This window comes from Glycine soja, chromosome 17 (genome assembly GCF_004193775.1).
Source record: "Glycine soja cultivar W05 chromosome 17, ASM419377v2, whole genome shotgun sequence".
Lineage (NCBI taxonomy): Eukaryota > Viridiplantae > Streptophyta > Magnoliopsida > Fabales > Fabaceae > Glycine > Glycine soja.
The window spans coordinates 23,935,432-24,007,520 of NC_041018.1; the positions used below are offsets into that span (position 1 = coordinate 23,935,432).

Consider the following 72,089-nt stretch of genomic DNA (forward strand, 5'->3'; position numbering starts at 1 on the left):
TTTTACTTGTACGTTTGATTCAACTATATAAAATGTCTTCCTGAATGGGGTAGGGCCACACCTTCAATGCAAAAAAGTGAGTTTAGCATGCATCACAGATAACTTATTCATTGTCATGAATAGCAAAGACGAAACATGGATCGAAGTTGGATGAAAGCAAAACGCATCAGTGATGAGTATGAGAACGGGGTGGAACAATTTCTACAGTTTACACAACTTAATGCTGAAAGTTTGAGGGGCAATTATTTTTGCCCATGTGTTAAATGTCTTAATGGTAGACGACAGTTAGTTGATGAAATCCGATCACATCTGATATGTTACGGCATCATTCCGAATTACACAAAATGGATATGGCATGGGGAATCGGCCGACATTCCAACTGTTTCTCAGTCTCAGGCGGTTCACGAAGACAGCGGAGAGTGTATAGAGGAAATGATCCGTGATCTTGGACAAGAGACTTTTGAGCAAGCGCATGCACCTCTGTATGATACAATAGAACGTGATTCCAACACGCCATTGTATCAGGGGTGCACATCTTTCACGCGGTTGTCAGCTGTGTTAGCTTTGGTAAACTTGAAGGCAAGATTTGGGTGGAGTGATAAAAGCTTCACTGAATTGCTGGTCTTATTGAAGAACATGCTTCCTGAACAAAACACTTTGCCGAAAAATCACTACGAGGCCAAAAAGATTTTGTGTCCAGTGGGAATGGAGTACAAGAAGATCCATGCATGCCCTAATGATTGCATATTGTATAGAAATGAGTATGCAGAACTACGACAATGCCCCACGTGTGGGGTATCACGATACAAAGTGCAACATGATGAATTAACTGATGATGCAGGAACCAAAAATTGTCGTCCTGCCAAGGTGTGCTGGTATCTTCCAATAATACCAAGGTTTAAGCGATTTTTTGCTAATGCACATGATGCAAAAAACCTTTCATGGCATTCGGATGACCGAAAATCTGATTGATTACTGTGACATCCTGCCGATTCGCCACAGTGGAAGACAATTGATCGTTTGTATCCAGAGTTTGGGGATGAGCCAAGGAACCTAAGGCTTGCTCTTGCTTCTGATGGAATGAATCCTTATGGTAGCTTAAGCAGCAACCACAGTTCGTGGCCTGTTTTACTGATGATTTACAACCTTCCCCCATGGTTGTGCATTTTGCGTAAATACATTATCCTGTGTATGATGATCGCGGGTCCAAGGCAGCCAGGGAATGATATTGATGTGTATCTTACGCCATTAATCGAAGACTTGAAACAATTGTGGGAAGAATGGGTAGATGTGTGGGATGCAAATGTGCAGCAGACGTTCAGGTTACACACAATGGTGTTTTGTACTATATGATTTTCCAGCATATGGAAATTTAAGTGGATACAGTGTGAAAGGGCATCATGCATGTCCTATCTGTGAGAAAAACACAAGCTTCATCCAACTCAAGCATGGAAAGAAGACAGTATATACCAGACACCGAAGATTTCTAAAAGCTTTTCACCCTTATCGACGATTGAAAAAAGTTTTTAATGGAAGTTAGGAGAATGAAGGCCCCCCGGAAGCATTAACTGGAAACCAAGTTCATGATCGCGTAAAGGACATTGTAACCGTGTTTGGCAAGTCCCAGAAGAAGACATCAACTCCCAACAACATGTGGAAGAAACGCTCAATATTCTTTGATCTTCCATACTGGTCTGATCTATATGTGCGTCACTGTCTAGATGTTATGCATGTGGAGAAAAATGTGTGTGATAGTTTAATTGGTACTCTTCTTAACATTAAAGGGAAGACAAAGGATGGTTTGAAATGTCGTCAGGACTTGGTTGACATGGGAATACGAGAGCAGTTGCATCCCATATCACAAGGTCGGCGAACATATTTACCCCCAGCATGCCACACACTGTCAACAACAGAGAAGAAAAGTTTTTGTCAATGTCTGTGGAATGTCAAAGTTCCACAAGGATACTCTTCATATATCAAGAGCCTTGTCGCCCTCAATGATCTTAAGTTGGTTGGCTTGAAGTCTCATGATTGCCATGTCTTAATGCAACAATTATTGCCTGTTGCGATTCGCGGCATCTTGCCTGACAAAGTTAGAGTTGCCATAACCCGTTTGTGCTTTCTTTTTAATGCCATATGTAGTAAAGTCATTAATCCTCATCAATTGGATGACTTGGAGAATGAGGCTGCCATTGTCATTTGTCAGTTAGAGATGTATTTCCCACCATCATTTTTTGACATCATGGTTCACCTAATTGTTCATCTTGTGAGGGAAATTCGGTTGTGTGGTCCAGTTTTTTTGCGGTGGATGTATCCAATTGAACGCTACATGAAAGTGTTGAAGGGATATACCAAAAATCAATACCGACCAGAAGCTTCCATTGTAGAAAGGTATGTTGCTGAAGAAGCTATTGAGTTTTGTTCACAGTACATGGAAACAGTTGAAGCTGTGGGGGTACTGAAAATTCGTCATGACCGGACACTAGGAGGTCATGGGACACGAGGCTTCAATGTTGTTACCATGAGTCGACAAGATGTGTCACAAGCGCATTTGTATATCTTGAATAACACATAGGAGGTCGTTCCATACATACAAACTCATAAACAATATCTGACATCTATTAACCCAAAATTGAACATGATGAAATTGTTGCAAGAGCATAATAGAACTTTCATGAACTGGTTTAAAGAAACAATTATGAGTGATGGCAATGCTTCCAAAACATTAAGATTGTTGGCTATTGGTCCGAATCTAAATATGTCCCTACTTGGCAGGGGTATGACATAAACAATTATTCGTTCTATACAAAGTCACAAGATGATAAAAGTAGTGTGCAGAATAGTGGGGTGATTGTGGAGGCTCATTCTGAGCACTTTTCTAGAGCATCTGATAACAACCCAATTGAAGCCTCAATGCCTTATTTCGAAGTTATTGAAGAAATCTGGGAGCTTGATTATAATCAATTTAGAGTGTCAGTATTTAAATGTAAATGGGTTAATGGAAATACCGGTGTTCATAGAGATGAAATGGGATTCACTTTAGTAGACCTTAACAAGGTAGGTTACAAGGAGGAACCATTCATTATGGCAGAACAAGCTAGACAAGTGTTTTACATCCAAGATCCAAATAATTGTAGATTATCAGTGGTTCTACAAGGAAGGCCAATTGGTGTTAGGGAACAAATTCATGATGCATCCCTTGACATTTGTGAGACTCCTCGTTTTTGCACAAAAATGCCTTCAATATGTGAACAAGCAGAGGTGGATGACGTACATGCGATTCGTCATGATCATGCTGAAGGTTTATGGGAGAACATTGCTCCTTAACCGCCTTGTATCAATGTAATGTTACAATATTATTTTATTTGTTATTGAGTTATATGTAACGTTCATATTTATTTTGTGTTGCGTACATGCTATTTTTAATCCTACCAAATTAATCTAAATTTGTTTCATTTGGACAGCGTCATGGTGACAGCGCCAAGGTCCCCTCCGCAGTCAGATGGTAATTCGGAGCCACAACCTAAGAAGACACGACAAAGCACACGTCTTAGAAGGCTGACTTTAAGAAGTTTAGATCATCCTAGACCAATAGTTAATGTGCATCCTGCAACTGGAAGAGCATCAGGCCCAGAGAAGCAAAAGTTCCACAGTTTTTTAGGGGTTGTAGCTCAAGAAAATATCCCAATTGTCTACAGCAATTGGAAAAATGTGCCAGAAACTCTTAAGGACATGGTATGGGGGGACATTTTGGTAAGTCACGTTAACAGTTTTATGTATTGAAACATTGAGTTTATTTTCAAAAAAATGTTTACATGCACTAAAATTGACATGATGAATATGTAATGCAGGCTAAATTTGATATCCCAGAAGCTGAAAATGCCAAGAAAAAAGTAATGTCCACGGTGGGCACTAGATGAAGGCAATTTAAGTCTTCGCTAACCACTAAATTTGTCTATGCTGACACACAAGCCGGACAAGAAGAAAATCCTTCAGTAAAATATGGTATGAATAAACAAACTTGGGACGAATTTGTTGCAAGTCGCAAGACCCCGGATTGGCAGGTAACATGTTTGTTCAATTTAGTTTAAATTTCATTAGAAATGTACATTTTTAACAATTAAATAAATGCAAATAATATATTGTCAATGACAGGAAATTCGGAAAAAGGCAAAGGAGAGTAAAAAATACAATGACTGCCCCCACGTACTATCTCGTGGGGGTTATGACTTGCTTGAGAAAAAATTGTTAGATGAGAAAACAAAGCAAAGTCAACAGCAGACACTTTTGACTGAGAATCCATTGTTTGATCTGGAGGAGCCGCCATCTCCCATTAAAAGGCACGTGAAGTGGAAAATGGCTAGAACCAAACGATATGGCCAGATGACATCAAAGGCAGCAAAAGAAATTTTGGATAGAATTGTGAGTTGCAGCATGATTATAATCAATTTGGAACTAATTTTTGTTTGTTTTATAATTACTACCTCATTAACTCTTTCAATATGTTGTGCTTGTTTTAGGACTCGTTAGAAGAGCAGACGACACAGGGTAGTTTTGTTCCCCATGGTTGGGATGACATCTTGAATACGGCCATTGGCAAACTGGAACATCCAGGTCAAGTTCGTGCAGCGGGATCTGGTATGACCCTTACTCAATTTTATGGTAGGGCAACACATACATCGAGTAGTTCCTCAGCAACACTAATGCAGCAATAGTGGGTTGACATTATTGGAAACATAAAGGAACAAGTAAGGAATGAATATGAAGAACAACACAAGAGGAGTCTGGAGGAATTTAAGAAGGAGTTGTCCAATCAGATCTTCATTCAGTTGAGTCAGATGGGATCATAATACTCTCCCCTTATTGAGGTGGATTTACAGGCATTGGCTGCACGTCTTAGCACTAAAGGAAGTAATGTAGAAACTGCTGATGTTGACCCATCAGGCAACAAAAATGTGAGCTTAAAACCCACTATGGGGTTATACGTGCAACGACAACATACTACAGTGTTGGTGGCCTTGGGGAAAATATGTGAGGGGGGATCTGCCATTCACAATGTCACTTATGTTGATGATGTTGTAAGGGTGAGTGTTGACAAAGTTATAGAAGGTGACGCCGAAGTGCCCTTCCCGACATCAAAGATTCAATATGTTAGGCAGGCTCTTCAAACATTCATTGGATGACCAACAAATCTTGTGAAAAAAGTGCCACATGAGGTAAATTTGGTGTTATTATATTTGCTGCATCACATGTTTACATGAATATATGTTAGTTTGTGACATTATGTAAATTTTTGTTTTCATTACACATTTAGGAGTTCGATACTAGTCCAAGGAAACTTCCTGAAACAAATGAAAGGGGGACGAATGATTTTGACCATGATCCGTTGCGTCAACTGATTAAAAGCCTATATTTCATGTACGACACACCTGTTGAGTTGAAGTGGGATGGCAGCAAATTTGGGCTTTCAAATGTTGATGCTTCATTCTTCTTGACATTCTCTTATGTAAATGAAATAGTAGCTGGATACAAATGTTTGAACATATCTATACTACAGTTATGGATGCTGTAAGTAAATTTAATATGATTCATTGATAAGTAGTATTTTGTATGCTATGTATCAGTATCAATTTTTATGTATATTTTATCAAAGTAGGTTTTTGGATGAGTGGAGCTCAACTTTGGGTCATGCTTCCGTGTATGGATTCCTTGAGCCACAATCGATACACAATGCAAAGGATCGACGTGCTGAATGTGAGCATTACTTACAAGCATGGCTCAAGGAATCGCAATGAGAGGTGTACCTAGGAGCTTACTTAAATCAGTAAGTACTATTAATTCAAATGGTTATAAATAATGTTGAAGTTCTACGTACCTAATACTTGTTTCTTGTAGGGGCCATTGGCAACTGGTAGTACTGTGTCCTGCGACCAATGTTGTTGCATGGTTTTGTTCGTTACGTAAGAAGCCTGATACTTATATCAAAACTGCAATTAACAAGTAAAGTTTTGTATTGTCCCTCATATCATGTAGTGTAATGAAGTCAGCAAACACAACTGCGGATGGTACAAATAATCCAGCAACTCCTAAGTGGATTGAAGTCAAGGTTAGTGATGCAATTAATCATTATTTTCCAGTATTGATCTTCAAATGATAACCTCAATACAATTGTTAGATCAAATTATTATTTATATTGAATGTAGAGCCATGTTCAAAGTGGAGGGTATGAGTGTGGCTACTACGTGATGCATTGGATGTGGAACATCGTTAGTGGGGGTTTAAAGAATGATTGGAGCATGGTATGTTCGGTTTAACATCTTCAAATTACTATTTTAGTAGTATTTTCATTCATTTTACATCTTCATTAAATACACCCTTTGTATTCTTCATATTTTGTAGTGGTTTCTTGATGGAACGACGTTAGACAACGAAACAATTACAACGATTCGCCAAAAATGGGCAGTATATTTTCTTAAAGTTCAAAGCAATCAATGTACAAAGTCTTAGTTGACATAGGAATTTTTTTGTTATTGTGAACATTACTGAGACAAATGTCACTATATTGGCTTGTATTTATTTGGAAATATATTTATGAAACTTTGTGTTTTGTTGTCTCTACAAAATTGTTAGACTGAGAGAATGGAACTTCTTCTTTTAATTTCTTGTCATTAATGGCAAATGGAACGATATCAAGCAAGGGAAGACCCTTAGGTTTTCAATAATTACATTTTTGCTATACCGCTTATTCTTTTTTTTAATAAGACAGCAGACATAAAATTCACAAATTTCTAACTCCTGTACATACTTATTCTTTTTATAACTGTAAAGAAGCAATGCTTCTTATTGGCAATGAGATTTCTTTGCCTCTATCAGATTTAGAGTGAATGATGGGGAGGACAGCTACACAACTCTTCCAAGAATAGACCCTTCTGTGAGCCAAAGGATCCCGACACAGCATGGTAATTTTACATTTTTTATTTATTTGTGAATGAGTTTAATTTTTCCTTGTTGAGGCTTTTGCTTTGTAGGCAGAATAGCTGGCCCTAGGCAAACGACTCCAAAATAAGTGATTCACCAAATTTGTTATATCATCCTCTTTTCTGTTTTATATGATGTAGGAGGTTTAACAGTTTATATTTATTTATATATTTTTCTACTTTTGTTGTCTGTTCATAATGTTAGTAATTTACCATTCAATTTTACAACCTGAAAGTTATTTTTCTTTATTTGAGCACAAGCATCTGCCCTTTGTTGCTATTCTATTTTGATTGTTCTTTTTAATTTTTATGAGAATCAGTTCAGTTGTTTTTTCTATGAATCTTTTTACTCATGGACACTTGTTCCAGGCTATTATTGTCTCATGTTGTGGCTCCTTCCACAGTGCTCTTTCTTGACATATTGCAAGGTGCCTTCATCTACCAGTTACAATTGCATGCCACAATACGCTACTTTATTTTTCCTATTTGTGAATGTACTTTCTTGTTGGATATTAGGTGTCCTCAATTCCCTGAAACCATAATAGCATTTGGTAATAACTGCAAGAGACAGGGGATTGCTTGCCATCATCCAAAGTTGATTGTTTTGCAAAGAAAAGATAGTATTCAAATTGTTATTACATCGGCTAATTTGGTGGAAAAGCAGGTGTTCTATGAACCAAACTTCTAGTTATTAACATTTAGTTTTGGAGGCCACTTCACTCGATTAAGTTAACTTATATGATACTTCAGTTCAGTATAAAAACATTGTAACTCTTAGCATTATACTTGTAAAATGGTTATCTGTAAGACATCAACTGCAATTGCCTTAGTGTCCCTAATATAAACTTTGAAGCCTATAATAGCAACATTTGTATCATCAGGTTATATTTATGTAAATTAGCATTTCTATAGGTACCTTAAGTCATGCTTATAGTAGGTTTACAACTATTATATGATTCAATGTTTGTATGTCATTAACATGGCAAAACTGTTGATCAATTTTCATGGTTATGTAGTGGAATAGTGTGACTAACACTATATGGTGACAAGATTTCCCTCATGCCACTTATGTTGATTTTGCATCACTTTTCCCAAAAATTGGCAATGCTGACATTCATCAAGGTTCAAACTGTGACTTCACTGCTCAGTTGGCTAGGTTTATGGCATCTCTTGTTATTGATGTACCCAGCCAGGCTCACTGGATTACTCAGCTTACGAAATATGACTTTGGAGGTCAACAGGACATCTTGTTACTTCAGTACCTGGAATTCACTTTTATAGAACTTCTGTTCTGTCAGAATATTTTGAGGCTTCTCCTGTGAGTACTCAAGTATGTCATGCAGAGATATTGTTGTTTGCAGTGCTGGGGTTGGCTTCCCTTGCCACTGCCTCTGTATTTATTTTTGGATATAAACTAACATACTTTTGTGCTTTTAAATTTAATATTTGCAAACTGTATCAAGTGTTGTTAAATAGTGGCTATGGTCCTGCCATGGTGGATTTTTTGCCAACTGCCGTAGGCAATTTGTGAAGGAAGTCTGGCCATGGTGACACCATAAGGCGCAATGGCATGTTTATGTGGTGGAATTTCAGCCTTTTGCCATGTTCCGCAGCCATCCGTTATTGATAACTGATGTATTCACCTAGCTTGGGTTAGAATAATATACCCCGAAACCTGACTTGTGGTTAAGGTATGCTAGTAGAATATCTTAGCTTTCATGTTAAATTCCAACAATAATATCGTCAGCCATGTAATCATTTGGTGGCTTAAGTGAAGCCACTTCTCCTCTGTTTCTGGATTCTTTGACAGCTATTTATACTCTTCTAGAGGCTAATTCCTGTGCATTTTTTTTATCGGGTTTGAAGTTTCTTGGTTCAGTTGTGGCATATGTGGTTGGTTTGAGCCATCTTTTCCGCACTATGGCAGACTCAAATAGTGCAAGACTAAAAGAATTCTTTCCTCGGAAAGTCTTGTAAGAATGTTTATCGGAAGTTGGAGATTGTTTTAAGAAGAAATCCAATTATTTCTGTTGATGAAAATGCTGTTAGTGTTCTTGTTCCCAACCCAGTTCAAACTTTTGAGGGAGGTAAATACTAAGTTGCTTGAGAATTCTTTTTGCACCATGTACATTGGATTCCCCATTTATGTCATGATTTTCAAATAAGAAAATAAAACTATGAACACTAATCAACTAACCAATGAGGTCTAGTTGAATTGGTTGAATAGGACACATGAGTTATTATAAACTTTCTAGTATTGTCTTTGATTTCAACCGATAAAAGAAACTATGGATTGTAGAGTAATGCTCGACCATGCATGTTGTTATACAAATATGAATGGTGAATTGCAATATTTGTAGTGTTATTTTGTCATTAGTAGTATACATTCTAGTTCTTTTATATGAAAGTCAAAGCATTATTAACTTCATCAAATGCAAAGGAATCTACTTAGAAATAACTAACTGAAACTTTTATATTGAGCAGTGAACTCACTGGGAATTATTTCAATGGCTCAATTCCAAAAAGCCTTGGACGCCTCTCATCAGTTGTCACTCTGTAAGTCATCATTACCTATGCATCTGTGTGTTTTCATCTTGCTTGCTCTATTTGTGAGGCATGTTCTACATTTGTTAACTAAGAACCTTTGTGACTGTCTTTTTTTTTTCCTTCTTGCAATTGAGTTTAGTTTACATAAATTGTAAGTGTAAAATTTTTTACATTGTTAACCCATTAGAAATCACCCTAGATAAGGCTTTGGTTTTTAAGAATCAAATGGCGTGGTGTGACCTACGTAGCCGACAACCAACTAGAAGTCAATAATCTTACCAACAACCTATTATTGGATGATAGTGTAAAATCTTTTATACTATCATTACATTTTAATTAAAAAAAAATCCTAAATGGGGTTTGCATGATTCCTCACAGTACAATTGATACATGCTTCAGGAACCTTTTGGGAAATCGACTTACTGGTTCAATTCCCTCTGAAATTGGTGACATGGCTAGTCTGCAAGAACTGTAAGCGTTTCAGAAAACTATGATGCTAATTGATTAAAACTGGAGGTGGAATAATTATATTTGTAATCCATGTTTACAGGATCTTGGAAGATAATCAACTTGAGGGACCTCTTCCCCTGAGCCTTGGAAAAATGAGCAACTTGCTGAGATTGTGAGACTATTTGTTTCATTTTTTTAATTTCATTTGATTTACATAATCAATTTAAATCATTAAATTGTCTCCATATTATCTACAATTTCATACTGTTTTCTCCACACATCCCTAACTCCTTTTTTTTCACTTTAACTAAAAGAATCTACAGACTTCTACATTAAAATATTTTTAAGTAAACCATTTATATAAACATGACACTTTTTAAAAACAACAAAGCTCTAGCTATTTGAAGGATTTGAACAAAAATTATAAAAAAAGATAAAATTGACAAAGAAATGAAATAATTTTAGGTAAATAATTATGTAGGACATTTGGACTCTTTTTGTTACTTAATCGACAATATTTTGTAATAATAATAATATTTTGTTGACATTGATATTATTTAATTTAAAATATATATTATATATTATAAATTATACATTAATTATTTAATACTATAATTTAATTATAAAAAATATTAAAATTTATATATTATGTTAATGAATCAGATAGATTTGAGACATGCCATACAATGAGTCAAATATAAGGAAAAAAAACTATCAAAATTGAGTTAGAAAGAAACTAAGTTAAACTTGTTCTATAAACAAGTAGTGTTTGAATAAGGAATTTTAATTGTAGAAAATTTATTTGCGTCAATTAAATTCTTTGGATTTTAAAATTCTTTGTTTAGATAAATTTTGCTTTAAAAGAATGAATGCATGAAATGAAATAGATAAAAGAAAACAATAAGCAAAGGAATGTAGCCCTAGCTTCTAAGCACCTTTTCGGTGATTCCATTAGAAGCTCCAACAGCTTCTAAACACCTTTGTGAAACCAGTTGAGTATAAAAACTAGACGGGATAAATTTTGGTTCATCCATGACCTTTTCTCTGTTGAAGAATAAAATAAATTTATATCATGATTAACTTGCATTGTATTATCTAAGAAAACTTTTTGTAGGGATTTGCAGGGCACATCCTTGGACGACCCAATTCCTTCTGTCATATCTTACTTAACAAATTTGACAGAATTGTGAGCACTTTGTCCTTTTAAGAGTATTCCAAAATTATTACATTTTGTGTGCATTTTACAATCGTAATGGAATGCAATCTCTTATAGTGGAACATCTTCTTTTCATTGATGAAACATTTATATATCAGAAGGATATCTGATTTGAAGGGACCAACTATGACATTTCCTAATCTGAAGAATTTGAAACTTTTGCTAAGACTGTGAGTTGAAACCTTAACTACTCTTAAGCGAAGAACTATATAATTCATTTAGGCTTCTATCATATTTCTGTTACTCAGGGAATTGAGGAATTGCTTAATAACTGGTCCCATTCCAAACTACATTGGAGAAATAGAAAGTTTGAAAAGCATGTAAGTTGCATCAAGAGTATATAACTAGCTATATATTCTTTAGTTTTTTATCTACCTGTTTACCAATCTCATTATTATCTATTTAATTTTAGTATGCAAAAACACATTCTAATTTTAGTTGAATCATGACGCAATTAAGGATTTAGAAGTCACTCTGTAATAATTTGATCATTTTATCATCTCCATTTCTACAGTATGTGTTTATTTTAATTTTGCACCTATATTGTTAGGTAGCACCTTTTCTCCCTCTATTCTTCATTAGATAAAGTTTATGAGTATGGAATTTCTACATTATAAAGATCAGGATTTAGGAAATAATTTGAATCCAATTAATTTTGTGATTAACACTTCTTTGCCCCTCTGGTAATCAACTATTGTTAGATATTTTTCAAGACTTATTTTTGGACACTCTTCATCTGTTTGTGTAATCATTGGGGGCATGTCCTTTAAGGTGATTGTGATTTGTTGGTTAGTTATACCAGTATAATGACACTATAACTACCAAGAATGTGGATATAAATTTTAGCATGCATCATTTGTGCAAATTATTATCTGCAATATTGTGTTTCAAAATGCCAGCAAAAAGAGAAAAAAAAATTAAAAATTATTGGAAACTTGAAATTACCTCCATTATATTTTGTTGTTAGAATTTGGAAGTGGCATGTGCCATTACTACATCACAGTAATTTCCTATTTTCTCTTTCAGAGATCTGAGCTCCAACATGTTAACAGGTTCAATCCCAGATTCATTTCAGGATTTAGGAAATCTAAATTACTTGTAAGTGTGTATTTTCATTTGCTAGCAAGAAGATTAACCGAAAGGATGCGAATGTTTATATTAATTTGATCTCAAGAATGTTGGTTGCTTTTTCTCAACTTATTTTTTTCTGATATAATGAGACATATATTCATGATGGATGCAGGTTTCTGACTAACAATTCTCTAAGTGGACCAATTCCTGATTGGATACTGAGCATAAAAAGGCATATGTAAGCATATCTCTTTAGTTAGCACTCATTGAATTATGAAATTTATTCTCACTTTATGTTCTCTTTCAGTGATTTATCTTTGAACAATTTCACAAAGACTTCTGCAAATAATTGCCAAATGCCGGATGTGTAAGCTTCTTTTTGTCTACTAATTATTTAAGCATTTCACCTATGTCAATACTAAGCATGGTATTATCATTGAACAGGAACTTAGCTTCAAGCCTCTCTCGCACAGCAAACACTTCGTATGTTCCTTCTTGTGGACTAGTTTTAGTTCTATAATATTAGCTATGAATCATCAGTTGAAACTAATATTATATCTTTATATCTTGTAGAATATCTTGTTTGAAGATGGGCCAACCTTGTTCAGGAAAACCCATTAAGCATATTCATTTTTCTTGATAAATTATTCGCTTTCACTGTGTCTCTCTGCAGTTCATTCACTGTTCATAAACTGTGCAGGAAGTTCTTTTTGCATTAACTGTGTTAAGATGTTCCACACTAGCTAGGAATTTGGTCAAAATGCCCCTTATAAGACTTTGACAACTCTTTCCCTTTGAGCCAACTTTTGGAATTGAGTTAGGCTTAACTCATTTCTAATATGGTATGGGAGCCTATCTTATCTCTGTGGTAGGCTGCCTGCAAATTTCCAAAACCTGTAAATTTAACGGTTCAGATGTTTTGGATGTCCAATCTTGGGTGTATATTAAGATGTCTCATATTGGCTAGAAATATGGCCAAAATACTCCTTATAAGGCTACTGCAATCCCCCCTCCCCCTTGAGCTACTTATTTCTAATAGATTGAAATAGTCACACTTTGTTTATTGTTGAAATTAAGGTTATGTTTGATTCCTTGTTTTAGTTTTGTTATCTTTAAATAGCACTCTTGATACTGGTTGCGAATGAATAGATTTATGCTAAAATATTTTTTGAAAAACTCAGTTATTAATAGTTATTGTTACTTTCTGTACTAGGTTCTAAATCAATACAGATGGAATGAATCATTCAAGTCTGAAATTATATGCTGTAAGTGCTTATTTTGAATATTATTGAGTACAATGGCAACCTTTTTTCATTACAGGTTAAAATCAACAAGCTGACCTCATTCTTTTTTCCTCCTTTTGGACTATATATTGTTTGATACCTTTTCTGTCTATCAGGTGCATCTTCTATTGGTTCATCTGTCAATTCAAAATTTCTTGCAGATTTTTCATCTTCTGTTGGGAAGAAATCATTGCAACATTTTAATTCAGAAGAGTCTGATCCCGAAGAAATTTGAAGGCCTTTGCTCTTACATTATATTTCCTTGAAAAGTTTTACATCTTTTCTGCAAGATGCATGATTTGTTGAAATTATGTTTATTATTTAATTCAATAATTTATTATGTCTTGGCAGTGGGGCTGCTGGAATGCTAGTGAAGAACTGAAGAATCCTTCTGTTAGGATTATATTCCCCACTATTGAAAGAGTGAAGAATGCTTATAATGGGATTTTGCCTTCAAGATATATTCTTTGCTTCACAAAGGTAATATGATTTTCTTATCAGCTTTTAATAAATAAATTAGATGTGTCAGGGAATATATATATATATATATATAGCTAGATTCTTGGGTACCCTTTATTTTTGTGATTGTGCTGGTTCCCTTAGTAGGTTGTGGTCAATATTTTGTCAAATGTCTCACTTAATTGAAATAAGAAAACAAAAATACTGTATTATATTTATATTTTCAAATAACAAATAAGCAGATATTGACCATTAACTGTTTAGGTGTTATCACCAGTACCCTCATTATTAAAAAAAGGGTTCCAGAGAAATGTCTTTTAAGACAATTCTGCATGATGGAGACAAGGACAAATTTGAGTCCTCAGTTGAGTTTTTAAAGTAACAGGATCACATGGAGAGAGAGGCACACACTCTTGCAAAGATTGCATGGGACAATTTGTAGGTCCCTATTTAGGATGAGTCCATCTCTCTTAACATGTGGAAAACACATTCTCAAAGGGTTATTTTAGAGGAATATGTCGAGTCAGCAAATACCCCCCAAAAGCCATTTCAATTTAAAAAAACAAATTTGTTTGTTAGTTTTGAAATCTTTTTGGCATCACAGATGTGAATCTCATTTAGCTTGTGACTCTTGTATTAGTATTGAAATTTAATTTTAGAAATTCTTTTCAAAATTATCTTAGGAAGGTGAAGTTTTGACATTGTACATAGATGTAATTATGTGGACAATGCATAGCTGATTCTCTACTTTTGGACAGAAAACATGGCAAAGGTTGAAGACTTCAAATATACTTCATGATGCCATCCCTCATACACATGAAAGAATAGGTCATCCAATGCATATCAAGGTAACTAACTTTATACTGATTTATATTTTATACTCATGTATGTATTCTTGTTATGGAAACTATACTCAAAAGTTAGTTGTTGTATTTTTAGGGACACGCTAGCAAAAAAAACATGGTAAAATGTGCAAAAAAAAAAACTTAGTAGTAAAATTCACAAAATGAAGATAATTGGGTAGTAAAATGTGCAATTAAGCTTTATTTATTTTCGTTTAGTTACATGGAGTGTAATATTTAATATGCTAGTTCTTTTACTCCTGCTGTAATAATTATCAATGTTTTGGAGGCTCCCCACTATTTTTTGTCCTATATTGTAAGTGCACATGTTCTGTGTTTTTCTCTCCGAACACGATACTCATGTTTCTAAGGAAAAGGACAGTATCCAAATCTGTCTGTAGGATAAACTTTTGTCATTTCTTTGTTTATGCTTTCCATCTCACAATTGTGTAGTTAATTAACGAGTTGTTGTTGATGCAATTTTACTCTGTGTGACCATGGTTTCAAAGGACCCAGATATGAACTGTATTAGTGTATTCATTCATATGATTGTCACTGAGTTCCTTCCCACATCACAAATGTATGTTTCAAGTGATTTGATTGAAAATGGTTTGCTCAGGTGATGCGTAGATGCTCCTAATCTGGGAGGGATGCACCTTCTATTGGTTAGGTATACTGTGGGTCTCATAATTTTAGTGTTGCTGCCTGGGGGCGACAAATTTCAAATCCATTTAGGACAAAGGATGATGGACCTAAAAAAGAGGATCCTTCTGTGAATTATGGGTTTCATATTTGCAATTATGAACTTGGGATTATATTTACTTTTCCTTCTACATAAAATAATGGTTGTCCTGAAGTTAAGAACAGGGAAGATGTTGGACATTTTAGTGTAATTGATCTCTTTATTATGTTAAAATAAGAGTGCACACTTGTTTTAATGTAATAACGAGATGCTCGGTTTAGGCAAATTTTGGAAGTTACATGGAAGTCAAATTTTGGAAGTTACATGGAAGTTATTTTTCAAGAAAAGACAGTTTTTTAAAAAGATAAACTCCCATCAACCGCCAACCGTTTTTATTAAAGGATAAAACTTCCATAACTTCCTTCAACCGCCAAAAACCACTTGTTCTTTGATTATAAATAATCATCCTGGTTCAGAAAGCATAACATGTGAAAAACATACAAGACCAAAACAAAACTCTTGAATTATAATCTTCTGATTTTATCCGATTGAACAATTTTGGTTGAACCCCGAAATTTGATTCAATCTGAAAGTGTTTATACACGACTTCAGATTTATCCAGGATTATCTCGATTTTCAAAATTAACCAACAAAAGATTGAATCAAATCTTTCGAGATGACGAACGATAGTTTGAAGATGACAAGCAAGTTTGCGAAGTTGGACAAGTTTGAAGGGCAGGATTTCAGAAGATGGCAAAAGAATATGCATTTTCTCTTGACAACATTGAATGTGGTGTATGTGCTGAGTACACCGATGCCGGTGTATATGGAAGACGAAACTCTGGATCAAACAAGGAAGCGTTTGAAATGGGAGAACGATGATTACATTTGTCATGGACACATTCTGAACGGTATATCTGACTCTCTCTTTGATATTTATCAAAATGTTGAGTCTGCTAAGGAATTATGGGACTCTCTTGAATCCAAGTATATGGCAGAAGATGCCTCAAGTAACAAATTCTTAGTTAGTAATTTCTTTAATTACAAAATGATTGATTCGAGGCCTGTTATGGAGCAATATAATGAACTGCTGCGGATTTTGGGTCAGTTTACTCAACATGATTTGAAAATGGATGAATCCATTGCAGTTTCATCTATAATTGATAAACTGCCTTCTTCTTGGAAAGACTTCAAGCATACCTTGAAACATAAGAAGGAAGAGTTGACTCTGGTTCAACTCGGTAGTCATTTCATGATTGAGGAGTCGCTGAGGGCTCAGGAAATTGACAAAGTCAATGATAAAACCGTAGCAGGTTCCTCTTCCGTTAATATGGTAGAGGAAAGTGGAACAGTTAAGCAAAATTACAATGCTAAAGGTAACAAACGAAAATTTCAAGGAAATAAGAACAAAGGTCCAAACAAACAGACAAAATTGTCATGTTGGAAGTGTGGGAAACCTGGTCATTTAAAGAGGGATTGCCGGGTGTTCAAAGGAAAGAACAAGGCTGGTCCAAGTGGATCTAATGATCCTAAAAAGCAACAAGGTCAGATTGTAGTGAATAATTTTAATTCGAATACGAATTCAAATTATGTATCACTAATATCTGATGCATTCTATGTGCAGGATGATGACGTTGCTTGGTGGTTTGATTCGGGAGCAACAAGCCATGTGTGCAAAGATCGTCGTTGGTTCAAGGAATTTAGACCAATCGATGATGGCTCTATCGTGAAGATGGGCAATGTTGCAACTGAACCAATCCTAGGATTAGGTTGTGTGAATTTAGTTTTTACTTCCGGAAAAAGTTTGTATTTGGATAATGTCTTATTTGTACCTGGTATTCGTAAGAACTTATTGTCTGGTATGGTTTTAAATAATTGTGGTTTCAAGCAAGTACTTGAAAGTGACAAGTACATCTTGTCAAGACATGGTTCGTTTGTTGGATTTGGTTATCGTTGTAATGGAATGTTTAAATTAAACATTGATGTTCCTTTTGTTCATGAATCTGTTTGTATGGCCTCGTGTAGTTCTATAACTAATATGACAAAATCAGAAATTTGGCATGCTAGATTAGGACATGTTCATTACAAAAGATTAAAAGATATGTCAAAAACAAGTATGATTCCTCCTTTTGATATGAACATTGAAAAATGCAAAACTTGCATGTTGACCAAGATCACTAGGAAACCTTTTAAGGATGTTAAAAGTGAGACTAAAGTCTTAGACCTTATTCATAGTGATTTGTGTGATTTGCATGCTACTCCATCATTAGGTCATAAAAAATATCTTGTTACTTTTATTGATGATGCATCAAGGTATTGTTATGTATATTTATTAAATACAAAAGATGAAGCTCTTGATAAATTTAAAATTTATAAGAAAAAGGTAGAACTTCATCAAAATGGGCTAATCAAAACTCTTCGTACGGATAGGGGAGGTGAGTATTATGATCCGATTTATTTTCAATCTACTGGAATAATACATCAAACTACAGCTCCCTATACACCACAACAGAATGGTGTAGCCGAAAGGAAGAATAGAACCTTGAAAGAAATGGTGAATTCCATGTTATCCTATTCGGGTTTAAGTGAAGGATTTTGGGGTGAGGCTATGTTGACAGCCTGTTACTTGTTGAACCGAATTCCTAACAAAAGGAATAAGGTTACCCCATATGAACTTTGGCACAAAAAGACACCAAATTTGAGTTATCTCAAAATTTGGGGATGTAGGGCTGTAGTCAGGCTTACAGAACCTAAAAGGAAAACCATAGGTGAAAGAGGTATAGATTGCATATTTATTGGATATGCTGAACATTCTAAAGCATATAGATTCTATGTGCTAGAATCTAATGATTCTGTTGCTGTGAACTCGGTTATAGAGTCACGAGATGCTATCTTTGATGAACAAAGGTTTACATCTATACCTAGGCCAAAGGACATGAATTCCATGTCGAAAGTCTCAGTTAATATTGAGGATATACCTTCAACTAGTACTGAAACTAGAAAGAGTACAAGAGTAAGAAAGGCTAAGTCATTTGGTGATGACTTTCAACTCTATTTGGTTGAAGGGTCAAGGAATAATATTGAATTTTGTTGGACCTTGTGGCCTCAATAATCTTAAGAGGGATAGGCTTAGAATACAGAAGAAGCAACAACAATCAATTTAACAATGTTCTTTAAACATGCAAGACACAATTGATTGCAACAAAATAAATAAGATAAGGGAAAAGAGAATGCAAACACAGTTTTATACTGGTTCGGCCACAACTCGTGCCTACGTCCAGTACTCAAGCAACCCACTTGAGATTTCCACTATCTTTGTAAAATCCTTTACAAAGTCTGAACCACACAGGGACAACCCATCCCTTGTGTTCAGATGCTTTACAACAAGAGACTCACAGTCTCTTAACCAATCTCATTGAATAAGAAGAATAGAAGAAGAATTCTCTCTTTAAGAGAAGAATATTACAATGAAGATCATGTAAGAATCCTTATAGATTTTGCAAGTGTTTGGTCAAGGATTTCTTTTGAGAGAGCATTTGACAATGAAGTTCTTTTGGAATCTCTCTCATTGTCTTTTGAGAGGATAAGACATTTTGGACCAAAAATACTCTCTGCATAAAATTCGTGCCCAAGTCACCTATTTATAGGCCTTTGATGGCCATTCACAAATCTAATGAAAAGATGTGACTGTTGGCAGATTTTCTGAAAACTTTCCACTGGTAATCGATTACAATGTTTGTGTAATCGATTACACAGTTATAATTTGAAGGGTTATGACTTTTGAATTTGAATTTCCAAAGTTTCGTTGCTGGTAATCGATTACAGACATATGGTAATCGATTACATGTTGAAAATTCAAATTCAAAACATTTTTCAACAGCTATTTCTCAACCCTGTCTTCTGGTAATCGATTACACTTCCTGGTAATCGATTACTAGAGCCTTGAATGTCTTGAAAACACTTTGTTTTAAGGCAAGGCTTGGTCTTTAATGAATCTTGAAACATGGCTTTGCTTGTTGAAGCACTCTTGAATTATTCTTGAAGCAAATGCTTTATCATTTGAAGCAGCCTTGTTTGATTCTTCTTTGACATCATCAAAATCATGTATACATACATTCACATTCTCCCCCTTTTTGATGATGACAAACATATGATTTCTTCTCGACACCATCAAAGCTTGCATGATTTACATCTCCCTCTTTCTCAAGCAAATTCTTCTTGATATCATCAAAATCTTCATGATTTACATTCTTCCCCTTTTTGATGATGACAACCACCTGTAGGTTAGGAGCAACAACAAAGAAAATATTTATTTGCATATAGTTTACTCCCCCTTGGTTTTACAATGATTGCTTATATGAGACAATTGAAGATTTCATATTTTTCATATATAAAAAGTTGTCTCATAAAACAATAGATAATTTTTCTTACTATTTTATCTTTTATCTTTCTCTCCCCCTTTGTCAACATCAAAAACAAATCATGAATAGAAAGGAGAAAGATGTTACCACTTGTTGCAATGTATGAGAATCAAGTGATACCAAAAGGCATTAAAACAATCATTCAATATTAATCAAGCAAAAACAAGTACAATAACACATCAATCAAACACAATCAATCATCAAATATTTCAAATCAAATTAATTAAATTAACAATCAACTAACTATACACAATAATTTCTATTAATAAAAAAAATTCAAAATTCAAATTTCAAATTTCAAATTTTTAAAAATTTAAATTTTAAATTTTAAATTCCAACTTCCAATTTCAACTTTTAGTAACTTTCCCTTCCAACTTCCAACCTCCATTTTCAACTTTCAACTTCCAATAACTTTCATTTCCAACTTCCAACTTCCAGTAACTTCCACTTCCAACTTACAACTTCCATTTTTAACTTTCAACTTCCAATAACTACTTCCAACTTCCAACTTCCAAATTTTAATTTCAAATTTCAAATTTCAAATTTTAATTTTCAATTTTCAAATTTAACTTTTCAAATTTCAATTTTCAATTTCAAATTTCAATTTCAAAATTTCCTATTCTAAATTAAATAGTTTTCTTAAAACATGAAACTAATTTGAAAAGTTTAATAGATTCTTTAAAAACAATCAAAAACTCAATCAGGAACAAACATCAAAGACAATCAAACACACAATAAAAAATACAATCAATCAATCATCAAACACAGTCAATCAAATTCAATCACAATCATCAAGGACAGTCTAAACTCAAGTAGAAAACAAGCATCAAAAGTAATCAATCAAAGACAAGTGACCTGTTGGTATCATTTGATATTACTTGTTGGGGTTGTTGATCAAGTGGCCTTTGTTTGTTGTCTCCATAAATCGCATATTCACTTTTCTTGGGGAGAAATGTGGCCTTCGTTTGTTGTCTCCATAAATCACATATTCATTTATCTTGGGGAGAAATATGAATAAACTTTGATGCATGCCATGTGTTTGGAGAAATTGCTATCAATGTATCGACTTTGCTCTTCTCCATTTTCATAGTCTTTCATCATGATACCCAGACTTATGATTTTCTTCTCTGAATCACTTGAATAATTTATGGCATTATCTTCCCAAGTGATATATCCTTTCTTTTCTTTCTTCTCTTTGAAATTCATCTTGTTGGATTTTTCCATTCTTCTTTTAAACACAGGACAATTGAATCTCATGTGCCCAAGTTGATCGCACTTAGCATTTTGGGGCTAAAGAGGAATCTTCTTCTTTCTTCTTTCATCATCATCTTCTTTCTTCTCTAGTTTTTTTTATATAGTTGCATTTCTCTCTACCATTGTAGGAATAAAGGAATCAAATTCAATGGCTTCCCATATCTTTAGATCTATGGCTTCTATAAAGATCTGCATTCGGGTTTTCCAATAATGATAACCCTCACCATTGAACATAAGAGCCTATTGATAGAATTTCCCTCAGAAAATGGAAATTTGGATGAGGCCATATCTATTCTTGAAGTTTTTAAACTTTATACAAGAATCCTGCTCTGATACCACTTGTTGGACCTTGTGGCCTCAATAATCTTAAGAGGGATAGGCTTAGAATACAGAAGAAGCAACAACAATCAATTTAACAATGTTCTTTAAACATGCAAGACACAATTGATTGCAACAAAATAAATAAGATAAGGGAAGAGAGAATGCAAACACAGTTTTATACTGGTTCGGCCACAACCCGTGCCTACGTCCAGTACTCAAGCAACCCACTTGAGATTTCCACTATCTTTGTAAAATCCTTTACAAAGTCTGAACCACACAGGGACAACCCATCCCTTGTGTTCAGATGCTTTACAACAAGAGACTCACAGTCTCTTAACCAATCTCATTGAATAAGAAGAATAGAAGAAGAATTCTCTCTTCAAGAGAAGAATATTACAATGAAGATCATGTAAGAATCCTTATAGATTTTGCAAGTGTTTGGTCAAGGATTTCTTTTGAGAGAGCATTTGACAATGAAGTTCTTTTGGAATCTCTCTCATTGTCTTTTGAGAGGATAAGACATTTTGGACCAAAAATACTCTCTGCATAAAATTCGTGCCCAAGTCACCTATTTATAGGCCTTTGATGGCCATTCACAAATCTAATGAAAAGATGTGACTGTTGGCAGATTTTCTGAAAACTTTCCACTGGTAATCGATTACAATGTTTGTGTAATCGATTACACAGTTATAATTTGAAGGGTTATGACTTTTGAATTTGAATTTCCAAAGTTTCGTTGCTGGTAATCGATTACAGACATATGGTAATCGATTACATGTTGAAAATTCAAATTCAAAACATTTTTCAACAGCTATTTCTCAACCCTGTCTTCTGGTAATCGATTACACTTCCTGGTAATCGATTACTAGAGCCTTGAATGTCTTGAAAACACTTTGTTTTAAGGCAAGGCTTGGTCTTTAATGAATCCTGAAACATGGCTTTGCTTGTTGAAGCACTCTTGAATTATTCTTGAAGCAAATGCTTTATCATTTGAAGCAACCTTGTTTGATTCTTCTTTGACATCATCAAAATCATGTATACATACATTCACAAATTTCAATATCAATATTGCCTTAATGTTGAGGAAGACCCAAAGACTTTTAGTGAAGCAATGGCTTCAAGGGATGCTGTATTCTGGAAAGAAGCAATCCAAAGTGAGATGGATTCCATCATGCAAAATAATACCTGGAAATTGGTTGACTTACCTCCTGGATGTAAGCCATTAGGATGTAAGATGATCTTTAGGAGAAAGATGAAAGTGGATGGTACTGTTGACAAGTACAAAGCCAGATTGGTTATCCAAGGCTTTAGGCAAAAGGAGGGTATTGATTTTTTCGATACTTATGCTCCTGTTGCTAGGATATCCACTATTAGACTGTTGTTAGCACTTGCTGCTATCCACAATTTGATGATTCACCAAATGGATGTGAAAACTGCATTCTTAAATGGTGAATTGGATGAAGAGATATACATGAAACAACCTGAAGGGTTTGTTATGCCAGGAAATGAAAATAAGGTGTGTAAACTGATGAAATCTCTTTATGGCTTGAAACAAGCGCCTAAGCAATGGCATCAAAAATTTGATGAGGTTGTGTTGTCTAGTGGTTTTGTTATAAACCAAGCAGATAAATGTCTATACAACAAGTTTGATACTCATGGCAAAGGAGTTATCATTTGTCTGTATGTAGACGACATGTTGATCTTTGGTACCGACCAAGATCAAGTTGATGAAACTAAGGCATTTTTGTCTTCTAAGTTTGATATGAAAGATATGGGGGAGGCGGATGTGATCTTTGGAATAAAGATCAAACGTGGAAACAATGGTATTTCCATCTCTCAATCACATTATATTGAGAAGATATTGGAGAAATTTAATTTTAAAGATTGTTCTCCGGTAAGTACTCCCATTGATCCTAACCTGAAGCTATTACCTAATAAAGGTGTAGCAGTGTCTCAACTTGAATACTCAAGGGCGATAGGATCACTCATGTATGCAATGATTAGTACTAGGCCTGATATAGCTTATGTTGTTGCTAAACTCAGTAGGTTTACAAGTAATCCTAGTTCTCATCATTGGCAAGCTATGAATAGAGTATTCAAATACTTAAAGGGAACCATTGATTATGGTTTGACATATACTGGATTTCCTTCGATTATTGAAGGTTACTCTGATGCAAGTTGGATAACCAATATGGAGGATTATTCATCCACAAGTGGTTGGGTATTCCTCCTTGGAGGAGGTGCTATCTCTTGGGCATCCAAGAAACAGACCTGCATTACAAATTCAACAATGGAATCTGAATTTGTAGCTTTAGCAGCAGCTGGTAAAGAAGCTGAGTGGCTAAGAAATCTGATCTATGAGATTCCATTGTGGCCCAAACCTATACCTCCCATGTCTATCAGGTGTGATAGTCAGGCAACTTTGGCTAAGGCATATAGTCAAGTGTATAATGGGAAGTCTAGACACTTGGGTGTTAGACACAACATGGTTCGGGAGTTAATCATGCATGGTGTGATATCAGTGGAGTTTGTGAGAACTCAGCATAATTTGGCCGATCATTTAACCAAAGGGTTAAGTAGAGATCTCGTGAAAAGGTCGGCTGTGGGATTAGGATTAAAGTCCATCTGAAATCTCTTATGTTAAGATACCCAATTCCCATCTAATATGACATTAGGTGCTGAATTCAATGTGGAAAGCTTAACTTGTAGAGATTGGAACACATCATCGAAAGTATCCCAAAAGGAATGTGTTCGGTTCTGTAAGTTAAGGAGGTTGAAGTATAACTTCTCAATGGTTCTTTTGAAAAATTGCATTTACAGGTGCAAGAAAGAAAAGGACTACCTATATAAGCATGAATTTTAGCCGCTTCAAGAAGCTGGGACTTGGCTTTGATATGCTTATGAAGGATAGGGACACAGGCTACTAAACTAGTGTCGAGCAAGAGTAATGTTATAAACTATTGTGCAGATTATCTTCATGTATTCATTATGAATAGAAAGGGTTCAATCCTTAGTGACACCCTGATATTCGAATATTTGAAACGTGTAATTTGCTAAGATGAAATTCAATCGTCACGATATTTCATCTATGCAGTAGTTTGTTGTATGTTATGACTTTGGTGATTTGATCGGTAATTACACTAAAATGGGGGAGGTTTGTTGGACATTTTAGTGTAATTGATCTATTTATTATGTTAAAATAAGAGTGCACGCTTGTTTTAATGTAATAACGAGATGTTCGGTTTAGTCAAATTTTGGAGGTTACATGGAAGTCAAATTTTGGAAGTTACATGGAAGTTATTTTTCAAGAAAAGACAGTTTTTTAAAAAGATAAACTTCCATCAACCGCCAACCGTTTTTTTAAAGGATAAAACTTCCATAACTTCCTTCAACCGCCAAAAACCACCTGTTCTTTGATTATAAATAATCATCCTGGTTCAGAAAGCATAACATGTGAAAAACATACAAGACCAAAACAAAACTCTTGAATTATAATCTTCTGATTTTATCCGATTGAACAATTTTGGTTGAACCCCGAAATTTGATTCAATCTAAAAGTGTTTATACACGACTTCAGATTTATCCAGGATTATCTCGATTTTCAAAATTAACCAACAGAAGATGTTGGCTTGTGAGTGGGAAGAAGTTCGCCCAGATATTGTGGTTAGAAATCACCTTTACTTCTTGAGTACATTATATATATACTCTAGATTCATATAAACATTACCTGTCGTCATAGGGTTAACAAAATTTTAGATCTAGGAACTCCACCTATGGTTTCATATCTGGTTCCAAGTCTGAGTAAAGGAGGAGGTTGTGTTAGGCCCTCGGCAGTAATGCAAAACTCGTTGATATACCAAACAATATTTTAGACTTGAAATTGAAACTATTTGGCAAGAAAAAAGCATGTGTAGTTGATTCCATAGATACCATACTTCTTTTAAGCATATGATATCATTATTTGGAATGGTTATGTTTTTTGTGTTTGACTAATAAATCAGATAATATCATGTTTGGATTAGTTTCTCAATGATTTTAATAAAAAAAAGTTGCTTTATGACATTAAATCTTTTGGATATATACTTTTAGTCAAAATCATTATAGTTTCTCCCTTCATTCCTATAAATATATATTTTATGAACATTCCTGAATCATAGACAATAGAAATTGCCATTGCACTTAGCAAGTATGCAGTTGGATTTAGATGCATTTGACTACCTTCCACTTGAAAGACTTGGCCACCCAATTTTGTGTTTTCTTTCAAGAAAATGATAAATTTACTGCCTCTGCTGCAAAGTGCAAACTCTTTTTATCCCCACCTTTTTTAAGGTTCTATCTCCTTTCTATACCACCATGCATAACTGTTTTAACTGTCTTTTTACTCAGATACTAGGGAAAGCATTGGGTGGAGGAGTTATACCAGTTAGTGCAGTTCTTGCAGACAAAGATGTGATGCTTTGTATACAACCGGGACAGCATGGAAGGTTTCATTTTATTATAAATTTATAATTTATTTTAGTCTGCTCCTTTTGTTTAGCATTTTCTTGTTTGTAGTTGTCAAACTTCTGGATTATGACGGGCATCTGTTTTCATCCTTAAAGCCCTTTATTTGTCAGATCATGTGAAGAGACATAACTCTCCTTTCTGTTGGAACCTGGAATCTTATAGTATATAGTTTGTTTTAGGCTTAAATGCAATTTTGGTCCCTCTATTTTAAAATAGAGATATTTAATCCCTCTGTTTTAAAAAAATTCACAACTTTAGTCCCCTATTTCAAAATAAAAACATTTGGCTGGCCTATTTTATAAAATTTTTAATTTTAGTCAAATTCTCAATTTTGCCTACGTTTTTATTTTATTTTGATGCAATTGAATCCTAGACCTAACATATTCATTCAAGATATCATCAAAAAATTATTTAATTAATTATAATGTAAGAAATAAATGAAACAAAATGTAAATAAAATTGAAGATTGTACCGAAATTGGTAATTTTTTTTAAAAAAAAATATGAGGATCAAAATTGTGAATTTCCTAAAATAAAAGGACCAAATGTCTTTATTTTGAAATATTGGGACTAAAATTGCAGATTTTTTAAAACAGGGGGACCAAATGTCTCTTTTAAAATGGAAGGATCAAAATTGCAGATTGAGCAAAATAGGGGGACCAAAACTGGATTTAAGCCTTTGCTTTATTTTGGGTTAGGGATGTTAGTTTTGTTCAAGTTGATAGGATCATGGGACAAAATTAGACTACTCCATTTGCAAAAGCGATCTATGAACAGAACCATTTATATTTCCAAAAGAGAAACAATTGACTGAGATGAGAATATTTACTGCACCGTAAATTCCCATGAGTGATTCTTTGGAGTTTGTAGCTGATGATACTTACAAACACTGGCTTGCTGGTTCATTTATTTTTTCTACTGTGAATTTTCTGAGATATTAATATATAAAATCTGCAAATGATGTATTACTATTGAACAGATCTGCCCAAATGGGAGAGGAGCTTGTTGGTCAGCTGCTTAAGATTCAGCAGCAATATCCAGACTACGTGAAGGAGGTACGGGGAAGAGGATTGTTCATTGGAGTGGAGTTTAACAGCAAAAATTTGTTCCCTGTATCTGGCTGTGAGCTATGCAAAAAATTAAAGTATAGAGGAGTCCTTGCCAAGCCAACACATGATACAATTATCCGCTTTACTCCCCCACTTTGCATTAGGTAAGTTATGAAAACAAGAAGCATTGTTTTAATATCAAGTTATCATTATATTATGTTAAAGTTCTGCCTCTTGGAAATTATTAGTTCATATTAGAATAATTATTGGAAAAGAAAACTAGATTACTGTGTAGTCCAGATTTTACTGAAGCCAAACTATGATCAATAAAATAACCGAAAGACGTACATGGCAAAACATAAGTATGAAAAAAAAATCTGCTGACAAGTAAAGAAAAAATTGGATTATTAGAATGGTTGAATTGAGGAGTGTCTGTGTTGTACACAAGCCAAACTATGATGATTAGTTATTTTCTATTGATTCAGGCATGGTAGTATGGGACTACACTTTAAATTTGTTAAATAGTTGAAGTATAGGTTTGTCTCACCACAGCCAATAATTAGTACTTAATATTTTCAAATTTGTTAAACTATGATTATTAGTTATTTTCTGTTGATTCAGTCATTCTTTGTTTGTTGAAAACCTGTTGTTAAATCTATGTACTACGATGACCATCTTCCTCTCTTTCTGATAAATTAACCTTCTTATACCTTTCTCAATTGACACCTGAAAATTTTATCATTGATAGATCCTAGAAGGCTTGAAGGAGAATAGCTTAGATTCAAATTTCAAGCTAGTCAAATCTAAGGTTAAAGAATATTTGTTACCTTTTTCTTTTCTCCTATAAATTTTTGTCATACAACGTATAAACGAAATTTATACTTTCAATTTTTTTGTTACCTTCACTACCCATTCGTTGTGGCTTAGGTAGCTAGGTCTTCAGAAAACAAAAGAAAATATAATACCTCTCTTAAAGTACACATAAATGACATAAATCCTTTTTTTTTTCCTCATTTATATATATACACACATCTCTCAGCAAACTAGGATCCTTTTTGTGTGCATATTTTCATTCTCAAACATTTCAAGTAGTGTCATTTAGCCCAAGTTGGTCTAATTTTATTTTTTTGGTTGGTTTAGTGTTTGATCCATTAGACATTTCACCCTATGGGCATGGGTATTTCATCCAAGCTTCAAACTGCTAGGTGTTCTTGTCAAGCTTTTTAAATAATTCTTGTCATCTTATTACTGTTTGTTTTATTATTCTAATGGTTGACTATAAATGGGTTGTTAGGAGGGAAAATCTGCACTATCACCCGAGACTCTATTGAAATACATAGATGAACTTCCATTGTGTGCAAGGTATTACGGGTTACAAATTTTTTTGTTCTAATTTAGATTTGCTTGACAATGAGTTTACCCCTTGGTTAAAATTAATCTAGGAATCAAACAGTTCATCATCGGACTCAAAAAAGCATGGGTGTTGTTAAATAATTGTTGTGGCGCTGCTATAGTACTCTTGCATTGTGGAATTCCTGGGGATCAGGACTGTTTCGGCCATGGGTGTTGTGGTTGCAGCTTGCATCCTGTAACCTTATGTCATCTCCAGCAAGTCTCTGGCTAATGCTAATTTAACTTTTTGAGTTAATATTATTCCAATTTTTATTTTCATGCAACTTAAATTTCAATACATGTATAATAATTGATATATCATGAATTTCAAACGATATGTGAATACGACTTCTGCTATTTGCCTGCAACACTATCTGTTATATGATATACTGGGTTATTGGTTTGTCATTTTGTGTGATATGTCATTGATAACACTGGTATTGCTGGAACCTGTCTTCTTTTGGCATCTCTAGATCAAAGAGATCCCATTGTCTGTCTAGCCTGATTGTGAGGTCCTGTTGTGGTGTTGTTTTTCTATGTGTTGCTGCTTGTGTTCTTTTCAGAACTGAAATGCATGGAACTTTTACCTTGTTTTGCATGGCTCCTTGTCTGGTTGGATTGCCCTCTGAAATTTTTTATCTGAGTGAACTATTATTGATCATAAAAAGAAATTACATCAATGATCTATTTTTATTTGGGAATTTGCATCAGTCTTGTTGCTCTTGCCTCTTGGTAGTTAGCATAACTATCCTTTTTTCCTTTTATTAACTTATTATTCTCGTTAGATATTTGTAATTTGTATTTAAGGCTTTTCATTACACTTTCAGCAATATAACTAATAAATGTTTCTTAAATTGTGATTATTGAAACCATGGTTATCAGATTTTGCATGACCTGAGCAGACCTGGTTTTATGCAAGATCCTATTGCTCCATTATACAATATAGAGATTCCTGCAATTCGTATCAGTACGGATGATTCTAGGTGCAATTTAGTACCAAAATTATAAATGCGTTCTGAATTGCTGTGTCTTAGAATTGAATCGAATCACATGAATTGTATAGCAATTTATACAATTATGATAACAATGATTGAAACATGTTTTATTGTTTATCTGTTTATAATATGACGTTTATAAACTATTAAGATTATTAATTACAACTTATTTTGGTGCAATTATGAGTTTACAATAAGTTGGAATTATAAAATTACATTGTATGGTTTTGTTCTATTATTGCTAGATGAAGCTATTTTCTTGTTAGTGGTTCTGTTATTTCAAAAGGAAAGAGAATCCTCATTTGTTTTTTGGTTTTCCTTTATTAGTTCCCAAGATTGGAAAGCAAGACTAAAGATTCCACCAGCTGATACTCGCTATTAGTTCCCAAGATTGGAAAGCAAGACTAAAGATTCCACCAGCTGATACTCGCTATAGGACAGAGGTATGGTCATGGAATAACATCATGGTATGCCTCAAGTTATTTGTTATGTGCATTTTGTGTTAATCATATATTTTCTTTGAGATCCTTAGAGCATTACACCTTACTTGTGATATTTCTAATTCCATACTTTTTTTTTTGCATATCCTTTAAGTATGGAGTCATTTTTTCACACATTATAAATGTTTAGTGAAGAAAATTCTTGTCATAGAATTTAACTGGAATTTCATTGATTGATTGATGTCTTTTTTTTTTAATTTCTTGTACTGATTTGCTGTCAGTTATTTAGACTACAATCATACTTGTAGAATTTATGAACTAGTTCAACTAATTATACTTTGTCTAGAGATTTAGTAGATGTACTGAATTTTGTTCCTTGTAACTAGTGCAATCAATGGCTTTTACCCTAAGTTTTAATTTTCTGAGTGGTGTTATTAGATTTTACATGTAAATAATTACTTAATTTTCTAATATCTACTTGAAAGGCATAAAATAATACCATCCATTTATTAGTCGTATAGCTACTATGATTATGGGTTTGTCATTATTAACTTTTATTTTATAATATATACCTGTTTGTCTTGATTTGGTGCCTTTTTGCTCCTCAGGATGTAACGGCCAACTAAAGGAAATGAGGTTGAGGATTACTTTTTGAAGCGTGAGCTGCTCATGGGAATATATGAGAAGGGTTTTGAAAGGCCTTCTCCCATCCAAGAAGAAAGCATTCCGATTGCTCTTACTGGTAGTGACATTCTTGCTAGGGCTAAGAACGAAACTGGCAAAACAGCTGCATTTTGCATTCCTGCATTGGAAAAAATTGACCAGGACAATAATGTTATTCAAGGTTTGATGCCCTCCTCTAGTTCTCTTGCCTTAAGCTTTTCACATGATTCTCATAGCCTAGTTGAAAGAATAGTATTTAAAGATGTCTCAGTTCCATAAGCATATCTGGTAGCCTGTTACTGATTGTAAGCAGTGTTCTATTAAAAAAAGAAAATGGGACTTGTGACTGGTAAGGTTCAGCTGGAGTTGCAGTAACAAGCCGAACTTTCAAGTTTGAAGGGCACATCAAGTTGGTTTTTGTCATAAAAAATGAACGATACTGCAACTATTACAACTTACATGTTGATTGTCTTTAGTTTCAGTCTTCACTTGGTACAACAAACCTGAGATGTGAGCCTACACAGAATTGAAGCAATATATATATATGAAACAATGCTAAATTCAGAGTTTATTTGTGTTCTCTTTATTCTCTACTGGACATCTGGTTTTAATAAAAGCTCTATGTTTTAGTTATAAGATTTTGATATTCCCTTTAAATTAATGGATATCTTGTTGATTCTTCTGAAAAGTTATTTTAGATGAAGATGAATTTTTGGATACTTGGATTTTATTGCAATAGCTAAAAATAGTTGATATATTTTTGGTGGCATTGTTGATTCATGATTCATTTCTGCATCATCTTCAGTTATTTCATGGTTGTGGACTTTTTGAATAAGCATGATGATTGGCTTTACCCTTGCTTTGAATTGAATGTTTTCAATGTATTTTTTCTGTAATGCAGTTGTTATACTGGTCCCAACCCGAGAATTGGCATTGCAGACTTCTCAAGTGTGCAAAGAGCTTGGAAAGCACTTGAAAATTCAAGTTATGGTTACAACAAGTGGTACCAGCCTGAAAGATGATATAATGTGCTTATATCAACCAGTTCATTTACTAGTTGGAACTGCAGGAAGAATATTAGATCTTGCCAAGAAAGGTGTTTGTATTCTGAAAGATTGTGCTATGCTTGTTATGGATGAGGTAAACACATTTCACCTTGAATTCACTCATTTATATAATTTGGTTGAGAATCTTGTACAGTTTGTAAAACATTTTCATATTTAAAGAGATTTAGTAAGTCAAAGGTAAGAAACATGATTATATCATATTCGACGAAGAAGATCTGATGGGCATTATGTTCTTTAATTTTTTTGTCCAATGTGCTAGGATTAGGAATTTGTATTTCTAAAGCAAATGCCTTTGTTCATTGATTTCTCATTCATGTTTTAAATAGAGTTGAACATATTTTCTTTTCCATTATTTATGTATGTTCATTCTATGGCACTTTTAAGATTTATGTCTTTAGTAGTAACAGTTACTTATCAATCTGAGGCTTTTTATTGCTTTTTGGGTTTGCCAGACCGATAAGCTTCTGTCCCCAGAGTTTCAACCTTCTATAGAGCAACTGATTCATTTTATTCCTACAACTCGTCAAATCTTGATGTTTTCAGCAACATTTCCTGTTACTGTAAAGGATTTCAAGGATAGGTATCTTCGAAAACCTTATGTATTCGTGGAAGAGAGACAGAAAGTCCACTGTCTAAATACTCTTTTTTCTAAGGTTTGCTTTTTCTTTGTTTTCTAGATTTTCTTATATGCTGCCTTTGAAATATGATGATGCTGATGATGGGTTCTGTTTCAGCTGCAAATAAACCAGTCTATCATCTTCTGCAATTCAGTAAATCGGGTTGAATTCCTTGCCAAGAAAATCACAGAACTTGGGTATTCATGTTTCTACATTCATGCAAAGATGTTGCAAGACCATCGTAACAGAGTGTTTCATGACTTCCGCAATGGCGCATGTCGAAATCTTGTTTGTACTGGTACGCTGCTGACACTTTAGCATCATATGAATTGGCACAATGAAGTTTTTTTCCCCTAGTTCTTGTGTTTTACATCGACTTGTTGGCAAAATTTATAGTGGAAATATGAAGAGCTTGACTTGTTGCCTTTGCTTGTTGTATAAAAGCAAAATAGAAATATATTCTTATTTCCTCATTGGTAGTATTTAAGTATGACTACTAGTTATTCTTTTCATGGAACAGAAATTTTTTGAAGCCCGTTGAAGGCATGGGATTTGAGGATCTCTCTAAATATGGGTCATAACACATATTGGAAGATTATTTTAGTGATTATGTGGGGAATTCAGAATTATCCAAAAATCATATTTAAATGTCGAACCAGACACTGCATTCAAAGATGGTTATTACATAATAACCGTCTTTGAATGTCGAATCAGGCACTGCATTCAAAGACGGTTATTACATAATAACCATCTTTGAATGTTGAACCAGATGTAACAATCAAAGACGGTTATTATGTAATAACCGTCTTTGAATGTGGAACCAGATGTAACAATCAAAGATGGTTATTATGTAATAACCGTCTTTGAATGTCGACCAGATGCAACAATCAAAGATGGTTATTACAAAATAATCGTCTTTGAATGTCGACCCAGATGTAACATTCAAAGACGGCTATTATGTAATAACCGACTTTGATGTTCGAACCAGACACTGCATTCAAAGACGGTTATTACATAATAACCGTCTTTGAATTGTTCTAACTTTTAAAGACGGTTATTATAATAACCGTCGTAAAAAATAGTTGCATTTCAACGATGTTATATACAATGACAGTTTACAACCATCATTAAAAGTACTTAATAACCGTCGTAAAAAGCCATTTTTCTAGTAGTTCTCAAATCTGTATCTTTTCTCTTTTTTACTCCTACTTCTCCTTTTTGTTTTTTGCTTCGAAAAATTTACTAAGATGGGGTTATGATCAGAAGTGTGTCTAAGTAAATGTCTTACATTATACTCCTTCCAATCATCTCTCGACTCCTCAATTACAAGCAAACACTCAATCGAGTCTCTCTTCTCCAATCTCTGGCACATTTCTTTTATTAGACCATGTACAACAATAGTCTTCATACCTTGCATCCTCCAAATTGCACTTTTCCACTGTCCTCCTAAACACATCAATATTATTCAGGTTTGCAGCTCCCCCTCCATGTTTCTCACTTGGGCACAATACTTCGTTAAAATCAGCTAAGCACATACATGGTTTTCCTTTTCTTGGTTTATGGCTTTTTATTATCTCCCATGTTTCATGTTTCATGTTTCATTTGGTTTTCCGGGTGCTCATATATCAATGACATCTTAAACTTTTCATTTAGAGAAAGATCCTCCTCCACTTCAAAGCTTATGTGATTCATTGACCAACTTTGTAGATCATAAATGAATGTTAGTAGATATGTCAATAATATCTAAATATATTTTTATATTCATAGTATTTTAGAAAATTGTTATTTGAAGGTGTTATCTTAGGTAGAATTTCTTTTACTTTAGTTATGTTTTACATATTTCTTTCTAATTATTAATATTTTTTATCCTTAGAAGATTCATTTTTATCCTACACCACATAATGAATGTTAGATAATATCTAACACTTCATAATTTTTTACTATATAACTTAACTAACAATTCAAAATATTGAATAAGAAACATAGAAACCAAACTAATAAAAAAAATATGATCATACCTATTTCAAATATCCATATATGCTAATACCTATTAGAAAAAAATCAAATGCCTAAAGGAAAAAAGCAAAGAAAAAAAAGGACTAAGTAACGTATGAGAAAAAAATAAATATATAACACATTTATTGGAAAAAAAACACATAATTTTTTTAAAAATAGTAAATAATATAGAATTTTCCCACAAATTCATCTCTTGCTTGTCTTCAATGTTTCATCCTTCTTAAACACTAAAAAGTGAGGGGGGAAAGGTAAAATAATTGGACGTGCAAGCTATGTCAAAGGAAGAATTTTTTTTAAAAAAAAATCAAGTATGAGAACGAATAATGAGATGAAAACATAACAAAGAAAGAAAGGAGAGTAATGAACTTACCCATATATTAGTGTTTCTTGCTTGTAATAATTTTGCCATTGAAACAGAATAAAAGGAAGAAAAAATGTTAACAATTAACTATTTTAGAAAGAAAAAACGAAAATGAAAAATAACAATATATATACATATAGGTATTTATAGATGAGTTGATTGTATAACTTTTGTATCATGAAACTTAAATCAAGATTTTTTTTTTAATTTGAACGAAATAATCAAGAAACTTGTAATAAGACTAATTGAATAATTATTTTGTATTTATTATGATAGGGAAAAATGATTTTTAAGATTTAATGGATTGATTTGTTGACATAAGAAAGTTTCATTTGTAATTTTTTTTTCTTCATTTTTTATTGTAATTGAATGAAATGATAAAAAAATACAATTAGAGCCTAATTGAATAATTATTTTGTATTTATTATGATAGAAAAAAATGTTTTTAAGATTTAATGGATTGATTGGTTGGTTTGTTAAGGTAATCGTAGTAAATTTTTTTGAATTAATTTCATTTAATGGAGAATAATAAAACCAATATAAATAAAATTAATTACATTTAATATCCATTTAAATATGAATATTCACAAAATTTGAATTTGAATAAAATAAAATAAATATAAAATTTGAACCTTCTAATTTACACGGTTCATATTAATTACCATAATTATATTTAAGCATGTAACTTTAATCCTTTTATTTAAAAAATATAATTTTGATCCCTTAATTTTAAAATAAAGACATTTAGTTCTCTTATTTTTTAAATTCTACAATTTTAGTATCCTATTTTAAAATAAAAACGCTTAATCCTCTAGTTTTATAAAATTCAAAGTTTTGATCCATCCATCAAATTCAAAAAATGTCATACTAAATGATTTAATATTGCAAAAAGGGGTTTGTCTAATTGACCCTAGTTAAGGTGAGATTAACTAATCCAATTTTCAATGAACAATAGAAATCATACATTTGTCCTATTCTAAATTCTACCCGTGATCATCACATTTAATACATATGCTTAATTTTTCTCTTTTTTTTTTACAAAATCCTTAATTTCTCTCGCATCATTTATGTGTAAAACTAAAACTTTAGAATTAGACTAAATTATAATTTTGGTCCCCTAATTTTTTAAATCTATGATTTTGATCCCCTTGATTTTTAATTATAACATTCAATCCCCCTAGTTTTATAAATTTGAGATTTTAGTCCCCAGATAGATTATTAACTAATAATTAGGATGATTAGAGATATTAAATTAATTATAAATTAAATTAAAATTATTAATCATTAAAAACTTTAATAAAAGATTACTAACTTTAATTTGGTGTTAATATTGGCAGAGTCGCGTGTGACGCTGGAGATAGAAGATGTGTTTACAAAGAAGAGAAAGAGCACAATATTATGAAAAATTAGGATAAAAAACTTGTGCTATTCTTTTTCTTCTTTCCTTCTTCCTCTTGCAAAAGATTCAAAAGACTAACTGCCTGAGAATTCTTTTGATTCTTCCTTCTCCCTCTTGCCAAAAGATTCAAAGGACTAACCGCCTGAGAATTCTTTTGATTCTTCCTCTTCCCTTTAAACAAAAGATTTCAAAGGACTAACCGCCTGAGATATCTTTTGTTTCCCCTTACAAAGATTCAAGGGACTAACTGCCTAAGAATTCTTTGTCTTAACACATTGGAGGGTACATCCTTTGTGGTACAAGTAGAGCGTACATCTACTTGGGTTGTAATACTGAGAACAAGAGAGGGTACATCTCGTGTGGATCAATTCAAGTGGAGTGTACATCCACTTGGTTGTTCAAAGAGAACAAGGGAGGGTACATCCCTTGTGAATCTTTGCTTTTAAAGAATTTTACAAGGTTATTGGAAATCTCAAGAACTGGTGGTTGCTTGGAGACTAGACGTAGGCACGGGTTATGGTCGAACCAGTATAAATCTTGTGTTTTTCTTTTTTCTTTCCTACACTCTTTATTTTTCCATTGTGCACTTTTTATTTCCGCTTTACTTTTGTCTTAAGTTATTGTTTATGTTCTTTACTTTCTCATAACTTAGTTAGTGCAAATTTTAATAAATATTTAATAATATTGTTGCAAATTTTGCCAAAGTGGGCTCCTGGACTTCACATGTTGAGTTTCAGAGGGGTCTTTGCAAGAGGATAGGAGGGAGGACCTACAAAACAAAGTGTTGGATGTGCACAGGCTTGTTGCTCATGTGCAAATGTGTGTGGTGGGTTCGATGGAACCTGGTATTTATAGGAGTGGAGTGTAGCTGTGGGTCCTTGTTTGTAGGGACTGTTATAGCCTTTGCAAACAATTCTCGGCTTATAGATAATAACTGGTAGTTTGTAGATAATGTTAGAGATAAACTATAGCTTATAGATAAAAGCCAGTAGATCATTGTACCTTGTAGGTAATGTGTGGCTTTGTAGATAATTAACTACCTGCTAATAGGTAAAGAGATTCAAATATAATCAAATATTAATAGGTTATAGATAACCTGTCAGTTAGGGAGCCTGACTACTAAGGGCTGGTGTTTGTGCTCCTGTTCCAAGGTGACATGGAGGGTTAGCACGTGTCTCAGAATACCATGTAAGGTGCCATGTCTATTTTGTGAACCCTGGATAGTACATAAGCCCCCTAAGCTCTAAGTCGTCTTGAGGGCGAAAGAGATTGTTTAGTGTCAAAGGAGAGAATCTAATGTCCAGGGTTGTAGTCTTGACAAGTAGAAGTTGATGAGTTTGTCGAGCCCCCAGGTGTGGACAAGTGTTTTTTTTATGTCGGGTGTGGTAACCTTGACAAGTGAGAGAATTGCAGGTCGATGTGGCTTGTCAAGCCCCTGAGCCTGGACAAGTGTTGTCCGAGTTGTTTCTATCATGTTGTTCGAGATGGACATGTATTTGATCTTGCAGGCTAAGTTTGGCATGTCAGGTGATGAAAGTCTATAGATTTGACAACTCTGCATTATTCTGACTGTTGGAAGGTGCATTGAAGATAGGCGTTACGTTCTGTCTACTACTGCAGGCGTGTGTGGTGCACGTGCAATACTCTTGCATATGTTTCACTCACGGAGTGGCACATACTGGAGTCGTGGTGCATGGGTGAGTGGGGGTGTGTCATGGTGTGAAAATTTAGGGCACCACTTCCGCTCCCGCCAGTTATTGAAAAGTTTGTCTCCCTTTTAAATGTAGTGAACATTTGATTTCAGGTCACCGTTACTTTGATTTCTTGCTTCCTTTCCTTCTGCTTGCAATCCCTTTTCTTCTTCCTTCACTTTCTTCGATTCTTCAAGGTATTTTGTCTTCCATAATGTCTTCATTCTTGTTTGACTCTACCATTGGCATAAGTGGCAATGATTCTGGGGGCTCAATTAAGCAACCCATGATGGACCGGGAGGTCATTTCAATTGGCAGTTCCTCCTCGGAGGATACTCGTCGTGGTGTCTCTGATAGCAAGTCCTCCTCTTCAGAGAGGGTGAGGTCTTCGTGCTGTACTGGCGGGGACACTTCTAACCCTGTTATCATTGACATTTAATTTGAAATACTTGGATTGTTATACAAGCCATTTTCTGACTTGATGGTTAGTTGCCTAATTGATGATGAGAAATTGTACTTTTGGTATCTTGGTTGTTTCTTGTTTCTTTTAAGGCATTAGTTGTCCCTGCAATTTAGTCCCATTTTAGCTAGATATATAGGCATGTAGTGGTACTGGCCTACTAGCTAAGAAAAGCTAGTTGGCATAAGGAAGAAATTATATATTATGAATAGAACTTGTGTGTTAACTGCCTAATTGAGAGTTGGTTGTAATTTTGATGAAGCTCTCCAAATAAACATGTTTTTAGGTGGATTGAAAGCTGAAAGCAAGCTTATGCTTGATGCTTCAACTGGTAGGAAGACCTCTCTCAAGCCTCCAAGGGAGGCTATAGAGATCACTGAGAACATGGATGTCAATGCTAATGAGTTTCAAAGTGATAGAGCCATGGTTCCATCAAAGAGACTTCTTAAATTCAACACCCAAGAAGGTCTCTTAGCCCAACAAAAGTTGCCCGATAGGAAAATTGAAAAGGTTACACTACAAATTACCAATCTTCCTTAGCAGCCCAAGCTGCAAACAACTTCCTCTACTCCTATATTCAATTGTACATAAACTGCTGATTACAATGTTTAGATTTAGGTTTTAGGATTGTAATGTCTTTGCATTTTTTGAACTCTAGGGTAGAAACTAGGGGTCTTAAACCCTAAATTCATAGGTAGGTGTTAGTCGATGAATATGACTAACTTTTGTGTAAGAAATTTATTCAAATTGTATCTAACTCCTCCCATTTATAGTCATTTGTAGTGTTGTAATTATTTTTTGTTAAATATAGGCAATAAGTACTTAGTACTCCCATTTTGTGTATTTAATAATCATTTCCTTTCAATTTCAGGTTAATTAGGCAAGTTTGTGAAATGCTGATTTTTAGCTTCTCGCTAAGCCAATCTACCGGCTTAGGGAGTCATCCGCTGAGCGCACCACTCTTGCGGCTGAGCGCGAGGAAGAATCTGGAAGAAGGATGAGCTGTACATGTGCGCTAAGCAAGGGCTCATCCCGCTAAGCGCACTGCTTGCATGCATCCACTAAGCGAGAAGACGCGCGCTAAGCCGAAATTCACTTATACTCGCTATGCGAGCCAGAGTTGCGCTGAGTGTGCAAGCACCAACAATGCCACCTATTTAAGCCTGAAATCAGAAATGGAGAGGGGGGTTTGGGCATTTCTCGAAGCTTTTACATGTTTAGAGATTTCTAGAGAAAGAAAGGTCCAAGTTCCAAACAGTTTTGAGAGCTTTTGTTGTGCGAAGACTGGCAGAGAACTGAGCTTGAAGAGGAAGTCATCCTGATAGCTTGGGATGAGTTTGTGAGTGATTGTGAGGTTCTAGAGGTGGAGGAGACATCCCCACTACTTGTATTTCTTCAATCCTTCATTTTTCTCTTCTTTTTGTTATAAAGGAAGCTTCTCAGATATGGAGAGCTAAATCCTCTGTTGGTTCTTCCTTGTAGGTACTTGATGTAAATACCATTTTATCTATTTAATGATGTTTTGTGTGTTCTCTGTGCTATTAGTACGTCATTTTAGTATGCTTTTGCTTTGATCACATAGATGCATGCTTTGTTAGGATCATTCAACAGTGGGAACTAGTCTGATTCTTAGAACTTGATAGGACATGGCTAGTTTATCGTATTATCACGAGGGATCAGGGTACGATAACTTAGTCGTTTGTATGTTTGTCTTAATTTGGTTTTGTTCAAGTTTAGTCCAACAAGAGGGATCTGAGGATGATGCTTGATCAGGATTAGGCTTGACTATCACGAGGGATCGGGGTTTAGCATTTCAGGAGACACCATAGAACATGTTAGTCGCTTTATACGACTAACTTTTGTATAGAAATCATTTTCCAAAGATTGTATAGTTCCCCAATTTATGGTTATTTTGGAGTTAATTTTGTAAATAAATCTTGTTTTATGGTTAACATTGTCTCTAGAACATTTCCATTGGATTTAATGATGAAATCTGTGCATTTTCAGGTGAAAAATAGGCTAAGTTTTGAATTGCCAAAAAGTAGCAGTTAGGCTAAGCTCAGCAGTTGGGCTAACCACATATCCACCACTAAGCGCAGCTTCAACACACTTAGCGCAAAGGAGAATCTGGCAGAGCATCAGCATCAAAGTTGCGTGCTAAGCGCATGATCAATGCGTTAAGCGTAGCAGGTGCCTTCAGCCAGGTTCAGCGCAAGGCTAGCACTAAGCCCAATTCCACTTACTCGCGCTAACCGCGAGGGTGGTGCTAAGCGCAAGGTCGTGAATTCTGAGCCTCTTTAAAGCCTGTTTTGTGCAGACTTAGGATAAACACCTTTTGAGACTTGGCACAGAATTTTTAGAGGCACTGGTGCACAGCATTCCACAGTTCCTATTTTAGGAAAAGAGCCCTAGAAGCAGCAAAGAGGAACAACTTGTGCATTGAAGCCTAGGTTTTTTCATTTTAGAGAGATTATTGAGTAAAGAGTGAGTGTGAGATGCTGAGAAGAGGAGGAGGAATTCCTCTTCTTGTGTAAGAAACTATCATTCTCTGCTTTTAATCTCATTTATTGTTAGGGTTTCTTTGTAATGGTTGACTAAACACCCTAGTTGGGAATTTCTAATGAACAGCTTATGTAAATACATAATATCTAATTGATTGTGCTTCCTATGTTCAATGCTTCATTCATTGCTTAATGTTTGTATGCTTTTGGTTTGATCACCCAATTGTGTGCACAATTAGGTGACTTTAGCATTGGAAAATGTATTATTGCCTTAGAACTTGATTGAAGCAGGATCAAAACTTAGTCTTAAATGAGGGATATGCGGATTAAGTTTTGGTTTTAATTATGCTGTTACAATAATGCTGATTAGTTTAGGCCTAGTCTTAAATGAGGGATCTGCAGACGAAGCTTAGTCTAAATTAGGCTAAACTTTCGTAAGCTACTTGAGCTGAGTCTAGTCTTAAATGAGGGATCTGTGGACGAAAATCAGTTTAAGTTAGTCTAAACCTAAGAGGGTTGTCTAAATCGGGCCTAGTCCAACAAGAGGGATCTGAGGATGAAGCTTGGATTAATTCGGCCTGATGAGGGATCGAGGGTTTAGTAATTTAGGCTACAACATAGAACACAAGAGTATGATTGATTAAAGAAATATATTTCAATGCATCAGCTTGTTTGTTAGAAAGACCCAACATTTCTACCTACTGTTGTCATTTTATTTACCTTGCGTTTTATAGTTTTTAGCATAAAAGTTTAGTTTAAATTCTGTTTGAAATTATCACTCATGCATGTTCTCTCAACAATGCTTCGATTCTGAACTTAATTTAGGCTAACATTAGTTCCCTGTGCTCGATACTCGGATTCATCCATTTTAAATTTTAAATACTTGACGATCCGGTGTGCTTTCTGGTAAACCCCCCATTGAAATTTCCTTGAGACATAAATGAACAAAAAGTAACTGCATTGGGGAGTCAACAAAAGTATTTATGGCGCCATTGCCGGGGAACTAAACTGTTAGTAGAGTTTAGTTCAGTTTTGCAGCATTGCTTTAATTTTACTTTTTCAATTTTTTGATTCCTTTGACTAACATAGTAGTTTTAGTACATTCATTATTCTTTTGAATTGGATAACTATTATACTGTTCTTGTATGCAAAGAAGATCTTTTGTAGGTGATTTGATTCCCATTGATTTGGAGATTAAAGCCACTTGTAGAAGGCGTAATCAAGAGAGAATTAGAAAAATTTTGTAGGACTTAGAGGTAGCAGCAATTCTAGAGGAAGAACCTCAATCTTCTGAGGCATCTTCTAGTTTTCCTATTGCAGAACATTCTCATTTAGATCCTAGTGAAGACTACATCATGGCTGAAGAGCCAAGAAGAGTTACTCTGGAAGATTATTCAAGTTCTAATGTGCCACAATTTTTCACCAGCATTGCACAACCAGAATTTCAAGCACAAACCGTTACTTATCCACCATCATTGATTCAGTTGATTCAGAATAATTTGTTTCATGGATTACCAAATGAAGACCCATATGCACACTTAGCCACTTACATAGAAATATGCAATACTATTAGGTTGGCTAGAGTGCCTGAAGATGCAATCCAACTGAGCTTGTTTTCATTTTCTTTATCGGGAGAAGCCAAGAGGTGGCTTCATTCATTCAAAGGTAATAGTTTTAAGACATGGGATTATTGGATCAAGAAGCCTCATAATAATTAATAAGGGGGGTTGAATTAATTATTAACGTGTCTTGACTAATTTAAAAATCTATCATTCTTAATGTTACTAGATTCAATTAGGCTTTTACTACTAAGTTAACAAAGTAAAGAACAGAAATAGAAAATTAACCAAAAGTAAAAGCAATAATTACAAGTACATAGTGGAAATTAAAGAGTGTAGGGAAGAAGAAGACAAACACAAGATTTATACTGGTTCGGCCACAAACCGTGCCTACATCCAGTCCCCAAGCAACCTACAGTTCTTGAGATTTCTTTCAACCTTGTAAAATCCTTTACAAGCCAAAGATCCACAAGGGATGTACCCTCCCTTGTTCTCTTTGAAAAACCAAGTGGATGTACCCTCCACTTGAACTGATCCACAAGAGATGTACCCTCTCTTGTTCTCAGTATAACAATCCCCAAGTAGATGTACCCTCTACTTGTACCACAAAGGATGCACCCTCTAATGTATTGGGACTAAGAATTCTTAGGCGGTTAGTCCTTTGAATCTTTGTAAGGGGAAACAAAAGATATCTCAGGCGGTTAGTCCTTTGAGATCTTTTGTTTAAGGGGAAGGGAAGAATCAAAAGAATTCTCAAGCGGTTAGTCCTTTGAATCTTTTGTAAGGGAGAAGAGAGACACAAAAGAATTCAGGCGGTTAGTCCTTCTGTTCTTTTGGCAAAGGGAGAAGAGAATGAAAAAGATGAATAGCACAAGTTTTTGAACAAAGAACTTTTCTTGGAAGAGAAAGTGTTTGAACAAAAACTTTTAGAAAGATGAACAGAAATGAATTAGAAAGATCTGTTGAAAGAGATGCAAGAAGATATTGAAAGACAGATTGAAAGATAGATGATTGATCTTCAAATACATGTCATGGTCACATATTTATAATCTCTTGATGACTCAAGTCAAAGCTTATGACTCTTGACAATTTCTTTAAAACTAGTCACTTAAAAAGTTGTGACTTTTGAAAAAATCTTCAAAAACAAGTCATTTGAAGAATTGTGACTTTTGGAAATGTATTTTTCGAAATCAGTCACTGGTAATCGATTACCATCAAGGTGTAATCGATTACACATCAACAAATGTGACTCTTCATTTTGAATTTTGAAAATTAAAACGTTTAGAGGCTCTAGTAATCGATTACAAGTGTTGTGTAATCGATTTCACTAGTTTAAAATGATTTAAAACTATTAAACACAAGTTGTAACTCTTGAAATTTGAAATCTTAACGTTTTAAAACACTGGTAATCGATTACTACCTTCTGGTAATCAATTACTAGAGAGTAAAACTCTTTCGTAATGATTTTGTGAAAACTTCTTGTGCTACTCAATGTTTTGGAAAACTTTTTTAGTACTTATCTTGATTGAGTACAAGCGACATTGCTATTTTGAGAGATAGAGCTCACATTCCTACCAAAAAAGAGTTTATTGGAGTTAACCTCCCAAGATGCATTGTTGGCACAAAACAAATTGTTGTCTAAGCAACTGGAAGTCTTGACTGAAACACTAAGTAAGTTGCCAACTCAAATTCATTTTGCACATACTTCACATGCTTCTATTTTGCAGGTTGCAGGATGTACCATCTATGGGGGAGCTCATGAATCTGGATGTTGTATTCCTATTGAAGAACACCCCACTCGTGAAGTCAATTACATGGGAAATCAGCCTAGAAACAATTTTAATGCAGGAGGATTTTCTGGATTCCAACATGGCCTGCAATATAATCAACAGTAGGGACAATGGAGGAACCACCCTAGAAATCAGTTCAATAGAGATCAAGGTGGACCATCCACAAGGCCATAACAACAAGGGTCTAGTCTCTATGATCGCACAACGAAGCTGGAAGAGACTCTAGCTCAGTTTATGCAGGTTTCTATGTCCAATCAGAAGAGCACAGAGTCCGCCATAAAGAATCTTGAGGTCCAAGTGGGACAACTTGCAAAGCAATTGGCGGATAGATCATCAAGCAGTTTTACAGCTAATACAGAGAAAAATCCCAAGGAGGAATGTAAAGCTGTGATGACTAGAAGTAGAATGGCAATCCAACGAGATGATAGTGAAGCTGGAAAGAAGATGGAGGAACATAAACAACAACTGGCACCTAAGCCAGCACTTGAACCTGTTTCTGATTTTGTAGAACTTGAAGAGATTAATGAGGAGACTGAAGATGACAAGGAGGAGAAGACACCAATAAAAGTGGAAGAAAAAGAAAGAATAAGAAAAGAAGAAAAAGAAAAAGAAAAAAAGTCAAAAAATGAAAAACAAAAAGAGAAAGTTGTTGATGATGAGTTGAAGAGAGGCAAGAGTGAAGCAAACACTAAAAAGAAGAAGGATATTACTTCAAATGAAAGCAAGGAAGTACCTTATCCCTTGGTACCTTCCAGGAAAGATAAAGAAAGACATTTGGCCAGATTTCTTGATATCTTCAAGAAACTGGAAATTACTTTGCCCTTTAGAGAAACACTTCAATAGATGCCACTCTATGCCAAGTTTTTAAAAGATATGCTGACGAAGAAGAACCGGTACATCCACAGTGATAGAATTGTGGTGGAAGGCAATTGTAGTGCTGTGATTCAACGCATTGTTCCGCCTAAGCACAAAGATCTTGGAGTTGTCACAAGACTATGTTCTATTGGTGAGGTTGTTGTAGGAAAAGCTCTCATAGATTTGGGAGCTAGTATCAATCTAATGCCTCTCTCCATGTGCCGACGACTTGAAGAGCTTGAGATAATGCCTACACGCATGACCCTTCAGTTGGCAGATCGCTCCATCACAAGATCGTATGGAGTGATTGAAGATGTTTTAGTGAAGATGAAACACCTTATATTCCCAGCTGATTTTATTGTGATAGACATAGAAGAGGATGTAGATATTCCTCTCATTCTTGGTCGCCCATTCATGTCTACTGCAAGCTACGTAGTAGATATGGGAAAGAAGATGTTACAAATGGGCATAGAATATCAAAGAATCAGCTTTGATCTATTTCATGAAGATAAAGAGCCACCTGACCGGAATGTCTATTTTAAGGTTCATGTGATGGAAGAAAGAAGACATGAGAAGAAGGTCTTGGAAGTGGGAACATTATTGGATCCTGGATAACAGGATGATGTGTCAAGCTAGTGACGTTAAAGAAGCGCTTATTGGGAGGCAACCTAGCTTTTCATTGCTTTAATTGTTGAATAATCCTTGAAAATTTGTCTTGTTAAAACTCTATTGATTTAGCTTTCATTTCATTTTTTTGGTCTTTGGTTATTGCTTGTCTCTTTGTTTCCTTGTTTGTGATTTGCCATATAGGAAATTGGAAAGGAGGATTGGTGTCATCCCTTAAAGAATTTGAGTCAAGAAGCAAGGGAAAACCACCTTAAGAGCTATTGGATTAAGAAACACTTCAAATTGAATGAATCACCAAAGAGAGAACAACCACCAAAATTGAGGACCATTTTGTCATTGAATTGTTTGGTGATGAATCAATTTCATAATCCTCTTCAACAGCCTCCCATAGATCATCGGTGTCAAATTAAGCCTCCATTATGACTGCCCATAAGTGATAATTCTCACCCTAAAAATTTGGCAATATTAGACTACATTTGCATTTTCAACTCTCAAGGTAAGTGTTTGATAAAATCTCTCCTTACTAGGTCCCTCAAGAACAATTGAGTTCAGATACCACTTTGTCGGAAATAAGAAAGAAATTTCAGAAAAAACACAATAAAATGAAGGCTGAAACTGTGATGTTTTACATCATACTTTCTAATCTTTAAATACAAAAGATTCATAACATAAAATAATGATGAGCAAAGCTACCCATTAATTTGTAACAACCCATAAACTCTAATTAAAACATAAACCTGTAATAACGTAACACTAGAAATTCTAACATAAACTCGAATAAAGTATAATAAAATAGATACTGATTAACATTTTCAACAGAATGATCAATAGAAACTTTGGCCGTTTTGTTGCCTTAGCTTTGCATCTCCTCCTAATTGCAGTTCCACTATAACATGATACATTCAGTTGCGCAGCTGGAGCAAATGATTCCTGAAAGTTAAAACGGCTGTGTGATAAAGCAAATCTAACTATACAATTCCAATCATGGAATGTTATTTTAAAAAAGTTGCTCTTAAATGTTTGTAAAATAATCTTAATTTTGTTTTTGCCGTTATATCAGGCTTTACGCGTTGGACATTTCTGTTGGAAAAAAAAAAAACAAACAAACGGGGCCAAAGAAAATAAAGATGTTTTTATTCGTAAATTGTTGCTCCATTTCTTGGATATATGCCTAACCAATAGTGCATTAGTCAACTTAGCTTAGGACACAAAGAAGAAAAAAGAATACAATATTGCATTTGCAAATTGAAGCAATAGTACAAGAAAATTGTATTGATGCATGGAAAAGAAGAAAAAAGAATACAATATTGCATTTGCATATTGAGGCAATGCCACAACAAAAATACAGAAAAAGCTGGGAAGAACGTACTAAACACCTAAATATTCAACACTCAGTTATTGCAACAACGACAAAAGTAAATTTTCCTTTCTCCTTGAATCAAGCAGAACCATGGTGATTATTGAGATTCTACTTTAGTGACACCATTCACTTGCCACTGGAAAGCTTGCTACGGATGAGTTTTGTGGCAGCAACCATGTTTGTGAGGGCTGGATTCACCTCAGGGTACTTGCGAGTCTTGAGCCCACAATCAGGGTTGACCCACAAAATGTTTTTCTCAAGCACTGCAAGCATCTTATTGATCCTATCAGCAATTTCATCAGTTGGTGGTATTCTCGGGGAGTGAATGTCATAGACTCCGGGGCCAATTCCGGCTCCATACTTAACTCCTTCACGGAACACTGACAGGAGCTTTTCGTCAGAGCGAGAGTTTTCAATGGTGATCACATCAGCATCCATATCAATGATTGAGTGGATGATGTCATTGAAGTTAGAGTAGCACATGTGGGTGTGGATCTGTCAATTGTTAAGAATACAGAAAATATTATATTTTGATGTAAATGCATTCTATCTAACTCGTTGATTTGTAAACCCTTTGGTACTATACTCAATTCCTACGATAAAAAAATGCATTGATTTTTTGTAATCCATGAGAAGTACCTGAGTTGTATCCTGCACACCAACATTGGTGATCCTGAAGGCATGCACAGCCCAGTCCAAGTAGTTAGCTTGCTCTGATTTTCTCAATGGTAACCCCTCCCTCAAAGCAGCCTCATCAATTTGGATAACAGTAATACCAGCCTTTTCAAGATCTTCTACTTCATCCTTGATAGCCAAAGCAATCTGATAGGTGGTCTCAGACCTGTAGATATATAGGTTTAACACCATGTTAAAAATAACCATCATATTCTCTTTCTCAGCTATTTTAGGCTGTGTTTTGTTGTGGGTGGAAGGAGAGAAATAAGAGAAAAATTTTATACTTTTTGTGGGTCTCACACTCTTTATATTTTATTTTAATTAAAAAAAATCTTTTATTTTTATCATCTAAATCAAACATATTCTTAACTTTGATTAAATTAGGTTTTTGATCTTCTAATTTATTATTCAAGTTTAATTTTATCTTCTAATTTTTTTATTTAATTTGATTCTTTAATTTTTAAAATTGATTTAATTTAATTCTCTTTGGATTCAATTTAGTAATCTAATTTTTAAAATCAATTTATTTTTTAGTATTACTTTTTACAATTTAGATAAGTGATTAAATTGAATCGATTTAAAAAATTATATTAAATTAAAAAAATATTAAAAAAACCAAGTCAAATCTAAAAAATAAATTAAAAGATTAAAAATTAATTTAACCTAAGGAATTAATTTGTTTGTACCTAGGCTGGTCATTTCGAACAAAGGACCAGTTGAGAATGGTGACAGGGCCAGTAAGCATTCCCTTCATTGGGCGTTTGGTCATGCTCTGAGCAGTGGATGACCAGAAGACAGTCATTGGCTTAGGGCGGCTCACATCACCGTAGATGATTGGCGGCTTCACACAACGAGATCCATAAGATTGCACCCACCCGTTAACGGTGAAGGCAAAGCCTGACAACTGCTCACCAAAGTACTCCACCATATCATTCCTCTGCAATAAGGAAAGGCACGCCATTAGACATTAGTACAAAGTACATACCGCGAATTCGCAACATCACAACTACGAGGAGCAGAAAATCTGACAAGAGCATGTTGTTGTTCAAAACGAAAGAGGTGAATACAGATTTATCAAAATAGTTTCAGCAGAACCAATCCAACTGTGATAGGAACTTAAAATAATTTTTTTTTAAAAAAAGTTTTTACTTTAAAATAAATAATTATATGTTAAACATTTTTGTCAAAATAGTGACATGTTTGTGGACATATGTGACCTTTTTTATTTTATAAGAACTAATAATAACCTAAAACATGAACTTTAATTGTTTTATTTTGGGGGAACCCTGAGTTTCAGTGTGATAGAACACTCTTGTTCTCTACTTCAACATGTTAATAATATTCAGTCCTAGCTCATGTGAGGATGAGAGCAGACCTCAGGCTCCCCGTGTACCAGGACATCAATATCAAGATTCTCTTGGAGTTCAACAACTTTGCGGATTTCTTCTTTAATTGAACTAACATACTCCTCCTCTGAGATTCTGAAAGAAAAAAAAAATACAAATCAAAATAATCAATAAAAGCCAAAATGGTCAAGAAAACAAGCCAACCTATCAACTCTAGGCGCATCTTACTTGTTAGCCTTGTATTCACGACGCACCCTCCTCAGTTCAACAGTCTGAGGGAAGGATCCAATTGTGGTGGTTGGGAGGATTGGAAGGTTGAGCTTCTTTTGTTGAGCATCCAATCGAGTGCTGACATTTGTGGCACGGCGATGATCGGAACCCTTCAATGCAGCAGCCTGAGAAGAAACTAAAAGATGTCATCAATAACAATTTAAAAAGAGAATTAAATTTCCAAACAAATCTTGTTCAGCTATCAAGAGGGTATAGTTTGGTTGGGTAAAGTGTGTGATTGTTATAAACTGCTGGTATTCAAAATCTTAGGATAAAAAAAAAACCCTGCTCAATTGAATTGAGCAGCTGAACAGAAAATAAACACTCACAGCCTTCTGAACAGCTTCATTAGTCACTCTTGGAGAAAACTTTCTTGATGCCTGAGCATCAGCATTAGAAGAGAAAAAGGCCTGAAATTGAAAAGATAAAAACAGTAATTCAGTGAATATTGTATTGAAACTGAGATGAATATGCTGTTAGATATTAATTAGAAAATTAATAATAACAAGTTTCTAAGCTTATAATTATGAGTCTTATAATTGTATAATTTTCTAAGTTAAAAGTTGTAAGTTACTAAGTCAAGGTTGTGAGTTAGGAAGTCTTGTAGTTTTCCATTAGCATTTAGTATCTTGGAACAAGGTATTAAGTATTTATGTGATTAGTCAAATGATCACTCTATTCTAGTATAAATAGGGGATCATACTCTTATATTTGATATGGTAAAGAAATAAAATCTTTTTTTTCAACATATGCATATATTTCCGGTCACTGCTAACTTGCTAACAAAATGCTTGGCTACTTTTATGATACCTGTTATTACTATTATGGGAACATTATACTTTTCCTCAAATTTGTTAATTTTATGTCAGTGATAATGATACACTATTTTCACTTTAAAACTGTTTTGATCTTTTTATCAAACAATCTCTCTTCCAATTCTTATATTGATTGTTTCGAAATCATGGTGATTTTATAAGTGTGTATTGCATAAGAATCTATTTGAAAAGCAAATAAAAATTTCTTACTATGACAATAGTTACAAAAGTAAATGTTTCATGATGGTATCATTTTTTAAATTTAAAATACTGTTTATTTTTCCCTATAACTTATTTGAATTTAGATAACCATATTTTATTGTATTCATTTATATTTACCCCACTACGAAAACTACAACTTTGTTATCAACTAATAAATATCATCTATTTATTTAACTACTCATTTTGTCAGATGTAAGATAAAATAAAAGGAACAGAGTTTACCTCATCCTTTTGACCAGACAATGCCTTGGCCAATGCATTTACTTCAACAATTTTTTGGGCAGCAAAAGCCAGCCATGATTTTATCTCATTATCCAACTTGGTTTCATTAACAAGATCAACAGCAGTGTGAAGAAGTGAGCAGGAGGTGGACACAACAAGTTTATCTGCATTATAGTTTAGTAAATAGACAAATCAAGTGATTATTTTGAACCTGTCATGTCTCGAACCTGAGACCATGAATATAGTATCGCAATAATCAAACCATTAGTCCAGATTCAGAACAATCAAGTGATCATATTAACTGTTATCTCCCTTTCAAAAAAATATTAACTGTTATCTCCCTTTCAAAAAAATATTAACTGTTATCTAAGAAAAAGTGATTATTTTACCAAAAAATATTTAAAAAAATGAAAAAGTCTCCCAAAATTTTTCATGAATTGCAACAAGTACCTTTTCCCACAATTCCCTCAAGACTATTTAATGTATCAAGAGAAGCAGTGAGATTATTAGCCCAGATGTTCCTTCCATCCACCACGCCAGCAAACAAGTATTTTCCACTGGGAAATCCACCCTTGATTAGATCAAGAGTCTTAGTTCCACGGACTAAATCAAATCCAAATGCTGCAACTCCATTAAGAGCTGTGAGGGTCTGGTATGCCTCCGCAGGAATGTCAGCAAAGTAGGTCTCAATAAGAACATTTAAACCCGATAGAGTAGATTCAAGTTCTGCGTATGCTGCAGTAAGTGCTTGCAACGTTTGAGAGCCAAGGTCCAAGACAAGGATAGGTTCGTCAAATTGAATCCACGAAGCACCAGCTTGCTTAAGATCAGCCACAACTTCCCTGAGTTTGAGAAATAATTAACACAAAAATATAATCATAAAGGGAAAAATAATAATGAAGATGTGCTGCACACAATTTAAAGCCTTACTTATAGATAGCAAGGACTTTTGGGAGGAGAGAAAGAAGACAAAACGACTTATCAACACCCTTGGCAGGTTTGGAGAGCACCAAGTATGATACAGGGCCAATGAGGACTGGAACTGTATCTACTCCAAGCTGGAAGAAACATTAGAAATTCAATGAGAATCTAGATATTGATAATATTTCATGCTCAGTCCAAAGGTAAAATAATTAAAACTATCACTTTAGGCCTACAAACATTTGTTATTAGTTTTTTAAAGTGAAAAATATTAGGCATATTGACTAAGAGGTTTCACATATCACTCTTTTCATTAAAGTAAAAAAAGAAATTTCAATTTTTACTTTAGTTCTCATGGGTCGACCCGCCCTAAATATTAACCACTCAAAAAATCATGATGCTGCTCACACCCACTGCTTAACTTAACTAAGCTCTAAGCTTTGTAAATAAGCAGATAACATGAATGGCTATAAAATTCATACCGCCTTGGCTTCCTTGTACTCATTCACTGCCTTGTGGGAAGCATAACTGAAATTCACATCAGGTCCCAACTCGGGGACAATAAAGTGGCTGGATCAATGCACATAAATCAATCAGGTCAGTCATGGCATCACCAGTAATTCCTTCGTTTTTAATTATAAAACTCCTTTTAGAAATTTATTTATTTCTTTTTATAATTTTTTTTAATTTTTAAATGTATTATTTATTTATTTTCACTATATATCTTTACTTAATTATTTTTTTTTTAAATATTAATAAGAAACAATTAAGTGGACAGAAAGATAAGAAAAAATGTAATTTTGCCATGATAGTATAAATAATTGACAGATTTAATATAATTAACTAACTACTTTTCTTAAGAGGCATGAATTAATTAAAATGATCTTATAATCAGGAACGAAAGGAGTAATAATCAATACAGCAGAATCTAAGTTGCCACTTACTAGTTGGTGTCAAACCACTTGGTCATCTCCATGGCAGGCACAGATGCATTACCTCTGGCCATGGAGAAAAAGGTATCAAATCCTATCTCTTCGCCGTTCCATCCATATCTGGGTGGAACGGCGCCAAGCATGGCGGTAGTATCAAGCACCTGATCGTAGTATGAGAAAGTGTTGCTGGGGATGTACTTGATCCCAGCATCAATCATCTGCTTCCAAATGGACGCCCTGAGATCAGAAGCCACCTTCTTCAAATCATCGGCACTGCTCTTTCCATCCCAGAATGACTCCAATGCAAACTTCAGCTCTCTCTTGGGGCCCATGCGGGGGTATCCAACAATATGAGAAGCCATTGTTCTGCCACATCAAATCAAATTTCAAACCAAAGAAAGTTAATTTGTCTATGTATCTAAAAATAATTCTTTTATGAGTCTTGTTATCCCTATACCAAACATTTCACATGTTGCATTCCATACATAACCATGACTAAAACTATTGATTAACATTATGTATCAAATGATTCAAGGTTTCAAATTATGATCCGCAACGTCCATATTATCATGGTTTCGGAGGTCTCCGCGATTGCATCACAACTGCAGCATTGGCTGCATTTGCCTACAATTTAAAACCTTGGATTGCTTAACAATTTAATTGATAATTTACTTATCACTAATAGGTGTAGCCATGTAGGTTAGGTGCAAAATTTTACGTGGAAAGCTCATTTTCTGTGATTCATGAAAGATAGGCATTGAATTGATATTTATTGTTCAAAGAAAAAAGGCCCCCAAAACACAACAATTCGGATTCATTCTTAGATTTTCCCCTTAAAACAACAACAACAACAAATCTGAAAAACCAGAATCAGGAAAATCTTGCGGGAAGAAAAGATTTAAAGGACCCAAGTAAGCGTATAAAATTACCAGTATGGAGAACGAGATAAGGAATAAGAAATAATGATGATAACAGTAACAATAGTATTAGTAGTAATAATAAAAAGTGCAGTTAGAGAAATAATAGAGAGCGAGGAAGGGAGGTAGATACGGAAGGTTAAGATGATATATTTAAGAAGAGAAGTAAATGTGTGAAAAGGAAAAAGAAGTTAGATGAACGAATGAGAGTGAGAGAAGGAGAAGAGGGTGTTGTACCCTTTTTTCGCGTGTGGTTATAGAGGGAGAGAGACCAGTTCTTTCTTTCTCTCTGGCTCGGTGAATGAAAACAGAGAGAAGGGCGCAAATAGAATGAAGTGCTCTGGAGTATTTCCCGCTAGTTTTGGATCCAGCTACTCCTACACTCCTGATGTCAGAGTTGGACTTGGGTAAGTGACCGTTCCCTTTCTTCTTTCATGCACGCTAACCCACAAATGATCATTATTATTATGTTTAATTAGACTATTTATTATTATTATTATTATTATTATTATTATTATATCATTCAATCATAAATTATCATTTTAATTATTATAAATAATTATTTTAAAATCATAAATTATCATTTGAATTATTATAAATAATTATTTTAAAAGTTAATATCGTACATAATTGATTTTGATTTAATGATCGTACAAGATGTTTTTTAATTGAGATGTACCTTGAAACTTTTAATTGACACTTAAATAATCTCTCTACACCCCTCAGCAGTCCATTTTTTAGGATAAGGCTGAAAATCAAATCCAATGGATTTTAATTAATGAACTCAAGTATCAAATAATCATTTATAACAATGACGAGATAAAATATTTACTTTTCCGACTTCTCAATAGGAAATACTTTTTGTTATTGAGAAATACTTTCTGTAATTAAGTTACCGTCATTGTTTAACATAACTTTATAAAAATAATGTTAGCAAAAACAATTAAGAATTATAATAAAAATGTTGGAAAAAGATTTAAAAGTATTATACTTTTTTGGGAAAAAAAAAGTATCATATTTATAAGTTGTAAAATAAATAAAATAAAAATAATAAAGAGGGTGTGATAAAGGAAAATATAGGACATATATACTATATCTATAACTACAAAGTTGACAAATATTTTACACATAAATATTGTGAGAGAAATTAAGGATTATGTAAAAAGAAATTGAAAAATTAAGGATATATGCATTAAATGTGATATTCATTGCATTAATGGTAGAATCTAAAATAAGGTAAATGTCTAATTTTTATTGGTCATTGAAAATGGGGTTAATTAACTCATTTTCACTTGGAATCAATTAGCTAAAAGAATTAGGATTATGTAGTGATAGTCATTCCATTACAACCCATAAGTTTAGTGACAAATCCTGCAAAAAAAAAAAAAAAATTAATACTTTCTTTGTTACGTATTTTTTTATCCGTAAAAATTGGCTATTATAGCATAGAATTTACAACACTCTCTTTGTTTCTGTTATATTTTGTTTTCATCTCATTATTCATTACTTTTCTGTTTAAAATATTGCATATTATTTAAAAACATTAATTACTATTTAAATGGCTTAATTACATATTTATAGTTAAAAAAAATTAATTAATTTTCTGTTTAAAATATTGCAAATATTATAAATAGTTAAGTCATTTAAATTAATTTATTGCTTGATTTATTTTATGTTTCCCTATAATTATTTACACTCTGAATCAATTAGTTAAATCATGTTATTGACGTAGCTTTCACTGAATTATTTTTAAAAATATTTTATTAATTTACAATAATTATATATAAAAGCACTATTTTTCTAAATTAATAATAATTTATTTTTTAACTATAAATTAAGTAAGTTAAATGAGTTTATTGTTGGATTATTTTATTTTATTTTTTGCAACAATTATTTACAGTTGAATCAAATATTCAAATCAATTTAATTAACTATTTGAAATATTATTCTTTTCATTACATATTTTTTTCAGTAACAATAGTTAATATTAATCTAGAGAAACTTGAATAATGATATAAGTTGGCCCTTCTAGCATTTTTTTAGATGTGTTTTTGGATGTGAATTTTTTATTTATACTTTACCTTGTTTTTAATCAATTATTTTTCAAAATTTAAAACATGTCCTTAAAATAATGAAACAAATGATCAAATATATTTAACTTAATTAATTGAACATGTGAGTATTATAAATTTTTTAATATAAATTCATACAGATAAAAATAATAGTGGAGTAGATATAGGAAATAATACATAGATTCCATAACGAGTTTCATTACCCGACCTAACTCTGACTTCTTCAGTGTAAAAATTAACCCCCAAAATCATAAGAAAAGCGAGTCAAAGTCAGAAGGGTCAAGCCCCGTATTTTGGAACCGAGTAAACATTAACCCCCAAAATCATAAGAAAAACGAGTCAATGTCAGAAGGGTCATAGCAGCCTAGCAGGTACTAACTTTTACTCGGAAACCAGATTCAGAACGCGTGGTACACATGGGGTACACTGTACCGGGCGCATGCTCCTTGACCAAAAGCAGAAAGCATATTTTTACATGTTATTTTTCCACTACAACAGTCTAAACATTACACGAAAAAAAAAATCAAAAAAATCCAACACAATTTGTAATTGAGGTGACAAAATGGATTGATCCATAAAATTAATTCATTTTAGCCCATTTGGCGGGTCCAATTAAGATTTTCAATCGGCCAACTTACTTCAATTTGATCTGTTTTAGTCGGCCGAAAAACAGGTTAAAAGAAAAGTAAGACATGTCAATCCATTTTTTTATTTTTTTAAAAAGTTAATATTTATTTTAGTATTTTATACATATATTATTAATTTTTAATTAGTTTTTTGTTTAAATAAATTATTTTTCAAATTTTAAGATAATACATTTAACTTTTTTAGTAAATATTTATTATTTAATATTTATAAAAGATAAAATCAATTAAAATATATTATTACTTATTTTTTCTAAATATTTTAATTTTTTCAAACCAATTAAAAATGGAATATATTTTCAACCCATATATGAAATGTGAAAGGTTTGTCCATTTTTGGTGGGTTGGAGCGAATAGGGATGGATCAACCATTTTGTCACCCTAAGTTAGCAGAGGACATATCCAATTAAGAGTTAGTCTTACCACTTTCAAATATATTCCTTGCCGAAAAAAAAAAAGATACACGACCAAACAAAAAAAAAAAGAAACAACGACCGTTTCAAGTCAACAACATGCGTTTCTAGACCATAGTCAGTAACTATTCTCTCTCTTTGCATCTCGCCCACACATCCTTTTCTGGAAGTTAGTTGCGTCAATAAATTGAAAACCTTCTTCACACAACCAAGGCCACTCCACAAGCCAGTAATAATACTTAGCTTTGAATCTCCCTGTTGACATACATGGGTTTGCTTCTCTGATTACAAAAATCACTTTTGGGGAGATGGGGAGGTTCGAAAACCATGTTGTCAAAGGAGGCATCAAGTTGCCAATTGGGTTCAGGTTTTGTCCCACCGATGAAGAGCTTCTCCTTCACTACCTCAAGAAGAAGGCGTTTGCTCAACAATTACCCGCTTCAGTCATTTCAGAGTTTGACGTGTTTCAGACTGAGCCATGGAAACTTCCAGGTTGGTCCGAATTCTTTTTTTCTTTCCTACAGCTGCTTCATTTGTTTTTTCTTGGTTGTTACTTAGTTTGGATTTCAGCCATTGAAAAGTCTTAAAAAATTTAGTTTAGGTCTTATTTAATCTCAAAACCAGCTCATATGCATTAGTTTGAAAACGGTCTAATAAAACAATAGTTGACAGAAGTGGTAATCACTTATATCTTTTGATCAAGAAATCAGGACTGGCATCTGATTGACTCTTAGACATAAAATGAATCTTCTTGTGAGAAGAATATTTATATTTTATGTGCTCACGATTTTCATGAAAATTAATCATCAATTTCACAGAAATGTTTTATATCAATATTATGATCATTTGATCAACAAAATAAAAATATCAATCTAATAATGGGTGAAGAAAAAAAAAGTTTCAATAATAATGATCAAGGGTGTGTATGATTAACATAATAGAAATAAAAAAGATAAAAATAAAATAAAAATTAAAATAAAATATAAAAAATGTAAATTATAAAAAAAAAGTACAAAATTTCTTGACAATATAATATTTCATCTTAAAAAACAAACACACTCTACGACAAATTTTGGTATTATCTTAAAATTTGGACCTCCATATATATATCTCTCAATATCAAAAGTTAATTCACGGATGAGTCATCCTTCAATTATACATACTGTTTTATTGTTGCCTGCTTCTTAGTTTGGATTTCAGCTAAAGAAAGTGTCATTTGAATTTATGAGTAATTCAATCTCAAAGCTAGCTAGTTTGTAGAATTGTACTGGTATGATAAGGGTCCAATATCTTAAAATTTGAATTTAGTACTCCATTTAGTTTATGGGATGGGAATTATTTCTGGCTTATACACATTATTTTGTTGTTGGTACATATAGTCAATCCTAATTACACTAATATCCTATATCTCTAGTAAAATTGTCTATAGAAGATTAAAAAAACCAAGATTATATTCCATATTTTTTTTCTTTGTTTCTGGTAGTTGCCTCAGTTGAAAACAAGGTGCTGCGTTATTGAACATGTCCTCTTTGCTAACTCGTACTTGTAGGTGAATTGAGGGAAAATAGGTACTTTTTTAGCAATAGATCAAATGGAAACATCAAGAGACCTGCTGGTTCTGGGTGCTGGAAATCTGTAGGCAAAGAAAAACAAATCATCCATTCAGAGAGCAATCAAGTAATTGGGATGAAGGAAACACTGTTTTTTTGCAAAGGGTCCCATGAGACAAGAACTCAGTGGGTCATGCACGAATTGCGCCTTGTAGCTTCCTACCCATGTCAGGTAATTAAAGTGAGAAATGTTGATATATAACACATTTCTTTTTTCCATGCTATTGATACAAATTAGTTTCTATCAAAAGTGATGACTAATTTTCATTGGAAACAATAAGCGTGCACGTGAACATGTTGATCCTAACATGATTTAGTTCATATCTAAGAATCAATAAGGATTCGAACCTTAGATCATTTGATTAAGAGATACAAGTCATTACTAATTGTATCAACTTTTGTGTGATATATAACACATTTTTTGTGGTGTTTTCTTCTTTTAAATATATTTTTTATTATTGATTCAAATTTATTAAAAATTATAAAATTTTGTATACTTTGAAAGTCTCACTTTTTATTTAATATATTTATGTTGAAAATTCTAATAAATTTTAATTCAGAATAAAGAGGGTGTTAAAAAAAGTATTTAGAATAAAAGAGTAACCATTATTTCATTTAGTATTGTACATATTTTGTTCCAATAAGAGAGTTGTGCCAAAGCTGCATTATTTTTGTTTGGCTTTCCAGTGTTTGACCTCTTGAGAATTTTTCAATTCTAATGCAGATGCCAGTGGCAGATTTTGCTGTGTATCGCATATTTCAGAAAAACAAGATGAAGACAAGAAGATCACATGGGAAGAAGCCCTCTAGTAGCAGCAAACTTCAGAGACTTGTTGATGTTAAAGCTAGTTTCTTTGACTTCACTGTGGATTTTAATCATGACGATATAGGGCCTCCCACACCTTGTTCCCCATGTCTAAGTGAAGGCTGTAGTGAAATCTCCTCTAGCAAGTTAGATTAGGATTTAGGAGTAGAAGTGTAGAACAGTGCATGCTTTGTTTATTTTCCTCAATTTATGAGATATGATCAAGAAGCCTCTAAAGCACAAGTACTCTTGTCTTTACTACAGTCCTGATGTTGAGTTTTTTTTGCCCTGCAGTGTGAAACGAAAAAATTATGTCCTCGTAATTATTTGAATATTATTTTCTGAATTTCTTGTTGCAAAAATCATTAAGAATCCTTTTATCATCATATATTCTTTAAAACATCATTTTTAATAAAAATCAAATCAATATTATTAATCCTCCTTATATTTTGTAGCCCAACTAAATAAAAACAACTCAGACATACACATGATCGGCCTTGATATTTTTGGTGCCGTGGGCAAATTTAGAAAATTTTGTCCTCACAATCATTTGAATATTGTATTTCTTGCATCTTTTTGTTGCAAAATCATTAATATTACATTCATAATTAGCCTTCTCTAAAAAAATATTTTCAATTCCATAAAAAAATCATTTTCAATAGAAATCAAAGTAAAACTGTTTAATTTATCTTGTCATACAAAGGATCGCAAATAGAATTTTAATAAATTCAATTTCAATGAACTTCTTTTAACAAATGCATTAGTGACATGAATTGTTAATATTATTTTATAAGTTGTACATGCATTAGGAAAACAATTCAATGTCTTCAAAAAACACCATACTATATAAAGCTTGATTCTTTTTATTCAATTGTTAAAACCTCTTAAAACTTTTAATTATTCAAATAAAATCTTACTATCAAGTTTTATAAGAATTATTATGGTTCAATTAAGTTAAGTTTCAATTTTCATTGTTTTCCCTTACGAGTTCATAGTTTATCTCTACATTTGGCAACCAAACTAAACAAAAATAACTATGGCCCACTTTGACGTTGCTACAATATAACATTGTAGCTGCAACCCCAATTTCCCAAAATGTAAACAACTAAACCTAGACTTGCTAAAAGAATGTACAAGTAATCCTTAAGGTCAGTAAGTAATGGAAAGAGCAGTCAATGATTGTGGCATGTCAAGAGAAGCTCACGACAACTGATAGGTGGAGGTTCATGTAGTTTGATTTTGATATATATTAGGTTCATGTAGTTTGATTTTGAGATTCCAACAGAGCAATAAAGGCCACGAATCATGATTCACAACATGGTGAAAGTACCCAGTTGCTACCTACCCTCTATCATTGGTCTGCATCTTTCTCATTGCCCTGAAATGGGGAAGTCCCTACCTCAACGACAGTAAGACACAAAGTGACACTGAGATTAGAGAGAACGAGACAGATTGTGAAAGGGCACAAATGACATGATGCAATGCAATTGTTCTACATAATTATGGTTTAAGTAGTCCTATACGATGAGTCGACAATGATATTAGAAAGAGATTAGCTAGAGATACAATCACTAGAGGAAAAAAAGAGAGCTCAATGTCTTTGTTTACATAATTAAGTTAACACTAATAAAATTGAAAAAAATAATATACCACCCTATTCTCTTTATGTTCAACATTGTCATAAATTCTCAATTCATTTTCTCAAAATTGTAGGTAAATTTTTGTTGGCAAATTTTCTTAAAAAATATTTATATAATTTTTTATTTTAATATTTATATTGGCTAAATAATTAAAAAATTGGTGCTCGTTTTTAAATGAGACCTTGGACGGTCGCCCACCTCAATGGTGCGCTCATGGCTAGTTGGTCACCACTGTTGTGTGTAATAATGTCAATGTGTAATACATTATTTATTTATGAGATATAAATTAGACTTGTACTCGTGTTGTGCGATACACAAGGATAATTTTTTAAAATATTTTTAAGTTTTTAGGTTATAAAATTATTTTCTTATTGATAATATATCATTTTGTGTAAATTTTTCTTGTATTTTTTAAAATATCATTGTTCTACAATTTAAAATTTTAGACTATTATTATACGTTAAGAAGTAATTGTTTTCTTTTTCTTAAAATATAATATTAACTAACTACTATTTTTTATATTTTACTAGATTTTGACTTGTGTGTTGCACAGGGTTAACAATTTAAGATTTTTTATTTAGATTTTGCATTGTATGTAATGGATGTTTTACTTTTATCTTCATACTCATGAAAATGATAATTTTACCATATTGATTTGGATATTAATGTGGCATCACGTAAAATGTTCATATCTGTGAATTAAATAAAAAAATTATACTTGATTTCAAAAATAAATAAATTCATCATTGTGTGCTATATTTTATATATAATTTTTATTTAAATATATTGATATATACATATAAATGTATAAAAAAATAAATTTATTCTGGTAGAAGAAAATTATGAATGATTTATTTAAGCGAGATGCTAATAAATAAATAAAATGATATTAATTGCTTAAAAACACTTGACACTAATTTTGCTTGCAGAAAATAATAGTGATTATGTTAATAATTGTTTTTTTATATAATTAAATATATATTAAATTATATAAAATAAATATTTAGTAAAAGAGTTTAGCCATGTAAATTCAAAATATATATATATATATATATATATATATATATATATATATATATATATATATATATATATATATATAGTCTTCATCCAGTGTGTTATACAAGCTTGTCAAAAGGTCCATATTCAACAATGACTTCAAATACATTACTGAACAAAACATATAGATGTACCTCATCTAAACATAAAATTCTGCAACTTTGAACCAATAAACCAATATAGCTCGGTAACATTTTGTTTTTCATAAAATAAATAAAAAGAATTTTATTTAAAAATTAATAGAGTTTTAGAAATTTAATAAATGTGAAAAAATAATTTTGTTAATTAAAATAAGGTCTTCATAGTATTAAAAAATAAATAGAGTAAAATAATATTTTAGAAAATAAAGGGATGTTTTAATTAGTTATTTATTTAATGAAATAGTAAAATATAGTTATTTTTATAAAATAATAAAATAAAGAAAAAAGAGTAAATAATAGGCTCAGAGTACCCTAGTTCTAAATAGAAATATATTATGTCAGTTTTTATATCAGTGATATGTTTCTACACTCTCTCTTCTTTCCAAATTCGTTCTTCCTTATTCCTCTCCCATAATTTTTTCTTTTTTTCACATACACTCAAATCCATCTCAGTAAAATTACGGTCTTGTATTTGTTAACCATTGGATCATCTTGAAATTTGAACATCACCTTCAAAACTAATTTTCAAGATGCTATTATCGTTGACTACACACATGAGCCCACTTAGGGGTAATGGATGAGTTTATCACAATTCGGGTTAGAATGAACATATGTAGGGATTCTTAAATGATCAAATTGGGATTTATTTTTGGATATTTATTGTATTATGATATGCCTTTACTATTATAATCACGAGCTTGTTATATTTGACGGGTCAATTAATGCCCTAATGCGAATTGGATGATAAAATTGAGTGCTCTTGGAGTTTTCATGTTTTTGAACCTATGAGTTTTATTCCTTTGATTTTGACATCATCATGTCAAATTTTTTGAGAAATTTTACTTCCCATGTTGTGAGAAACATTTCTGTATAATTCGTTCGTGTTAATTTTGGACAAGATTTACTATATTAGCGTGAGAATTAGATTGGTGAAAGTGTTCTTTATCATGTTTTGGTCTCATAAGCCTATTACGTGTTGATGATTATAACACATATATATGTATACGAATTGTTAAAATAAATTAGGAATTATTAGTTCAAATAATAAAATTAAATTGAAGGAAATTAATATATTAAGACTCAATAATAAATACTTTCAATGCATTTTTAGTCTAATTATTTATTAACTCTTCTTAATTGAAAATAATATAGTTCGATTTAATATAGACATGTTTTATGCCATGTAAATATTAATATTGTGTGATGTTTATATGATTCATGGGGTGTGATAACATGTTGCGTTGAGATTATAACATTGTGATTGAGATTGGGTGTATGTGATAAGTTGAGTTTGTGTTGAAAAATAAGATACATGTGTATTGAGATGTTGTGTGCACTGAGTTGTGGGTTATGAATTGTACTATCACACGACTGTAAAACTCTTTAAGGGTGGCAAGTTAATGCACGACAAGTATTATGATAAGATTCACTATGAGAACTTGACAAGTTGAACCACTTTGAGGCACGACGAGTTAAAATTATTTTGAAAACACTTGAGGATCCGTATGTCTTGTATATTTCATATATAGAATCTGCGTGTTAAAATGTTTTATGGGTTGGACCTAAATTAGGAAGGAGAGGCCCTGACAGACTCTTTGGAGTCTAGGCCTTAAGGGTAAATAACCCGGTTTGAATGTTCTTGTAAACTTGTGCCGATCTCATATTGTTGGAGCATTCTCGCAAAACGGTGTGATCTTAACTGGTCTCTCTATGATTTTACTTAGTGGAGAGTGACATGACTTACCAGTTTGTGGTCTGTCTTATCATGTACTCCTAGGCGCTTGACGAGGTTTTTTACTAACATGGTACCACATTACATATAGGATTGAGTCTTAATGAAGCTGTTGCATAACACATGTGTAATGATCATTGCGACTTGTTATGTGATTGTGTGTAATGAATTGTGTAAGTGTGAGTTGGAGTATTGTATTTGAGTTGTGTTGTCTTGAATATGTGGTTAATCGTGAAGGCATTTGTGATTAAATTCTAGAACAAGTGATGATACATGTTGAGTGTTGAAATGATACGAATTGTGCCAAAGTTGAACCTTGTTATACCTATATTGTTGTTATAATTATATTATTGTTATATTTATATCATACATATATGTTTTCGTTTACCTCTATTTGTTGAAGAATGTGATGGCTCACTTCCTGTATGTTATTTGTGTTTGAATCCTATGATGAACTCGGATCTTATGTTCATGGGAGCAGATGACTAGGTGGATTGCTTTAAAAAACCTCGTATTGGAGGATGTCGGGACACAATACTCTGATAGGATGTGACATTAGAGCATGCATTTATGTTTTAATTGTCTGATATTCCAAACATGTTATATTACTTTGTTTTGGTATACTGCTTAACTTGAGTTCTTTTATAAACTTGAATGACCTTGTTTTGAGCCAGAAATATTTCAGAGCAATTTTATTTAGTAATAGTGAAATGAATGTGGACATTTTACCCATGTGGATTTACTTACGATTTTATTGAACAAAATTGATTTAATTAGATTCTGCATTTTATATGTTTTTCCCATTTATATACATGTTGAGGTAAAGGGTGTCACAAGCTTCAAACCTAATAATACAAATACTCTCTACTTAAGTACATATTCTTTCCATCTCTACCTCTTATGTTCCACATTAATGTCATCCAAATGACATTCACTAGTACAAGAAAACAACACTTGCAATGAAAGATTTCAACCAATTTTTAGTTTCCTTCAACGAACTTTCAACTTTCACAATCTTTCTCTTTTGTCGAAAAATCATCAAGTCTTTCTCATCATTTAGTTCATATGAACACCATTCAAAAAAATTGTATCCAACTCCAACTTTGTTTTCAATGGAAAAACCCACAAATTAAACATGAAACAAAGCCATACTATTAAAAAGAAATGACTAAACCGTTCAAGACAAACTCACCCAATGAGGACATCCCCAAAATCGTCTCCCATCATGTTTGGTTGTGTGTGTTGTTGGCATAACAATGAGCTACTTGCAGTTGCAAGTGGGCACGAGCCTTCCCCTTCCAACACCAGAGGAGCTCCTCGACATGCCATTGCCATTGATAGAACCTTTGAACTTCAACATTCACTTCGATGAAGATGAGTAAAGGGGAGGAATCAAAGTAGATCGAGGGGGAGGAGGAACCCTAATTTTTTTATGCAATTTGGGGAAGAAGACCAAAATAGTAATAAAATATCATCAATCAAAGCCACATATACACTCAGTTAATAGTGTTTGTTTCACTCTCATGACAAGGACCCAATTGGGTAAATTTTACAAAGAGACCCAATTAAGCACTTAGAATAAATTAAGGGACCAATTTGAATATTAAGCCAAAAAGAAGAAGGAAACTTATGCATGATATTCTCAAGAGTTATACAAAATGAATTTTTTTTGTCTTAATTCTCTGATTCCTTAGGAAAAAAAAGATTCTAACAAATTCGGAGTTCGCCTAGGAGGTAAGTATCTAAATGATTCAACATTAATTTTAACATATTAATTACTTCTACCTAATCACTAGGTTATAATATGATTTGAGTAGTAACTTGAGAAAATGTTTTGAGTGAAATGTTCAACTAAATAAAAAATTAAATTTAGACATTATGATATGATTTGAAATGTAATTAATTTTTAATTATGACACACATTATTATCTTTCTTTACAATTAATTCTTATACTTATAAATTCATTTTGAATTAATAATTATAAATTTATTTGGAATCATAAATAATATGATTTTATTTTATTTAACAATAATATAGATAAAGTTTTAATAACGTAATATAACAATTTTCTGCACAAAAAGACTGAACAACATAAAAATTATTTCACATCATTAGCTATTAATAAATTAATGATGATATTTTTTGAAAATAAATTTGACTTCTTTAAATTTATTGACAATATCAACTATACTAATTAAAAACTTAATCATAATAATCCAAATATCAATCATTGTTTTTGGTCCTAAAATTATAAATATTTGTTTTAAATTTTAATGTTTACACATTGACGACAGTATAAAATAATTTTATTTTAAAAGTTAACTTATATCATAGATTATGATTAAATTATTATGTAAATTTTTTTTATTTATCAGTGTATAACTTTTATTTTCTATAGTTTATACATGAGAGATAAGAAATATGTATGTTTACAAATAATATTTATTCGTGCAAGACACAGATCACATATTCTAGCAAGCTAAAATTTAACATCAGAATAAATTTTTATCTTTGATAATTAAGATTAGATATTAAAAAAAAAGATTTATTCGACAATTAGACTTGACAATGATATTTTTAGATTTCGAGAAAAAAAATTAAAAGAAAATTTCAATTTTTAGGATTAGATATAAATGGAAAAAAAAAGTTATAAATACAACTCCCGTGGGCCCATGTGAAGATTTACTTAAAATGTGTTTTAGGTATATTTACTAAAGATTTGATTTGATTAGATCAATCATATAAATTAGATGTAAATTAGGGTAGTAATGCAAACAACAATCTCCGTATATCTCAACAGTGATGAGGACGGGAATGGAAAAGGAAAAGGAAAATTGTGAGCGCGACGAGGAAAATTCAAGAAGCAGACGAATCATCATGACTCACTTAAAAGACTCTATCTTTTCTCAACTGAATCACCATCCATCCCTCTCCACCGTCGATTCCTCCGTAATCGAGCGTCGCCTTCGAGAGCTTTTCCCTGCTTTTCGCACCCCAACTCACCCCCCATACGCGTGGATGATAGAGAGCGCCATAATGGGCCTGAACGAGGAAACTGGGTCCACTAAGGAGGCCATTTCAGAGTTCATCAAGAGGGAATACAACAACAACAGTGACGACTTGCCCTTGGCCCATGAGAGGATTTTGGCACTTCAGTTGGAGAGGCTTTGCCAGGTTGGAGAGATTGCATGTGCTGCTGAAGGTGGTGGCAGTGGCAGGTATGTGCTCACTAGGGATAGTGTTAATCAAGAAACAGAGACAAAGCAACAAGATGAGAAGGGTGTAATATTGGGCTTGGGCCTGGGGGTTACAAGGCCCAGGGTATTAAAAGTTTATGCCAGGAAAAAGAACCAGAGAAGAGAATGTCTAGGTAATCAAGAACAGAGACAAAGCAACAAGATGAGAAGGGTGTAATATTGGGCTTGGGCTTGGGCCTGGGGGTTACAAGGCCCAGGTTATTAAAAGTTTATGCCAGGAAAAAGAACCAGAAAAGAGAACGTCTAGGTAGCATCTTCAATACATAATACATAATGTACAGTTCTTTATTATAATTTTGTGGGATCTTCTAATTTTATGTAGATTTAAACACTTGGCATGAAATTCACTTGAATACTAAATTATTGAATAAATGATTAATTTAATTTTGTGGGTTTTATAATGCTTGAAAAATATTTTATTTATGGTATAAATTTGTTAAGTAAAGGTTGTTTATATAAGCACTGGTGCTTCATCTGTTCCCATGGGAAAAAAGTTAAGTAATTTTGCTTAAAGTTAAACATGTAAGCACGAGATGTTATTAGTTTGGTTAGGAAAATAAGATACTCTTTTTAACACATTCTGTTATTATCTAAAATTTATTAAAAATTGCAAAGTTATGAACGAGTCTCTTGTTAGATAATTTTTAAGGAGCTGATTATCATCATAGGCAAGGAAAAGAGGAGGAACCTTTCTCAAGCTCTATATCACCAAGTAGTTATTGAGATGTTAATTGTTACATTTTTTGCTGGACAATTTTGATTGTAACTTGTAAGGAAGCTTCGGATGTAAATTTTTTGCTATTGAATGTTTCCTACTGTGACTGTCATTGCCTTATATTTCAAAAAACAGTGAGTGTTGATTTAGTGTAAAGTATTTCTATCTTCCTTTTCTTGGCTAAAGCCCTTAATGTTCTCCAATTCAATGTTCTGAAATAAATTCCTCACTCACTGATCTGATCTGACATGTGGTTGAGTGACCTAAAAAATGTTATGAAACCATGATGAAAACCTTTCTTTTACAATTGTGGTATTAAATGCAAGTGAATGACTGTACTTAATTGTAATTTTGCATCAGCATCCACAATTTCTAGGTAGCTTGTTTTGTTTTAGAAACATACATGTTGGTGTCTTAACATATTTTTGTCTCTTTCAACGATGGATCAATATAATTAATTATATTAATATAGTATTGATATTGATTAGCCCTTAGTAGTTTATAGCCATTATTAATCAAGTGTGAGAAAACAAAGTTTGTAGCATCTGTTGCTGGAACAAGATCATAAGCTCCTCTTTCTTTGTTTCTTAGTTGGCAACAATGGAATGTGCATTTTATATGATCTGCCATCTCTCCTTTGATTTTGGTCTTTCATTTAAACCATGAGCTTTCACTTTCTTGTAGTTCCGCTTCTTTTCTTGCTCTAAAAAAAATGAAGACTTGTTTGTTGTCAAAGTCATTAAGGGTAATAACATAGGCAGTTCTGCAGGTTGGAAATTAGTGCTTCAAATTCTTCACCTTTTGGGAATCATCCCTAATGCTCGATTAATGCATATCTATAGGGAAGGGAATGATCATGCATGTGGTATGGATGAGGATTTTGCTTTTTTGAGCAGCAACCTTCATGGTTGCTTCAGTTGCTCTTTAGTGATGCTGTGGGAATTTCTTTCCCTCATGTAAATAGCTTCCGAGTTTCTTCTATGGACCTTTGGCCCCTTCCAATACCAAAAAAAAATAAAACAGAGTTGAGTATGCATTTGTTTCCTATGATGGAAAGAAAGATATTATATTAAATGATTTACTTATGTGGCATGTCTTTATGTATGTGTAAAATATTTATATTTAAATAATTTGTAAATTATCTTTTAAACGTAATTAATATTTTTATAAAGGATAATTATCACATAGTTGGATTTTTTATGGGAGTGTTTGTTTGATGAACAATTTTTTTATTCTCGAGAATATTATTTCTGAGAATACGAAATGTTATTTCCAAATATTATAAAAAATGTGTTTAACAAATTAAGCACACAACAATAATGTAAGTAAGTATAGGGTTGAAAAAGTACTAACAAGTCAAAAAATATTCAAGGAACATCATACGAATATAACAAAGTAGCGATTCGTTGATCCCCAAATAATCAAGTTGTTCAATGAATAATCTAAAGCGAAATTTATGAAAGAAATTCAAAAGAGGATTACCGGACAAACAAACTCTTGAGTAATATAATTTTAGATCTCAATGTCAGATATGCATCAATAATAAAATGCCTCACAGGACTTTTGACTCTTAAGACAATGAGTCAGTTTAGATAAACTTCTTACCAAACACTTTAAAAAAAATTAATTTAAAAAGGGAAATGAATCAAACTTTATCAACTTATAGAACCCATCTTATAAAGAAATTAAATGAGAGCCTTTAAAAGAGTTAAGGTGCTTAAGTTCATTATAACTTTTGAGATAAGTTTAATAAACTTTAACTTCTTGAATTATTTCATTTCCTTTCTTCTACATGTGCCTGTAGAGAAGTTTCCAAAACAGGACCCATGCCAAAAATCCATATCTTTTCTCCCTTGCCTTTTCTTTAATCTTACCACCAGTTATCAATCACCAGTCATAAAAATAATTGTAATGTAGGTTAACATATTTAACAGTAAACTAACACACTCTAGTGTTAGAAGACTCCTGATTATGCGAAGGTATAGAAAAGGATCATTGTACGCAATCTTAGTCTTGCATATGCAAAGAGAATGCTTCCAAATTCCAAACCATGACTAATAAACCAGTTACCAAGGCATAATACAAGTATACAAAGGGTAAGGTTAAGTTATACTAACAATAAAGAAGAAAAACAGTACAACACACTTCTGCCATGGACCATACATAGTATTTCATTACCACTCATTATTGCAATATTTGACAGGAACTAAATATCTAGCAGCTTTGAGAAGTCTGAATTTGCAATGCACATACAAGGGGAAAGAAATCACCGGCAGGCCACAATATTTAGAAATTAAATGAATTCCTCAAAACAGAGTTACTATGGTATGTATTTTGTAACATCCCAAAAATAATTTATGGGAGGAAGTGTAGATCCCTTTTATGTTGGTGTGAGGTGAGTGAGATGAACTTGATAATGTAACATCTTATTTTTTGTAAAATAAATAAAAAGAATTTTATTTAAAAATTAATAGAATTTTTTAGAAATTAAATAAATGGGAGAAAATAATTTTTGTTAATTAAAATAAGGGTTTCATAGTATTAGAAAATAAATAGAGTAAAATGATATTTTAGAAAATAAAGAAATGTTTTAATTGGTTATTTATTTAATGAAATAGTAAAATAGAGTTTCTTTTTATAAAATAATAAAATAAAATAAAAATAGAGTAAATAATAGGTCCAAAGTACCCTAGCTATAAATAGAGACATATTAGGTTAATTTTTACATTTAGTATATGTTTATATACTCTCTCTTGCTCCCAAATTCGTTCTCCTTCTTCCTCTTCCAAAATCATCTATTTTTCACGCATACACTCAAACACGTCCTAGTAAAACTACAATCACAGACTCGTTAACTGTTAGATCGTTCTAAATTTTGGACAACAACTTCGTCGGAACTCATTTTTCATATTCCCACCATTGGGATTTGCTAAATAATGCTTGTAGAGAGGGAAATTCCCCTCGCACGGAGACAATGAAATTAAGGCTTCAATTCATTCTCCTTCTTTTTAACGCTTGGAAACTCTAGTAGAGCAACTAGAGGAAAAACTTGAGGAATCTTAGAGAACCGCTAGACGCCACTATCGCTACTGGGCTACACACAAGAGATGAGTTTATCACAATTAGGGTTAGAGTGAACATGTGTAGGAATCCTTAGAGGATCAAATTAGAGTTAATTTTTGGGCATTTTTATGCATTTTAATTTTGCTTGTACAATGATAACTATGAATTGTTTATGTTTGACGGGTCAATTGATGCCCTGATGCGAATTGGATGATTTAATTGAGTGTTTAGCTTTGAATGTTAGAAACCTAAAAATTTGAGAATTCTTGATTCTTGCATGTTTTCTTGTAATTGATTGAGGGGTTTCGTTTCTCATGATGTGATCACATGTTCTATGCTATTAACTGAATGAATAAGTGAATGATTATATGCCTTAAATGTTGGAAGATTGTTATTTTACGATATATATATATATATATATATATATATATATATATATATATATGTTGACATTAACTAAAGGGTTTTATCATTGAATTAATGAATATATAATTTAACCTTTAGGATCATGACCAATTGGTACGTATATGGGTCATGCTCTAGCCATTGTAAATATTATATGTCTTAGTTATTATATTACGTATATAATTGTTGTTATATATGTGGTTTCATATTATTAGTTGATTCTATTATTGTTACGGTGTGATTTTGAAAATTATTATTGGATGCACAAAATTAAAAAATTTATTGGTAGTTTTTTTTAGAATGGCATTTTTGTAATTTTGTGAGTTAATCATCACCTTCTAATGATGGATGATGATGTACATTTTATTATGAGATTATAATGTTAGATATCTCCACCTGGGATGAGAATGATATTTATTTATAGGTACCTCATCTGGGATGAGAAAGAGATTCTAGATATATCCATCTATGATGAGAAAGACACTGTGACGCCATTACATGAAATATAAACTCATAGACCCTTTGAAGAATTTGAGATTTACACTGGTTCTAGGAATTAAAGAATTGAGTCTTGTGATTCTGGGAATCACTAAGTTGTGTCTGTTATATTTATTTGGATGCGATGATATGTTGTCGTTTATTTAAATATTTTATTTATTTAGAATGTCATGAATTGTGATTGTTTTAATATGATTTTTATTGGAATGTATTTTTTGGATTATCGTACCAACTGAGGACAACACTGGGATTATCATCTCATTATAAGTGTTGTTTTCAGAGTACAAGGAAAAGATTCCTAAGTTTGAGGAGACTTAAAGACATAGTTTTCTTAGTTATATTTATTTTAGCTTGGTTATTACTTCAGAATAAGACCTTGGATGCGACTACTTTCGTTATATTTTTAGTATTCATTTAGTTTAGATGTGCATGTTTTGAGGATAATATTTTGTTTTTATAAAGTCTTACTTATTTGACTTATTTTATTAAGATATTTTCAGACTACTATAATTTTGAGATTTTATATTATTTTTTTTATATTTTATTACAGATTGTTATTGTAACGAATGGTGTTACATATTTCATGAGGATGTATAAAACTCAAGTAATGCCCAGAATTAAGACATTGCAACAAATGTTAAAATGCAGATCCACTTCCCTTTCCCTTCCCAACCATAACCTTTTTGGCTTTGTTTATTTTGGAAGCAAGACTTCCACCCAGATGGTTTGCAACCATAACCCTTCTATGTGCTTCCTTCACCTTGTCAGCAGTTGCATTTTCCCTGATGAATCATGGAACAACATAAATTTAGAAAAGCTTCACGACAAAGACAAGATCAACATTC

General features: G+C 33.1%; 4 protein-coding genes, 2 long non-coding RNA genes and 2 pseudogenes across 8 annotated transcripts in view; 6 read left to right on the plus strand and 2 right to left on the minus strand.

Moving 5' to 3' along the window:
- The first annotated feature begins 7,360 nt into the window (after positions 1 to 7,360).
- LOC114391578 lies at positions 7,361 to 23,838 on the plus strand (annotated as a pseudogene).
- LOC114391782 lies at positions 11,290 to 12,257 on the plus strand. Its single transcript, XR_003662172.1, has 3 exons — positions 11,290 to 11,360; positions 11,439 to 11,510; positions 12,217 to 12,257. It is a non-coding gene; the product is annotated as an uncharacterized LOC114391782 (long non-coding RNA).
- Positions 12,448 to 12,877, plus strand: LOC114391783. The gene is made up of 3 exons (XR_003662173.1): positions 12,448 to 12,628; positions 12,706 to 12,744; positions 12,835 to 12,877. It is a non-coding gene; the product is annotated as an uncharacterized LOC114391783 (long non-coding RNA).
- A 3,179-nt stretch (positions 23,839 to 27,017) lies between the features above and the next one.
- Positions 27,018 to 31,899, plus strand: LOC114391579 (annotated as a pseudogene).
- A 12,375-nt stretch (positions 31,900 to 44,274) lies between these two features.
- LOC114391580 lies at positions 44,275 to 45,498 on the plus strand. Its single transcript, XM_028352571.1, has 2 exons — positions 44,275 to 44,595; positions 44,872 to 45,498. Exons 1-2 carry the CDS (start codon positions 44,275 to 44,277, stop codon positions 45,496 to 45,498), a joined length of 948 nt encoding a protein of 315 aa, XP_028208372.1.
- Positions 45,499 to 46,681: 1,183 nt separating this feature from the next.
- LOC114393100 (5-methyltetrahydropteroyltriglutamate--homocysteine methyltransferase-like) lies at positions 46,682 to 53,594 on the minus strand. Of its 3 annotated transcripts, none has more exons than XM_028354359.1 (12): positions 53,428 to 53,594; positions 52,286 to 52,639; positions 51,824 to 51,911; positions 51,351 to 51,478; positions 50,871 to 51,262; positions 50,421 to 50,584; positions 49,491 to 49,571; positions 49,120 to 49,286; positions 48,921 to 49,026; positions 48,232 to 48,482; positions 47,510 to 47,711; positions 46,997 to 47,365 (listed from the first exon to the last, which is right to left on the minus strand). In XM_028354359.1, exons 2-12 carry the CDS (start codon positions 52,633 to 52,635, stop codon positions 46,997 to 46,999), a joined length of 2,298 nt encoding a protein of 765 aa, XP_028210160.1. In that variant the 5' UTR covers positions 52,636 to 52,639; positions 53,428 to 53,594. The 3 variants fall into 3 exon arrangements, with proteins under 3 accessions (XP_028210162.1, XP_028210160.1, XP_028210161.1); XM_028354360.1 differs by lacking the exon at positions 53,428 to 53,594 and adding an exon at positions 53,203 to 53,388; XM_028354361.1 differs by lacking the exon at positions 53,428 to 53,594 and having other exon boundaries at positions 46,682 to 47,365; positions 52,286 to 52,635.
- Positions 53,595 to 56,437: 2,843 nt separating this feature from the next.
- Positions 56,438 to 59,080, plus strand: LOC114391885 (NAC domain-containing protein 83-like). The gene is made up of 3 exons (XM_028352884.1): positions 56,438 to 56,811; positions 57,869 to 58,101; positions 58,654 to 59,080. Exons 1-3 carry the CDS (start codon positions 56,628 to 56,630, stop codon positions 58,888 to 58,890), a joined length of 654 nt encoding a protein of 217 aa, XP_028208685.1. The 5' UTR covers positions 56,438 to 56,627; the 3' UTR covers positions 58,891 to 59,080.
- Positions 59,081 to 71,881: 12,801 nt separating this feature from the next.
- LOC114391581 (mitochondrial import inner membrane translocase subunit TIM14-1-like) overlaps positions 71,882 to 72,089 on the minus strand; it is a 2,720-nt gene continuing 2,512 nt past the window's right edge. The window contains exon 3 of the mRNA XM_028352572.1: positions 71,882 to 72,026. Within this exon, the coding sequence (XP_028208373.1) occupies positions 71,882 to 72,026 (145 nt within the window). The remainder of the gene's footprint in view (positions 72,027 to 72,089) is intronic.

Bases quoted from the DNA above. Each gene is read 5' to 3' on its own strand.
- LOC114393100 (XM_028354361.1), bottom strand. From the start codon at position 52,635: ATGGCTTCTCATATTGTTGGATACCCCCGCATGGGCCCCAAGAGAGAG. The intron at 49,287-49,490 runs GTGAGTGTTTAT...GTTTCTTCTCAG, and splicing joins ATGAAGCTGTTCAGAAGGCT to GCTGCTGCATTGAAGGGTTC. The intron at 47,712-48,231 runs GTACAAACAAAT...ATATATCTACAG, and splicing joins GTTCGAAATGACCAGCCTAG to GTCTGAGACCACCTATCAGA.
- LOC114391885 (XM_028352884.1), top strand. From the start codon at position 56,628: ATGGGGAGGTTCGAAAACCATGTTGTCAAAGGAGGCATCAAGTTGCCA. The intron at 56,812-57,868 runs GTTGGTCCGAAT...TCGTACTTGTAG, and splicing joins TGAGCCATGGAAACTTCCAG to GTGAATTGAGGGAAAATAGG. The intron at 58,102-58,653 runs GTAATTAAAGTG...ATTCTAATGCAG, and splicing joins TAGCTTCCTACCCATGTCAG to ATGCCAGTGGCAGATTTTGC.
- LOC114391580 (XM_028352571.1), top strand. From the start codon at position 44,275: ATGTCCAATCAGAAGAGCACAGAGTCCGCCATAAAGAATCTTGAGGTC. The intron at 44,596-44,871 runs GTGGAAGAAAAA...ACACTTCAATAG, and splicing joins AGGAGAAGACACCAATAAAA to ATGCCACTCTATGCCAAGTT.